This window comes from Silene latifolia, chromosome 6 (genome assembly GCF_048544455.1).
Source record: "Silene latifolia isolate original U9 population chromosome 6, ASM4854445v1, whole genome shotgun sequence".
In the NCBI taxonomy this organism is placed as follows: domain Eukaryota; kingdom Viridiplantae; phylum Streptophyta; class Magnoliopsida; order Caryophyllales; family Caryophyllaceae; genus Silene; species Silene latifolia.
In genome coordinates this window covers 112,435,923-112,507,256 of record NC_133531.1, presented here as the reverse complement: position 1 = coordinate 112,507,256, position 71,334 = coordinate 112,435,923, and the positions used below count along the sequence as shown (strand labels likewise).

The 71,334-nt window shown below is 35.8% G+C and overlaps 8 protein-coding genes across 8 annotated transcripts in view; 6 read left to right on the top strand and 2 right to left on the bottom strand.

Moving 5' to 3' along the window:
• The window catches only part of LOC141658905 (uncharacterized), a 2,533-nt gene extending 2,243 nt beyond the window's left edge, over nt 1-290 (top strand). Inside the window, exon 5 of the mRNA XM_074465647.1 lies at nt 1-290. This exon is cut by the window's left edge and continues 23 nt beyond it. Within this exon, the coding sequence (XP_074321748.1) occupies nt 1-186 (186 nt within the window). The 3' untranslated portion in view covers nt 187-290.
• Nucleotides 291-488: 198 nt separating this feature from the next.
• On the top strand, nt 489-1,331 carry LOC141588495 (uncharacterized). The gene is made up of 2 exons (XM_074409935.1): nt 489-670; nt 776-1,331. Exons 1-2 carry the CDS (start codon nt 489-491, stop codon nt 1,329-1,331), a joined length of 738 nt encoding a protein of 245 aa, XP_074266036.1.
• Nucleotides 1,332-1,505: 174 nt separating this feature from the next.
• LOC141588494 (uncharacterized) lies at nt 1,506-2,864 on the top strand. The gene has a single exon (XM_074409934.1). The coding sequence runs from the start codon at nt 1,506-1,508 to the stop codon at nt 2,862-2,864; it is 1,359 nt and encodes a 452-aa protein (XP_074266035.1).
• Nucleotides 2,865-3,289: 425 nt separating this feature from the next.
• Nucleotides 3,290-4,976, top strand: LOC141588493 (uncharacterized). Its single transcript, XM_074409933.1, has 2 exons — nt 3,290-3,949; nt 4,059-4,976. Exons 1-2 carry the CDS (start codon nt 3,290-3,292, stop codon nt 4,974-4,976), a joined length of 1,578 nt encoding a protein of 525 aa, XP_074266034.1.
• A 4,205-nt stretch (nt 4,977-9,181) lies between these two features.
• On the top strand, nt 9,182-17,477 carry LOC141587111 (secretory carrier-associated membrane protein 4). The gene is made up of 12 exons (XM_074408539.1): nt 9,182-9,413; nt 10,682-10,780; nt 10,862-10,924; nt 11,058-11,091; nt 11,231-11,356; nt 12,306-12,368; nt 12,456-12,549; nt 13,829-13,874; nt 13,958-14,025; nt 14,652-14,700; nt 15,359-15,424; nt 16,888-17,477. The coding sequence occupies exons 1-12, from the start codon at nt 9,378-9,380 to the stop codon at nt 16,918-16,920; spliced, it is 777 nt and encodes a 258-aa protein (XP_074264640.1). The 5' UTR covers nt 9,182-9,377; the 3' UTR covers nt 16,921-17,477.
• An 18,579-nt stretch (nt 17,478-36,056) lies between these two features.
• LOC141587110 (DEAD-box ATP-dependent RNA helicase 5) lies at nt 36,057-52,434 on the top strand. Its single transcript, XM_074408538.1, has 14 exons — nt 36,057-36,151; nt 44,529-45,282; nt 45,652-45,776; nt 45,873-45,980; nt 46,476-46,556; nt 46,926-47,004; nt 47,879-47,964; nt 48,050-48,106; nt 48,194-48,261; nt 48,756-48,824; nt 48,918-49,011; nt 51,194-51,358; nt 51,455-51,547; nt 51,960-52,434. Exons 2-14 carry the CDS (start codon nt 44,697-44,699, stop codon nt 52,050-52,052), a joined length of 1,704 nt encoding a protein of 567 aa, XP_074264639.1. The 5' UTR covers nt 36,057-36,151; nt 44,529-44,696; the 3' UTR covers nt 52,053-52,434.
• LOC141588492 (uncharacterized) lies at nt 37,395-38,555 on the bottom strand. The gene is made up of 3 exons (XM_074409932.1): nt 38,475-38,555; nt 37,712-38,381; nt 37,395-37,642 (listed from the first exon to the last, which is right to left on the bottom strand). Exons 1-3 carry the CDS (start codon nt 38,553-38,555, stop codon nt 37,395-37,397), a joined length of 999 nt encoding a protein of 332 aa, XP_074266033.1.
• Nucleotides 52,435-52,820: 386 nt separating the features above from the next.
• Nucleotides 52,821-59,921, bottom strand: LOC141587109 (uncharacterized). Its single transcript, XM_074408537.1, has 5 exons — nt 59,551-59,921; nt 57,954-58,084; nt 56,105-56,230; nt 54,042-54,169; nt 52,821-53,357 (listed from the first exon to the last, which is right to left on the bottom strand). Exons 1-5 carry the CDS (start codon nt 59,756-59,758, stop codon nt 53,054-53,056), a joined length of 897 nt encoding a protein of 298 aa, XP_074264638.1. The 5' UTR covers nt 59,759-59,921; the 3' UTR covers nt 52,821-53,053.
• Between the last annotated feature and the right edge of the window lie 11,413 nt (nt 59,922-71,334).

Here is a 71,334-nt window from a genome sequence, read left to right as displayed (position 1 = left end):
TCACGTCAACAAGCTCTCGATCATGTGGCTAGATTGGTCAGTGATTTGGTTAGAAATTTAAGTGAAGAATATGACGATTCATCAAGTAGGGGAGCTAACGAAGAAGGTTTAATATTTAAAATTACAAATTATTTATTATTATTGTTATACTTATCGTTTAAAAATGATATGTATCGTCCCTTTTAGTTCAAAATTCTTTAATTATTTTATTTTTAGATGTAGAACTTGAAGGATATTGGGATATTGGAGACCCAGATGTTTCATGTAACAAATGCGGTGCAATGTTGTGGTACTTAGAACGAGTTCGTAAGGATAGGAATACTTTGCATCCTACATTCTCACTGTGTTGTTCTGATGGCAAAATTCGTCTTCCTCTTCTTGAACAACCACCAAAATTATTGTTGGATCTTTTAAGTCGGCGACACCCATTAAGCAACCACTTTATTGATAATATCCGAGCTTACAATATGATGTTTTCGTTCACCTCAATGGGAGGAAAGATTGATAATTCTGTAAATCAAGGTCGGGGACCTTATACTTTTAGGATGGGTGGGCAAAACTTCCACCGCATCGGGAGTTTGTGGCCGCAGAATCAAAATCCGCCAAAGTTTTGCCAGCTTTACATATATGACACAGAAGAAGAAGTGAAAAACCGTAAGAATGCTCACAGGTATAACTACAAATTATATGTTCTTGCGAATTTAATACAATATACAAGTACAACTAATGACAACCTTTTTGCGGATCGAATTAATTATTCTTTTTTATTTTGCAGCCCAAATAATCCGGAACGGTTTAATGATGAGCTAATATATTTGTTGCAAAGAATGATCGATGAGGAAAATATATTAGCTATCAAATTCAGAATGGCGAGAGATAGGTTGTCAGCTGATATAGAAAGAGATGTCTCTATTAGGCTTAGTTCAAGACGAGAAACAGATGGTAGAACATATAACCGTCCGACAGCTTATGAGGTTGCCGTTCTTATTGAAGGAGACATTGGAAATGCTGTGGAAAAGAGGGATATTATTATTGAGAAGGAAAGTGGTGAACTGCAGCGTATATCCGAGTTGCACCCTTTATATTTAGCGCTACAATATCCTTTGTTATTTCCGCATGGCGAAGACGGTTGGAGGCCGGGCATCCTACATAGTGAAGCTTCTCTCAACAAAAGTAAGAAAAAAAATCCATGTATTCAAGTAACAATGAGAGAGTGGCTTGCATTTTATCTCCAGGATAGATCGTCGTTCCTTCAATCTCCAATTCTTTTGTTAGCTGCTAAATTACTTCAACAATTTATTGTTGATGGTTATATGATGGTTGAGTCGTAGAGGTTGTCATTTCTTCGACATAATCAACCATTGCTTCGTGCGGAAACGTATAGAAATCTTGCGAATGCGGTCGATCGTGGAGAAACCGAACCATCCTCTGCTGGGAGTCGTATTTTCATGTCTTCGTCGGTTTTGCAATCAGATGAGTACACTATAGGTAATTTCCAAGATACTATGGCCATTTGCAAGTGGTACGGGTATCTAGATTTGTTCATTACATTTACATGTAATCCAAAATGGCCAGAAATAATGAGATTTGTCTCTAAAAGAGGTTTGAGGCCGGAGGATCGACCTGATATTCTTAGTCGTGTTTTCAAGATCAAACTCACGGAATTAATGAAAGACTTGAAAGACCGTCAAATATTTGGACGTGTCATAGGAGGTGAGGTTACACAAATATTTCGAGTACTAGCAGTCATACTTTTTTCTAATGTCGTACAAATTAAAAAAACTCATATTGTTTTGGCTAAACTTTCAGGCACGTACACTATTGAATTTCAGAAACGTGGGTTGCCACATGCTCATATTCTAATATTTCTTCATCGTGATGACAAATTCCCGGAGGCCGCAAATGTAGATAAAATTATTAGTGCTGAGATACCCGATCCTGATGAAAACCCATTGTTATATGCTGTTGTGAAGGATCATATGATACACGGTCCATGCGGCAAAGACTTCCCTACATGCCCGTGTATGGTTGATTCTAAGTGCTCAAGAAACTTTCCAAAGAGGTGCATCGAAAGCACAACGATTGACGATGATGGATATCCTGTATATAAGAGGAGGGAGGAGGGATTTACTATGCAGAAGAGTGGACGGGTACTTGGCAATGAGTGGGTAGTTCCCTATAACGCGCAATTATTGTTGAAATACCGTGCGCACATAAATGTCGAGTGGTGTAATCAATCTCGGCCAATCAAGTATTTGTTCAAGTACATAAATAAGGGCCCTGATCGAGCCACAATGCAGTCTTCCTATCGGCGTAGAAACGAGCAGAATCCCGACCAAATAGATGAGATACGAGGTTCCATGATTGTCGTTATATCTCAAAGAAGCGAATTTGTGTGGAGAATCTTTGGCTTTGAAATCCATTATAGGACTCCTCCGGTTGAAAGATTGCGCTTTCACCTTCCTGATGAGCAAAGCGTTGTTTTTAACGACGAAGACCCTATTGATGCGGTCATCGACAATCCCACAATCGGTATGACAAAGTTCTTGGCTTGGATGGATTGTAATAAATCTAGCGAGGAGGCACAACAACTATTATATAGCCAATTCCCGACAAAATTCGTGTGGAAAAAAGAAGAACGTGCTTGGCATCCTAGAAAGAATGGTTTTGCTATTGGAAGAATGCATAATGTTTCCCCCAATTGTGGTGAACTATATTATATGAGAACCCTGTTAAACTTTGTCAAGGGTCCTAAATCTTATGAGGATTTAAGGTGGTTTGATGATACTTTGCATCCTACTTTCGAGTCGCATGTTATGCGCGTGGCTTGCTTGGAGATGATAAGGAGTACATTGATGCCATAGAGGAAGCAAGTCGTTGGGGTTCCGGGGCTTACTTAAGATACCTCTTCGTCACTTTATTAATGTCTTCTGCTATAGCGATGCCAAGTAAAGTGTGGAAAAAACTTGGAAGCATCTTTCAGATGATATCCTATATCGACAACGTAATGTCCTTCAAAATCAAGGTTAGTTGTTAAAAGAGCATTTGTTGTTTACCGATCTATTTTTTTTTAAAACAAAACAAAAATTCCAAATTTCTATAGTATGCAACTCTACTTTTACTTAACTATTGTCGTCTAATAACTGCTTAATATACATTTAAATTGTTGTTTCCCTATTAATGTCACAAACACTGCGATTAACGAGAGGATGAACTTAAGAATTATGCATTGCTAGATATTGAAGCATGTCTTCAACGCAACGGTAGTAGTTTACGTAGATTTGAAGACATGCCTTTTCCCGAATCATCTACACCTCATCCGGTAAACACGTTAGTTGCCGACGAGCTATCTTATGACAGAGTCGCTTTACGGGAAGAACATGAGCACCTTTTATCTTCCCTGACTGATGAGCAAAAGGTTGTCTACAATGAGATAATGGACGCAGTCCGTAATAATCGTGGTGGTGTTTTCTTTCTATATGGATATGGAGGGACAGGTAAAACGTTTATTTGGAGAACCTTATGTGCGGCATTGAGAAGTCGAGGACAGATTGTGCTTCCTGTAGCATCCAGCGGGATTGCATCTACCTTACTTCCCGGTGGAATGACTGCTCATTCGAGACTTAGCATCCCACTCAATGCAGTTGAAAATTCTACGTGTCCCAGAATTAAACCAGGAAGTGATTTAACTGAACTCTTAATTAGGACAAAGCTTATTATATGGGACGAAGCACCAATGACGCACAGATATGCTTTCGAGGCAGTTGACAGGAGTTTAAGAGATGTCATGCGTTTTTCAAACGATGGAGATGTCAATCAATCCTTTGGTGGTAAGGTGGTCGTATTTGGAGGTGATTTTCGACAAATACTTCCCGTTATCCCTAAAGGCAGCAGATCGGAAATCGTGCATGCGTCACTTTGTGCTTCAAACTTGTGGTCTTCTTGCAAGGTACGAAAAAAAATTGCATGTTTTGAATACACAATTTTTTAAGTAACGGTTAAAAATTTACTTTAATTTATATGACCTTATTATGTTCATATTTATTAAATCATATAAGGTGTTGAAATTGACAAAAAACATGCGCCTTCGAGGCGGAGATTCATTTTCCGATGTTGCTGAGATAAAGGAGTTTTCAGAATGGATATTGAAAGTTGGAGACGGGGAAGCTGGAGATCCGAATGATGGGGAAGTTGAGTTAGCGTTGCCGAATGACATTTTGATTAAGCACACTGGAGATCCTATCGCTTCGATTGTAGACGCCATTTACCCATCCCTCGAAAATCAACTATCAAATCCCGAGTATCTTCAGGAGAGGGCCATCCTTGCACCTACACATGAGATCGTCGAGTTGGTTAATGACTACATATTATCTCGAATACCTGAAACAGAGAAAATTTACTTCAGCTCGGACGAGGTTAGTAAAAATGAAACCAATATTGGGGTGCGTGATCTGTATTCCACAGAATTTCTTAACTCTATTAAGTGTTCTGGCCTTCCAAATCACGAATTAAAGCTGAAGGTAGGCGCTATAGTTATGCTTCTTCGGAACATCGACCAATCTCGCGGATTGTGCAACGGCACTCGACTGATCGTGACAGACTTAGGTTCACGTGTGATTCGAGCAACAGTTATATCGGGTAGTCATAAGGGCGATAAAGTTCATATTGCCCGTATTACACTTTCCCCATCTGATTCCAGTAAGTTCCCGGTACAGTTTGACAGAAGACAATTCCCCGTGGCGGTGTGCTATGCAATGACAATTAATAAGAGCCAAGGGCAATCCCTAGCACATGTTGGTCTTTATCTTCCAAGGCCGGTGTTTACGCATGGTCAGCTCTATGTGGCTATTTCAAGAGTCACAAGCAAAAAGGGACTGAAGATTTCGATTTGCGGCAGTGAAAACGCAACTCCAATAGAACAAATAACGTTGTTTATAAAGAAGTATTCGAGAAGTTATAGTAGAACATACTTATGATTTTACACTATAATAGTTTATTGTTGTTTCTTCCTTTCTAATTTGTCTTCTTTTGTTATGCTTTAAATTTTTCGAGGAATTATTATTGTACTTTTATTATTGCCATAACTAGGTTTGTGACCCGTGAAATTCACGGGTTTATCTGTTTTAATTTTGTTATTTTTATCTTTTTATTTATACTTGTCTGAGCAATTAGTTGATCCATTTAAAATAATATAGTCTTGGAATACATAAAAGTTAGTCGGTTAGTGTCTTATTTCTTTGACAACTTTGGTTTGTTTTCAAAACTATATATTGTATTTTAGTTGTTTATTTTGATTAATATACTAATAACATGTGGTTTTAAAAAAAATAATTATCTTTAATAAGTCCAGTAATTCATGATAAATGCTTAAGATTACCTTTTAATTAGATTGTATAGATTATGTACTAAATTTTCTATGTGAAAGCTTGAATGTTCATTTGTCATTTAGGCCAATAAAGTTAGTACGTGAAGACAAAAGAGTAAATTAATCCTTAATATTAAATTATTGATCATTTTTTTCTTTTTTTAAATTTTTTTTTAGAATAATAAATCTCAAAATATAAGGAGTTAAAAAAATATAGAATTATAGGACTTTTTATCTTCTCAATCTTTTAATTCTCATTAATCATATTTTCTAATAGTAGCATAATTATGAAGTTTAATAACTGATAATCTTAATATATCGTTTATATCAATTTATCAAAAATCCTAAATTTTAAAATTTTACATAAAAGATAAATGAGTTAAATGGTAGTCTACTACAAATCTCATTGCAATCTCATTTGTGTTATAAGACATACACACAAGATAATATGACATGTACGCATAAGTATTAGACAATAATTTACATTTATCTATTATCAATACCAAAAGAGAATTTTTTTGTCCAACTTGTTAATAAGATTGAGATCCTCGCAACTCCAATGTCATTTATGAGAGCTATTTTTCAAAGAAAAAATGATTAATAAAAAAATAACACATACCCAAATAATTAAACATATAGTTGAAAGTTTCTGAAAAAAAAAAAAAATATGAACCTAAAAACAATTACTCATTCGCATTCATGTTGTCAATCTTGTAGTTAGTTTTTAACATAATATTGAGTGTAATGGGGGGAGTATTTGTTTAAGCTATTTATCTTCTTCATATAGTCTTCTTTCTCCAATTAACTATCCATGCAAAAAAAAAATCCACTGATTGATTAATAACAAATAAAATGGTGGAATTTGATTTATGTAATATTAAACTTATCGTTATTAATTTAAGTTTGGGATATTCTCTCGTGTACCCCTCAACTTTTTCATTTTCTATGATGTACCCTTCTTTTCTTGCAAAAGCATTTTGACCGTCAATAACTCTTGGCTATAAGTTTAGAACACGATAAACTTTTTTTTCAAATTGACTGTCTTTAAGAGGTCTTCAGTTTGAAAAACAATTCACTGACGTCTGAACTCGTAGTCGGGAATTATGGTCGGTCAAAGTTTATTCGTTAAAAAATGTTTGACCAACCATAACTACCGGCTACGAGTTCAAGCGGTGAATTTTTTTTTCAAATTCAAGGCCTCGTAACAAAGAATTATTGTCGGTCAAAGTTTTTTTGTGATAAATGAGAGGTACACCTTAGAAAACGAAAAAGTTGAGGGGTACACGAGAGAATATCCCTTTAAGTTTTCTCTTACCACTTTTCTTCATATTATCTTCTTTCTCCAATTAACTATCCATACAAAAAAAAAAAATCCATGAGTGATTAATAACAAATAAAATGGTGGAATTTTTTATTTATGTAATATTAACCTTATCATTATTAATTTAAGTTTTCTATTAAATAAGGTAAGAAATAGACATTGAATTATAAATATATAAATATATTTACCTTTGAATAGTTCAACTCCACAAATCTCGATAGTCTCTAAATGAAAACAAAATTACATATATAATAAGATTAAAAATGTGAAGATTACTTCAAACCAATCGAACTTAAAAATAAATAAATAAATTATTAATTTAAAAATCTTAATACACTTACCTTGATGTTGATACAATGATAAGAAAGATTATTAACACATACATACAATTCTATAGGCAATAGGGGTAAAAAAAAATTTGGCTCACAAATGTTGTCTTCCATAAAACATTTATATAGTCAAATAAGGATGCATTTTATGACTTTTAGACTTTTTTTATTATTATTATCAAAGTTAATATATACATAAATATGTAGAAAGGTTTCATGACTTTTGAGTATTCGTTTTCATTATTAGCATATTTATTATAGACATAAATATAAAGTAAATAGAAAGAAATGTAAAAGATTTATTTATTTTATTTTTTTTTTACAAAATTCACATTACATGAGAATTGCTTAGGGAGTTATCTTACGAAACTAAAAGAGGTGTATATTTTGCGTTGCCTTTTATTTATAAATTATACTATTTATAGATTTATTTATTTATCAAATTTAACAAAATTGAGCAAGTTTATTTCAATAAGATTTAAGAGGAGTTGCACATATAAACCGTTTAAAATTAGAGTGATATAAATTTTTAATTTTTCGTTTAACCTATTATAGTTTTAAAAATTTAAATATTAATATTTAATGTTAAGTATGTTATTATTTGTTCTTAATATTTACAAATTATTTATTATTTTATAAACGGTGTAAAATTATAATTATGTGATATTTATTTGTTGCTTAAAATATTCTAACAATAAACGTAAAATTTTTAAATTTAGTATGAATTTATTTTTAATGGTTGTTTAATTTATCTAAAAATTAAAAAAGCCAAAGTTAATGTTTGTTATGTTATTTGCATTTAATGGTTCAATTTTCTTTTTTTTTTTTAAATAAGAAATATTGACGTGGCTTTCTATAATCGATGACGTGGAATTTTGGTTATGTGAGGTGGCATTTAGTAATGCGAGGTGGCATTGTCTACGTGGCTTTTAAGGTTTACCCTTTTAATAATATTTATAGATATAGATATAGATTATATAGATTTATAGATGTGGCATTCGTAATGCACGCGTGGCTTTTTCTTTGCCTATGTGGCTTTGTCTACGTGGCCTTTTAAGGTTACCCTTTTAATATAGTTTTATAGATTTAGGTTCTTTCAATAGATACAACTATATTATTGCTAAACTTTATACTCTCCTATATATACAATCATTTTAAATAACTACTATTATTAATACAACTATTAAATAACATCCCTCCTTAATCAATAACCCAAACAACATACCCGTGCAAGTTGCACGGGCATAAAACTAGTTCATTCAAAAAACTCCAACCAAACACCCCCTAAGTTTAACCCTTAAGTATAACCGTAACTTTTTTACGTATATGCTAAATCTCGCACACCTGTTTGCTAAATCCTACACATTTTACCCTAATTTTCCATATTTGCCCTTTGAAAAAAAAAATGAATAACAAAGACTACTAAAGAATAAAAAGGACTTCTCTCTCTTAACCTAATCAATCCCTTCATTGTTCGACTTCTATGGATCGTAATTCGCACATATCAAATGTAATTTCGTCGTTTTATCAATAATTACCCACATAATCAAAATCACTCAAAAATGTGATTTTAACAACACAATTCATCCCTACTGATCGAACTCAGATTGTTCGTACTCAATTGAAACCGGGTTGCACGAGGTCGTTGATACAATTCATCCGTTGATAACAATTCATCCCCACTGATCGAACTCAGATTGTTCATACCATGTTACTGCTGTTTTTGTTTTATAACAATTCATCCGTTGATACATTGGATAAAAGAGTGTTGCACGAGGTCGTCGCGTGGATGGTCGGCTCCGGGATCGTCGGCTGCGCTGTCGATTCGGGTTGGTCGGCTGCGGGGAGAGTGAGGAGAGTGATGTCGGCGCGACGACAGGGGTGTGAAGGGATGGTGCCGGTGAATAATATTTCGTGGCAAACATGGGGTGTCGGCGGTGCAGGGACGGCCGGTGAGGGAGGAGAGTGCCGGTTGGTGAATATGATTTGGGGCTTTTTAATTTCTGTTGTTTCTCTCTCTTGTTTGTTCTCTGATGAGGGAGAGAAATGTGAGGGGTAATCTTGGAATAAGGTGGAATTAAGTGCGGGATTGAGTAAAATAATGTGCGGGATTTAGCGCGTCCCCTTTTTTATCAAGAGTAGCACATGAATTTTCCGTAGAAATGATGGGAGCACGTGGCAGGGTAACAAACCGTCAAAGGTGTCAAAACGCGCTCTCTCCCGGTTGCTCACACTTGACACTCACTTCACCACCACCTACTGAAACTGTTTGAGAGAGGTTTGGCAGCATTTCTCTCGCTCTCTCAAATTAGTCCCGATTTCCACGGCGATTAAACCCTAGTTCTTCCCCAATTTCACTACCATGTCTTCTCATCAAGATGACGTTAACCCTTTTGCTGTAATTTTCTCTCCTTTTCTCTTACGTTTATTATGTATTTCTACTTTATTAGTTTCTATTATTAGATTATTAGATCTGCTCTCTTTTATTAGATAATTATTAAATCTGGATCTTTATTTGATTCCTCCTATACTATATAATAATAATAATAATAATAATAATAATAATAATAATAATAATAATAATAATAATAATAATAATAATAATGTACTCTATGTTTTTATTTAATTTTAATTTTCCCAATGTGGGTTTGCTCTTATGCTTGATCTGGATCTGAGAAATTACATTCCCTGGTTACTACATTACGTACAAAATCTGGCTTGGAAATATGCGTAAATAAATACTCCGTAATCGACAATGTTAGTATCAAGGTAGCAATTCTGCTCATTTGTTTCCCAAAACATAGATTTTGTACAGCATACTAGGTTTGTCGATTAATGGATGCGAGTGCGAGATGACAATATTTTTCGTATTGATGCGCAAATGATAGGATTGAAAGTTACTTTTGTTAGATAATTAGTTTGGTTTCGACTATGGAAACAAGACATTAGAATTAGAGGGTTATGTAAATGGACTTCAGCTACGGAGAGTGTACTGTCCCTGTCCATATCCCGCAGACAATTGGGCCTGTTTCTCAGCGTTTTGAGTTTTACTCTTTGCTATTACGTTGGAGGTGTTCTTTGCTTAATATATGACTAGTGATATGGCTGTTAGTAGTGATGACGCTTCGCAGTAAAGATACTAATATTTGGAGATGCCTGATGTCTTGCGCATTTTTTTGGATTATGTATAACAAATGCTTCAGGATCTCTTGTTTGTGATCATGAGGACAGTGCCTTGTACTATTACTGTTGTACCCATAGGTTTGTTGGATATATCGCAATCAGAGAGAGTTAATTTTGTTTCAAGAGATTGTCCCCGAACATAATAAAGAAAAAAGAATTGTATAGAAGACAACATTTACAGGAAATAATACGGTGTAACAAATATCATAGGAAGGGGTGTAAAAAGGGCTATTGCCTCGCTGGTAGGAAAGCGCAATTGTATAATTGTGCTCCATGTGTAAATTGTAAATTTCGTCATCCAAGTGTTCTAGATTTTGCTTGGGCATGCTAATTTTGCTGCTAAAAGCATTTGAAGACAATAATGGCTGTGGCAGAGTTGGTCTATTATGCTGTTCTGGTCAATGAATTTGCTGTTTGAATTTGAGGTGGTTCTTTTAGCGATTGTATACTTATTCATGCAACTTCTACTATTTCTTTTTGCAGAATGGTTCATCGGCTACTGGCTCCAAGTTCCGTCTCCCAACTTTCGGTTTTGGGCAGAAACATGATGCCACTGATGATGTACCTTTGGATACAATGAATGTAATGGATCTGTCAGTCTTAACCTACTGGATTAGGTTTTCTCCAAGTAATTTTGAAAGTCATTTTGTTTGATTGATGTAGGGTTCAAAGAATAGAGAAAAAGAAATTGCTGACTGGGAAGCTGATCTCAAAAGAAGAGAATCGGTTAGTTTTACCATTCATTTATACATAGATAATCACCCAAGTATGTCTATTGTAGTTTTGTTAATGTTGTAATGATGATCAATGTATCTTGGTTTTCATCTGACTAAAAATGTATGCAATTTCCCTACTGCAGGACATCAAGAGGAGAGAAGAAGCTGTTTCTAGAGGCTAGTGAATCAATTGATATCCTAATGCTTACATTCTTCTTAATTTAGAGAATTTCCTGGATTGATGCTGTAATGCTGTAATAGTTTCTTCAAATCTTGGTTTCTATCCGTTGGCTGACGGGTTAATTTTTTTATTCAGCTAACATACCCGCCACAGAAGAGAAAAATTGGCCACCTCTCGTACCGATCATACACCATGATATAGCCAATGAAATTCCTGTTCATGCCCAGAAGTTACAGTATTTGGCATTTGCAAGTTGGTTAGGTATGTAGTTCTTTTGAGTTTTAAGTTTGTAGTTTTTGTAACTCCCCTTTTTCTTTTGGAAGTTTTGGCGTGTTGGCTCTGGCCTCTATTCTTTTTTGAGGCTTAGTCAAGCTTGTTTTTGGTGAACAAAGTACTTTCTATTATGAGATTTTTCCTTTCATCCTAAGCTTTTAGGGAATCTTGTCACAAATTTGAGATGCTTTTTTATATAAAAATTGAAATGGAAGGCCAGGGAGTTCTAAATATTACTTCATGCACAGTCATGACTTGTGGACTATAGCCATAGCTCAGAATCTGCTATTTAATATTGGGTGACAGACAATAGTAGTACAACTGTGGAAGTGCTAGGAAGTAGCACTTGTATGGAAACCATTCTTATGTCATATGCAGTAGTTCTGACAGACATTGCTGTGAGACCCGCTCGAAATCTTTGGTGCTCAGTTGGTCATACTGTCATGATATAGCTGAGATAAACTGAGTTCTATTCAGCTTCTGATATAAAACAAAAGCTTTGTGTAATAAATGGTTAACTAGAAGTGGGCTATCTCTAATACTGTATGTTGTTCATAACATAAATTCCTTTTGCTCAATTATCTATATGTGAACGCAAAAAACTACAGCTGTGTGCTCGAGAATCTGTATTGTCTGTCTGGTTGCAAAAGGCAATTCTGGAAGCTGTGCATCATTGTTCATTCCTCAGTCACTTCGTCTATGTTACCGTTTCATTTTCAAAGTACCTTCGTGATTGAGACTTTAAAACGTGGTTTCGACATTCTCAGTTGTAGTATTTGCGTATGTATGCGCTTGCCAGTTATCAGTAGCAGCGCGTTTCTTGATCTTTTTTCCTACTCTATTTCTGCATTATTTTTAATTCTACAGATGACTTTTTATTGTATAGTTGACACCTATTATCTCACTTGACGTACTGAATTTGGTTATGTTTGTGCAGGAATAATCCTTTGTCTTGTGTTCAATATAGTTGCAATCACTGTCTGTTGGATTCGTGGAGGAGGTGATTTCTAAAGCTTGTCCTTTTTCTCTATATGATTATTTTTAGCTGTTGTTAGTTTCATTATTCTGACTGTCTTTGGTATTTCAGGCGTCAAAATATTTTTTCTTGCGACAATATATGCTCTACTTGGTGTTCCGTTGTCGTATGTGCTGTGGTACAGACCACTTTATCGGGCAATGAGGTAATTGGTTGTACTTACATCCTCTTTATTCTCATTCCTAATGAAGATTGTGCAAGTATTGCTTGTGATTCACTGATGCTTCTGACCCCTCTTCTTGTATCTTAAACTACGAAAATGGTGGTGGTCCACACCCATAAGGAGAAGAGAGAGCCCACTTCATAAAATCAATAAGGAGCAATCCTAAAACCAATTGATGATACGAGAAGCTCAATAGTTGCATGGTTCAGGGTTTGGTCGCTGACCTACAATATGTCAATATTTATTATAAATAAAATTTTATATTGAGTTTTGAAAGTGAAATAGAGACTAGAGAATTTTGAGAACATAAGGCTTAATATCTTTTTAAACATGCAAAATGATTCATACAGAAACCCTTTTCTTAAGTTTTGCCATGCAAGCCTTTTTTTGTTTCCTGAAGAAAAAGTGTCATACTCATGTCCATGAGTACCTTCATGTCCAACAAAGGTCCGGCTTCGAAAGTGAAGCGTTGTTTGAAGTAAGGCAATAACATAGTTGGTGGGTTAATTATAAATAAATGGTTAAGGAACTAAGTCATGAGAATGGTGACAACATTTTTAAATATTAGGTTGTCAGTCTTGTCACGAGAATAACTTAATAATTTTGCATTCTAAAACATACCAAATATAGGAAAAAAAAATACCAAATACCAAATATTGGAACAAAGTGAATTTTCCATTGATGGTAGTATGGCATGACATTGTTGAATAGAGGGAGTATCGTTTTAATGGCTTATCCTGCGAAGGACGAGAGGTTGTATGCAATGTTGTCAGGATCGGGATTCTACTTTGGATCGATGAAGTAGGTAGAATCGGATCGTAGGATCGTAAGATTCTACAAACTAACTAAATATAGTTTTTTAATTTGTAAATATATAAAATTGAAGATTAAAATACATATTTTTTCATATTTATCCATAAATTTTTGATGATTAATAATTTTTATGTCATTGTTATGGGCATATTTCTATAACGTATACAAGATTCATATTTTACAATGTCATTAAATGAAATATATATTTATTCTTTTTATCATAAAATCAGATCGTAGGATCGTAAAATCGTAGGATCGTATTATGATACTACCTCTAGAAATTTTCAAAACAATAGGATCGTAAGATTCTACAACCCTAATAGAATCGTAAGATCTAGGATCGGTCAAGCGTTTTTAGATCGTAAAGTCGTAGAATCGTAGGATCGAATCGGGATTCTGACAACAATGGTTGTATGGCACTATGCTAACTGTCACTTTGTATATTCAGGGAGGACAGTGCCTTTAAGTTTGGCTGGTTTTTCATGACTTACCTGGTGAGTTCTCACATAATAAGAATGTCCGTGTGTTTTTCTATATCCAGTGGCTATCCTGAAATGTATTTTTTTTTCTGATGCAGTTGCATATTCTTTTTTGTATCTTTGCTGCAATTGCCCCTCCGATTGTGTTTCATGGGGAGTCACTGACGTAAGTTTCTCACGTATATGTTATAGTAACTAGTTGATTACAATCATAGCTTGAGAGCTGGTTTATGATACTATCAGATCCGTGACGACCTTCTCTTTGTCCCCCTCCCCCAAAATTAAGAGAGGGGTAATCTTTTATTTGCTATGGCATGTTTGTGCACTCCACTATGTATTGCATCGAGGAACATGAAGCCAAAAAGTAACAACTATTGCAGAGGTGTATGATGTTATTATGGCTATTTAAGAAATGATATTCCTAAAATGATGCATCAACATTTTAGCATCAGCTGTAAAATGGTCATCCTCATGAAACACTACTTTTCAATAATTCAAGTTTCACAAACACCTTTAAGGATAAATTACGATTCTTGGTGTTAGTCTACTCAAGGAGTCACTAAAGTCATCCCAGCCAAACCGACAGTAACTTTCGTTTTCTCCCTCAACTTCACCTTAAATTTACACTTTTCTGTGTCGGTGGGGTTGGTTGTGGAGGTTGAGATGATTGCTGTGGATTTTAGCTCTGTTGATTTCACAGAATATTTTTGAATTAGCTGTTTTTACCTATGCTGCGCTTAGCTGCTTCTTTTCAGTTTGGTAGTCACTGATTATCTGTACAACAATTTTCAGGGGCATCCTTGCAGCCATCACTGTGTTCCCTCATCATGCCTTGGTTGGGGTTAGTTTGTTTTACTATTCTCGTCTTATTCTTGTCTTTTTATATAGGACGTCAAGCATTGTTGTGCTACTATATCTCGTTAGTGAGAAGACTCGAAAAGACGAGTTATAGAATTATTTGTGTTGGTAACTTTCTGGTCAGAAAGTTGACGTTAGGCGGTAAATCATATAACATCACCTTTTCGGTTTTGGGTCTTTTGCGTCCGTCATTTAACCGTTCCTATGATTTTTATTGGAAATCAAATTGTGTGTTAGCTTTATGGGACTTTTTAGCGTCACTAAAGTAGCATAATTCTCCGACAAACATCAAACCATGTTCAACATTTATAATATTGGAACAGTTTATTCGGCCCTTTGGCTGCTTACCTATTCCAATTTTCACTACCAAAACAGACCACTGATACTGATTAATTGAATAGCATTCCATATATCAGCTTTTGTCTGACAACATGTGGCATTTTTCATATCAAGGCTTGTTTCCTTTTTTACTGCCTACACATCATCTTGATTTCTTAGGAAACACATACCAAGGCTTGTTATGATTATGGCTGTGCATAAATTTGCTTTTGTAGTCATCTCCTTTTGACTTTTGGTGTATAAAGAAACCTAGGAACCTTATTCTGGGTATACTTTAAGCTGTCTTATCTTGCCTTTTGCAGATTTTCTACTTAATTGGGTTTGCCTTATTTTGCTTGGAGACACTTTTGAGCTTGTGGGTTCTTCAGGTGAGAATGCTTGTACATTCATTTGTTTATTTATTGAGAATTAAGCTCCAAGTTTAGAAACATATGCACATTCCCACACGACAGATGTACTACGAGGGGACGGTTTTTATGCTTTACTATATTTCTATGACAATACCTCACTTTCTCTGAAGTGCATTCTCACACGGCCTCGTTTGGTTGCCCCTTGTAAATCATGGGAGTTGCAAAATCCCATGAATTACAAAATTGGGACTTGTTTGGTTGCCTATTTTTTGTCATAATGTAGGCATTTTATTTTCCAAGGAGTTTCCAACTCTTCCACAGTGGAGGAGTTGGATTACCTAGGTCCCCCTAGGTAATTGCAAACTCCGGTGTAATTGAATTCCTACATCGGCAACCAAACGAATTTTGCTAATTCACATGAATTTCATGTGGGAACTTAATTCCCATGAATTCGATATTCCGGTGGAGTTGTATTCCAATGGCCAACCAAACGAGGCCTAAATTCAACCTTCCATACAAAAAAAACACTCATTTCAACTTATTTTCTACTCCGTATGTTTTTTTCTTGGTCTTTGCCATACTAATATAGTAAATGTGCTGATAGTATCTACAGAGTATATTTTATCTGTTTTATCTCTTTTCTTTACTGTTTAAAAGTTGTGGAATGACTTGAATTTGATATTTTAAGCACGCCTATAAATTTGTTTGTATACTTCTTTCATAAATAAAGGTGCAAAAACTAAAAATCACAAACGTCATCTCACTGTATATCTTCTGCATCAAGAAGACAAGAACCCTTCGCCATAAACTAAGCAGTTACTTCCTCCATTCAACTCCACTCTACCTATTTCCATTTTCTACACTATTCACAAATACCCATTCAATTTCGATTTTCTCTCAATATATAAGTGAAAATATATTCATGTGAGATCTTGTTTGATTCGTCTTTACGAGTACATTAAAAATATCTAACTTTTATAATTTTTGCAAATACGTAGTTAACGATATTTACCGCGTAAAACACGCGTTGACAAACGTGAAAAAGCAAAGTGGTAGAGTGGAGTTGAATGGAGGAAGTACATTTTTAGATAGAAATAACTAGGAAGATTGAAACACGAGATATGTTAATACAATCTGCTTCCTCCATTTTCATCGTTGTCATAAAGAGACTTCTAATCATACTTGGTTGGGTGTCCGTCTCACCTATAATCGTGTCTATTGAAATTGGGATTATTTACATGCAATCCTAACTCTTGATTATATTTTTTAATGCATTGAATCCATCTATGGATGTTTTTCTGTTTACCTGCAATGTGCTTTTATTAGTGTGTTACAAACTAGTCAAGTTTGATTGTCAATAATGTGTCTTTAACTAGCGCAGTTCTCACTACCAAACTAGCGCAATTTTCACTACCTTGTTAGCATCTAAGCTCTCGGCCACATCTCAGCTTTCCCTAAATACATTTGTTGCTATATTGCAGAAAGTATACATGTATTTCCGAGGGCACAAGTAAATAAATCTTAGCTACGAAGAGGTTCACTTGGTTTGTATCATAGCTTCCAGAGTTGCAGTACCCTTCAACATGAAGAAAGAAGAGTTTATATTATCGACTAGGCTTGGCTTGCTATTTTCCTTTAGGCATCATTGGTTTAGTTTGTGCATATTTTGTAAAAACGTTGAGGGTTCTTATTCAATGTTTTAAGCTTGATCGTCTTTTAAGGGTTGATGGTGAGATTGCTGTTAGATCTTGTGGGAACCGTGTCAATTGTCTGCCCCTATCATATGATTTAAAAGAGAAAAGTTCACGTTATTTGCGAACTCTGCGTGTATACTCCATTCTCTTGAGAATTTCCTGTGAAATCTAATATTAGTTACCGGTAAAAAATTGAAATGATGTGCTTATTGTGACGTTGTCTTAGCATAGTTAGCCCACTTAGCCCTGTTGAGGGGTGAGGTGCTGAACAATTTTTTGGATGCTCACATATCCACAGAGACTTTGTGGGATGCTAGTCCTTTGAAGTTGGATGGTGATGCAAGTTTTTCAAATGTATAAGGTGAGATTATTAGTCAGACCCTCTCAAGTCTTAAGACTTTGCTACATCAGCTTTCTACTAATTTTTATTAATTATTTATTGTTCAGACATCTCAGATTCACCTCAGACTTTATACCTTATCCGTCAGACTCATTTTAGACTCTACTTTTTCACTCCACTTTATTTTTTTAACAAAAAGAAATGACACATGTTGTTCACCCATTGGATAATTTTTCTTTAAGGTGAGGTTAAGATTTACCCAAAGTCTTAAGTTGAGTCTTGGCCAAGACTCAACTTAAGACTTTGTAAAGATTAGGGTAAATTATTGGTAGTCTTGAGTGAGTCTTGTCTCAAGACTACTAATAATCTTACCCTAATTAATTCAACCATACTTGTGGTTGTGGGATACTAGAGTGCTAGGCCTTTGAAGTTGATGGTGATGCAAGTTTTTTTTCCTTCATATGCGGATGTATAATTGAATCAACCGAAGAGTGTTGTAGTTTTTTTTCCCAAATACCTCTACTTTTGTCGAAAAAAAGTTTGTTGGGTCATATCTCAGTTACCAGATTAGAAAGTTGCTAATGTTTTCCTAAGCTGATAGTTATTACAACATTTTCAATTTTTAAAAAAATAGCGTTTTTCTAGTATCTTAGTCTGAAGTTACGACTTAGGTAGCATCAATACGGACATGGATACGGATAACACAAATATGGCATCCCAAATTATGCAGACAAAGATGAGGCAAAACAAATCAATACACATACTAGAATAACACAAATTCTCATTATAGACGGATAGTGTTTCTCTCACAAATGAAAGTAGATAGTGCAAGTGGGTGAGATTTTATTTTTTTATTTTTTTTTATTTTTTTATAAGGTAAGAAAACTAGGTTAATCCTCTAGGGTATGACCAACCTATCCTTTCGAATGAGTGAGGTAAGTTGAAGTCACCGGGTATCAAACCAACTCGAAAGAGTTGGACATGAATGTCCAATAGAAGTTATGAAGTCAGCAACCTTATTGGCTTCACGAAAGCAATGTTATTTAATCATCACTTTATCGAAAAAATGAAGGTCTAATTTCACATCCTTGATAATACTGGAGATTTCCCAAAGAATTTGCCAAATACCTCGAATTGAGTGGGAAATGGATACCTACTTGCCCTCCTACTTACATTTTGTGATAGGGTCACTATTCGTCTATAGTTATAGACGGATAGTGACCGTCTATAATGAGACGGACTGCTACAATAAATGAAATTTGAAGCCTCTTATATTTAACATATGTATGAAATTTGGTCAACTTGGGAGCTAGGTAACACAAAAACAGACACGGACTTAAAACGGACACGTGTCACGACATCCCCTAAAAATTAAGGGCACGGGATACATTATTTAAATTTAATAAGAATATTTATTTTATTTGTTAAAAAAGTACGGTTTTATTTTTTTTATTTAGAAGTACTCGATATTAAATTTAAGTTAGGTTTGGTGTCCGACCGCCACCCGGGCTACCGCTATTTACCGTTCAATTTTATTTTTATGAAATAAAACTACGTTAAACTTGCCTAACTCATACATTTATCATTTGTGATATCCTCCCTCTTATTCACTATTTTCTTCACCTTTTGTTTCTGCACAAGAAATAAGGAAATGAATTTAAGCCACTAAAATCTCGGGTATTACATTAGGAGTGTACTCCCTCCATACCACACCAATGATAACATTGACTTTTTCACACTTGTCGAGACACGTTTTGTAATGTGAATATTTTTAGTTACACATTATTAAAAACGGTAATGATAAATACAGCCCTTAGGGCTGTATTTAAGAACTAAATTACTTCCCAAAATGGAATTAAATTAGGAATTTAAGACACAATTATGCGTAAATTGATGTCATTAATGCTTGATTTAAGGTTTTCATTCCTTTTTTGGCACTTTAAATACAGCCCTAAGGGCTGTATTTATCATTTTCCTATTAAAAACGGTAATGATAAATACAGCCCTTAGGGCTGTATTTAAGAACTAAATTACTTCCCAAAATGGAATTAAATTAGGAATTTAAGACACAATTATGCGTAAATTGATGTCATTAATGCTTGATTTAAGGTTTTCATTCCTTTTTTGGCACTTTAAATGACGATAAATCAAACAAGATCTCACATGACTATATTTTGTCTTATAGATTAAGAATAATATCAAAAATTCCCTACGACCATGAATAGTGTCAAGATTCTTAATGTTACCATTGGTGTGGTATGGAGGGAGTATTATATATTTACATATATTTTTTTAGGCAAATATTTATATACTAGATTTCATACCTGGGGTTTGCCCGGGTAATATCATAGTAGTGGCTTCAAAGCATTTATCATTAGGTTGTCCTTCAAAAGGCTTATATTTTTGTGAATGATTTTTTTGGCTCCTTTTTTGTCACTTTGTGTCGGGGACGAAACTTAGATAAAATTTTAAATATGACCAAAACTTTCGTATATGTAACTATGAAAAATATATTATAGGGAGTCTTCACAAAATAATCCAAACTTCTCATTTTACAACTTTTGGAGCGATCTTAAAGAGCAACAATTGTAAAACACTTGGATTAAGGATTAAGTATGAGATTATTTAACTGAAATAATCCTAATTATAGGGGTCTCTAAAAAAAATCAAAAACTTCATTAAATTCGAGAATAAACCGTATTATTAATCATATCACTAAAACTTGGGAGAGACGGTCTTTCAATAAGTTATTGAGAGACCACTCTTCCGTACCCTTTTATTTGTATTTTGTGACCTTTTTGTTGTTAATCGTGACATAGTAATTTTGTACATATTTACATAATAATGTACCCATTTTATCTTTGATCTTGATCTGTACCTATTTTATTATCTTTAGTATCACTTTTTCTTAAAATTGTAAAATAATCTCTCAATAAACTTATAGAGACACCCTCTCTCAGAAAACCACTACTTATAGAAGGGAAAGTATATGATTCCTAAAATTAACATGTGATTGTGATAGGAGTTATCCTTTAGAAGCAAATTGCTATATTCTGCCCCTATATTACTCATTTCGTCCCTATTTTTCATTTTAAATTTTTAACTTTACCCTTTTCTCTGTAATATATTTCTAACATTATTTTACATCGATTAATCGAAAATAAGTGACGGAAATTTAAATTAGATATGAATTATAACAAAAAAATAATATTGAACTAACGAATTAATGAACTTTTTGCCTATGTTAGAGGATGATTGATAACATAAACGATAAATAATGACGATTTAAATTAGATAAAAATTGACTATTAAGAGTAAAAACTTTAATCGGCCATAATTTTATGTTCGGGTGTCCGATTTTGACGATTTTTTTTCAAATCGCATAACCTTTCGAGACGAACACAATGGTAAAAAAAATGGAATGTGGCCCATTCGTGTGAAAAACACGAACTGGCCTAGGCCGGTTCATGTGATTTACATGAATCAGCCTAGGCCAGTTCATGTAAATCACACGAATGGGCCTAGGCCAATTCATGTGGATTACACGAACTGGCCTAGGCTGTTTCGTGTAAATCACATGAAACGACCCAGGCTAGTTCGTTTTTTTCACACGAATGGGCCACTCTCCAATTTTTTTTCTTTTTTTTTTTTTACCAATGTGTTCGTCTCGAAAGGTTGTGCGATTTGAAAAAAATTACGTCAAAATCGGACAACCGAGCATAAAGTTATGGCCGTTTGAAATCCTGTTCTTTTCTAATCGTCAATTTTGTTTTTAATTTAGTCGTTTTTGGTTATTAATTATCGTTGTTATTAATTATTGTTTTTTAATATATGAAAATCAACGTTACTAAAATATGTAAAAAAAACGAAAAAGTGATATGTGGGATTTTTATTTTTTTAAAGCGGTTTTTATTTTGTTATTTTTTGAGGCGGATTTATTAAATTTTGAAATCGGAATTCGAAAATGAGAAAAAAAAAACAAGGACATAGTGTATAAAAGAGTTTTAATAACTCAAGGGCAATAAGGTAATATATGAAGGGTGCAATGATTAAAATTAGGGGCGGAATATAAAATTCCTTTAAAAGACCAACCTACTTTTCGATTAGTTAATGAACTTGATCTTGCATTAATTTTTTTTTTTTTTTTGAGAGAAAAGGTAGTTCTTTTATTAATCAAAAGCCGATATGAAATCAGCAGCTACAATATCCTCAATAACTTCAGGACACGAATCTATCCATACACAAGTCGAAAACTCAATTGGGGCCAAGTGTGCCATACTATGCGCAGCTTCGTTGCCCGTCCTCTTCACGAAAAGATAGCTGATATTCTCAAAATCCTTGCCTATCTCAGCAATTTCCCGTACCACATTGCCGAAGGAGCTCTTAGGGATTTTCTTTGAACGGAGAGTGTGCACAAGAGTTAGCGAGTCCGACTCCAAGTGATGCCCATGCTTCTCGCCATTTTTAGCCCCAAAACCGCAGCTTTTGCTTCCGCAATATCAACCCCCCATTCCTGCCTTGTTTGTTGAACTGCTGCTCTTCCCACATGCCCCTCATGGTCACGAATTACCACTCCAAAGCCACACCCTAACCCCTCGAAGATAGCAGCGTCCACATTAACTTTCCAGATCCCAGCCAATATCAACCAGACCACAGTCATCCAGGTAAAACGGAATTTATCCATGTCACCCTGAGCTATCGGCACTCCCCCCTTCTTCTCATGATCGTAAAGGATTTGGTTAAATTCCCCTATGATCAACCACGATAAGGTTGACAAACCCCGTATGTCCCGCAACAGCTGCCACGAGAGGTCTTTTTCCTCATTGTCCGCCCACCCATAGAACCCCGTTAATCTCCATGTATCTTCGCTAAACAAACCCCTAACACATCGACATGATGGGCCGATGAAGAGATCAACCTAACCTCAGCTCCAGATCTCCAAATAATAGCAACACCAGCCTTCCTCCCAATAGAGTCCCCACTCACCCCTTCAAAATCACCCAGTCTCCCCACTACTCCTCTCATCTCCTCCCCACTAAGTTTTGTTTCCACCAGAACATCCACATCCACCTCCTCCCTATTTAGCAACTTTCGTAGACTCACAATTGCCGGGTCGTTGCCTAACCCCTGACAGTTGTAGCATAAAAGATTCATGGCGACCGGCGGGGTTGCTTTTTCGCAACCTCCGCCGATAACGAATAAGAGCTGACATCACTAATAGAGTCCTCATCACCTTCACCACCCATTGCTTTATTGTCCACATGCACTCCCGTAGTAACCCCCACCTCTCCACCTCCTTCCCATCCCCACTGTGCTCCCGTCCCCTCTCCCATCAGCACATCAATAGGTTCATCATTCCCATGGTGCCTTTTCGGTGTCGATATATATCCCTCATCACCACCTTCATCATTTCTGCCCCTTTTCCCATTAGGTTTTCCTTTCTTAAAAACGCCCTCCCCTTTACTCATACTCCTCTTCCTCCTTGTCCATGACCGAGCATACGTGCTCCCTCCTGCATCCTTCAAGGAACACGGGATTTTATCCGCATCCCCTCCCTGCTTAGCATTGCCACCCATAATAGCCGCCCCATCACTAGCACCAAGTTCCTTAGTTGCCAGAGCCCGTTGTCCCAGCGTGACAATAGTATTATCCATTCGTACTCGCTCTTCATTTTTAGGGTTCTGTTTCCCCTTTGAAGCTAAGGATACCTGCTGCAGTTTTCTCACCATATCCGCTACTACCTCGTCAGCCTCAGCACGACTTATCTCATCAAACTCCTTCCTTAAAGATCTCCCGGCCTTGCCTTTTACGTGTTCATCTGGTTTCTGAGGTTTCCATGGTGATGCCCGTAGCCACGCACCATAATCATGCGTCCCTTCGTCATATGGGCCATCCTCGCAATCCTTCTCGCCATGGCCTAAGAGTCCACACCCATAGCAAAACAGTGGGAGCCTCTCATATTTCACTGGGAACTCCACTGCTTTCCCTCCCTTCATACGAACCAAGGCTACCTTTTTCAGTTTGGAGTTCACATTATGCACCACCCTTAACCTCACCGCACTGCTCGTCACATGAAGGCTGGTGTCGTCTCGCCCTACATAGACTCCTATCTGGTTCCCCAAATTCTTATGGTTATCCTCCTTATCTCTCCCTTCCAAAGGAAGATCGTAAACCCTAACCCAAAAGGCACATAACTCAACGGGACATCTCAAAGCTTACCGTTAGGGTTTGGGTCATTTAAACACCATACGAAGGAATCAAAGTGCCAAGGTTGCCCCTCAAGAACTCTAGCCTTATCCTTTGCCTCCGTAAAATGAAATATGAACGTTTTTGTATTACTATCAAGGATGTTACCTGAGACCGGTTGCTTTGTGCTCCATAACTTGCTCATTGTGTCGATGACGGCTCTGGTATTAACTGTTTTTGATCCCCATAATCGACCAATTAGGGCATAGGTCGATGGTGTCTCCTCTTCCGCCCCACCCGTATCCCATTCAAAATTATTGTGGTTTTCCTCATTACTAGCCAAGGAAATCACTTGCTCCATCGTGGTAAAATGCAAAAAGAAACAAAAAGAGAGAAAAAAACCCAGAGGAAGGGACGATGTTCCAGGAAGAGAGGACGAAAATCGCTCACAAGACGCCCTAGGAAAACCTAAGAAACCCTAGAACGACTTTTTTGAATTTTTTAACAAAACAAAAATTTAGGAAGATACTCTATTAATTTTGATCTTGCATTAAGTTATTACGTGGGTGAACGCATTTATCTACTTGATAATTTGATATAGTGGTACTTAATGAAAATTAAATTATCATAGAGCTAATCAAAGAACAGGAATATATCTTATAAAATATCATATGCTTGAACCTTGCGCTTTTTTTTTACGATGAAGATTTAAATCATTCACACTTGTTTGCGAGTTATGAATATATTACACATTGCCTTAGTGCTTAAACAATTTTGCCAAAGTTTTGTAATATTTTCTGAAAATCCAACATTTTATAGGAGTGTTGAAGCAAAAAGGCTACAACATACACGAGGTGTATGGAAAAAGCCATACACGACCAATAACATCGCGACACGTGGCAAACTAGAGTTAACATCTATTGGTAAGTGTAAGGTTAAGCAGGCTCGAACTCATGCCCACTTGATGCACATACACTTGCTATTACCATTGTAACACATCCATCTCCTTGTTAAATATGTATCTCTTTTTTTATTTGTATGTTAAAAGCCGAGTTAAAATAATATTTACTTAGAATAATTATTAAATATGTACTTCTAGCTTATATTTAATCTAATGTATTTACTGAGTTAGTTAAGTATACAAGAAAAAAATTGAACAAAATATTTTATTTACTTACGATAATTATCAGTTGTACCTTTAGTTTACATTTAACTAGGTTTTGTGCCCGGTCCCACTCAGGCCGCTCGGATTCCTTCCCAGTGCAAGCCGTTTGCTCCTCAGTCCACTCGGGATGCGCATATTCCTTGAAGACTAGCGAAGCGGAGATGAGCATCTCCTTCGAGAGGAGCATTTCCTCAACTTTTCTTAAGGGTCTTAATCGTCATTTAAACCCTTAGTAACCCTAATTTATGTACATAATCCTTAGTATAAATACCTCATGGTACTAATTAGATTATGATGTTCTTCATATGCAATCTTAATCTCATTCTAATCTTGTAATTAACTTTTAATTAAGCATTAATAAAAATCTCATTTCCTTAATTTCTCTATTGTTCATCATTTATTTTGGGTAATTTAAGATTATTTGGGGTTTATTTGGAGGATTGACAGCCTTCCAATCATTCATCAAGTACTTCTATTATTCTTTGCTTATTATTTTGGAATCATCATTAGGTATAATTCTCTTAATCCCTTTTTAATTATTGCTAATCATCTTCATTTATTCATCATGTTTTGTCTTGCTAGTATGATTGACGACCTTGTTAGCATGTTAAACTTGATAGTTAGTGAGTAGTCCTCTTAACTAGGGTTAATGGGGAATTAGGGGAAACCAACATGGGGGATGATTCGTGCTTAATCTAATATGTTCACATAATTTATTTACTTGCTTGTTGTGATCTCAACTTATGCACATGTTATGTTTGATGAAATGCGAGCCTATGAATCCTTGCATTTTTTACCAATCACTTACCTTTTCAGTGAAACTTGTAAGACATAAACCAACTCGAGTCTCATTAGACCATGCATATAGTTGAGTTGGGAGGATTAAGTCGACTTGTAGGTGTTGTACAATCTAATCGATTCGGCTCCGGGGCCCAAACCTTCCTAGGATTGTAAGATATAAACCAACTTGATCCTATCACAACAATAATTGCTTGCTTATAATTTGAGAATATGTTTGTATGATCAATTCCCATGAATCCCCTATGAACCCATGACACCCTAGTGCTTTTAATCAATTGTTTACATCTCATTTTAATCATCTTGCTTGTTTACTTACATTGTTGTTTAGTTTAGTGATCTTCTTATCTCAACCCAAATTGTGACACCCTTAGACACCACTACTTGTAATCGAAAATCCTACATCAATACCCGTCTCTTGGGATCCGACCTTTACTTACCTCTTTACTAATAGTAGAGTAGTTTGTGAAGTTATAAATATTGTTTTGGTCTAGGTGCTCCTAATGACAAGTAACCGAAAACGATAGTCCAACCAACGCTTAATCTTCCTATCAAGTTGATTTTCAACCTCAGACTTATAAATAGTAAACATATTTTCAGCCTCACTTTTATTCCTTAACAAATAAACCTTAGTATATCTTGAACAATCATCCACAAAAGTTATATAATATCTTTTACCTCCTTTACTTTCACAATTCTTATAATCAGCCAAGTCGGTGTGGATAAGTTCTAACAATTCAGTTTGCCTTTTGGTCACTTCCTTAAAAGGTTTCTTAGAGTGCTTTGCTTTCACGCATACTTGACATTTATCCATGTCATAAGAAATCAGATTAGGCAACAAGTTCATTATTTTCATGCATTTAATGGATTTAGTGTTAACATGTCCAAGTCTAGAATGCCAAATATTAATAGACTCAACGATGTAAGCAGAAGAAGTAGATGCATTCATTTCAACATCAAGAACAAACAGACCACCATTACAAAAACCTTTGCCAACAAACTGACCATTCTTAGACATGACTAACTTATCATACTCAAAAGTAAGTTTAAGACCAGCCTTATTAAGTAAAGCACCAGAAATCAAATTTCTACGCATATCAGGCACATAGATCACATTTTCAAGAGCTAAAACTTTGCCAGAAGTGAGTTTCAAGTGCACCTTTCCAATGCCGAGGACTAGAACCTTGCTGGAGTTGCCAACATACACTACGTCTTTCTCATCAACATCTTTAAGCTCCTTGTAAAGATCCTTGTTGGTGCAAATATGGCGTGCAGCTCCTGTGTCAACAATCCATTCCACCAAGCTTCCAACCAGATTAATTTCGGACACCATTGCAGCAATTATATCATCACCCTCACTTGAACCCTCGACAACATTGGCTTGTGGCTTGTTAGATTTGTAATTTTTGTAGCCACCACGTTGATTGTTGTCTTTCCTTTGGAACTTCCCGCCATGTGCATTATTGCGATTCCCTTGATTTTATTGTCTTTCCTCATAAGCTTTCTTGGCCTTGCACTTGAAAACGGGATGACCAGGTTTATCACACCATCAGCAATTTCCTGTCATTATTGTCTTTATTGATTTATCAGCATTTTGTTGTTTGTTGTATTGATCATAGCTCCTCTTGTTTGTACCTGTATTTAATAACATTAGCCTTAACAGTGTTAGTAGCATTAGTCCTGGCTCGGTCCTGGCTCCTTGTGGCATCCTCAATCTTGATATGACCAATTAGCTCCTGCAACTTCATATCTTTCTTCTTATGCCTCGGGTGTTTCTTATACTCATCCCAACCAGGAGAAGACAATTTCTCAATAAGAACATTAGCCTGCATATACTCGCACAACACCATCCCTTCACCAATAATTTAAGAAACCATATTTTCATACTCATGTATTTGATCAATTATAGGTTTACCATCAGTAATCTAAAATTTTAACCATCTTGCTACTGCATATTTCTTAGTACCGAAATCATCAGTACAATACTTAGTTTCCAAAGCATCCCAAATTCTTTTAGCGGTCTTGGTTTTGCAGTAGATGTCAAACAGATTATCAACCATGTAGTGTAACATGACGCCTCTAACAGTGTTATTGTCTTTTGCAAATTTGGGATCAGGTTTGACAATTTCAGACGAACTAGACTCTTCAATGGATTGTGTAGATTGTGATTCTTGAAATAACACATATTCAATCTCATATTACAAGAAATAAAACAGAATTTTTTCAGACCATCTCCTATAATTTTTCCCATATAAAAGTTCCATCTTACTAAGGCCAGGGACAATTTTGCGTGGCATTGTGAAATGGTTGACAGGGGCATTAAGAGTTATGGTAACAATTTCTCGATTGACATTGGAATCGTCAGAATTTCCGGACGGGTTTATCATTGTTTAAAAACAAACAAAAACAGTAATGTATAAGAAAGATCAGAAAATTCTATAACTAATTTAGACTGAAAGAAATAGGAACTTAGCTGATCAGAAATACCCTTAATCGAGACGTCGTGTATAACACTGCCCTAAATAAGTTAGACCTCCACACAGGTGCTCCTTGGGTCCGTGGTCACCGATTTCAGGGTTAACGCCTTCTTCCGCACATTGTTGCACACTAAAGACGGAAGTGGGAACTGTTCTCACTATGACAGAATATAATAGAGAAAAAATAAGAAGAAGAAGAAGTTTTGTGATTTTCTGTTCTGTATAAAGCTGTGGACGAGTGAGGTTTTTATAGCACGAAAAAGGCTCCTCCAACAGTCATAAAAATAAATGGTATTGATTCTGTAGTAATGGCCATAATATTGGACAATGAATGAGGATTGACTGTGTAATAAAAATTACAACAATTAGAAAAGAATCCGATGTAAAATGTTCAGACCAGTAGCAAAAAGGGACTCTACCACACCGCGCGCGTGGGGAGACTATAGTCTATCCTCTATAGTCTAGTTAAAACTTATTAACCCACCTTCATATAAAAACATAACATTCCCCCACTATTCTTCCAATGTGGGGCAAATGTTATCATACTTATGTTTTGGAGCAACTTCCAACTCCAACAGCTCGATCGACAATGCTGGATGAAGGCCTTCATCTGCGTGTTCTGTGTCGAGTAGTTTTCCAAGTCAGTCAACTGGCATATAGCAGAGGTCGATTGACATTGGAATAGAGGTCGAACGACCTGACAATTAAGTTGCTCGACATGCTAGGTTGTTCCACCTTGTCGCTGCTACTGTGTCGCCTAAGAACAGGTTGTTATCGGCCGACTTGAGGAGGGTGGAAGTAAGGGTTGGTCGACATTGTTGATGTTCTACCATCACGCTGCACCTTCTTTTGTCGGTGGTCTGATGACATAGCAATGGGTTGATCGACATAGAGAGGAGAGATCGACCGACATCAAGCTATAAGTTAAACGACATGTTGCATCGTTTTCCACTGGGTTGAGCAAAGAAAATCAAGAATGTCCAGAGACAATTGAAGCAAGTCGAATGACATGGTGAAGACAAGGAGCTTGAGTCGATAGACAAAGGTTGTATTAATAGTAGTCAACATGTATAAACTTCATTCCTGCTCTCCCAAGCTCGTCTAAATTCCAAATTTCCTTCTTGTTCCATTATTAAATGGATTTGGCTTGTAATTGTATGAATGAGCTCCAATCCTGCAAAGGACATGAAATACACCAAAGTAGCAAATACGAGAGGAAATAAAGAGAATTAAACAAATAAGCTCATAGAAATGCGTGCCGAATAAGTAAAAACACGCATCAAGGGGCAAGGATTCTGTGATGGTTGTTGTTGATAGATTCAACAAAATGGCTCACTTTGTTGTATGCAAAAAGACTGAAGATGCTGCCAGTGTTGCTGAACTATATTTAAAGGAAATTGTGAGGTTACATGAGGTATACCAAAGAATATAGTGTCTGACAGGGACACCAAATTCATGAGTTATTTCTGGAAAACCCTATGGAGGCTTCTGAAAACCAAACTATTGTTCAGTACTTCTCACCATTCTCAAACTTATGGTCAAACTGAGGTCACCAACAAAACTTTGGGGAGGATACTAAGGTGTATTGCAAGCAATTCATTGAAGGATTGGGATCTGAAGTTGGCTCAAGCTGAGTGTGCCTTCAATAGAGCACCATCTACTGCCAACTGGCCACAGTCCCTTTGAGATAGTCTATAGAGTTAATCCACTTATGCCCATAAAATTGTCCAATGTGCCAAAAGAAGATATGAACTTTGATGCTAAGGCCAGAGCTGAACAGATGTTGAAGTTGCATGAGTCTGTCAAAAAATAAGTTGAAAAGGGCAATGAGAGGTAGAAGAAATAGTCCAAGGTCCCTTTGAAAAAGAAAGAGTTCCAACTAGGGGATTTGGTATGGGTTCATCTGAGAAAAGAGACGTTTCCAGCAAAAAGAAAGAACAAACTTATGCCAAGTGATGAGTCATAATTATATACACATTTATGCCTCCCCTTAGTTGCTTTTGAGACGGTTTTGTGTTATAATATGTTAATTATATGCCATTTATATTAGAAATGTCGATACTTCCGCCTTTTGGTGTTTTAATGCTGATTGGATGCATTTGTGGAGCAAAAGAGTAAAATGGAGCACCGCAGAGTCGGCAAGACGAAAATAAGAAGAGAAGAAGACACAAAGAAGCTGAAGTCACTCGATCGAGTGTATCAATACTCGATCGAGTATCTAGTCTGACGCACTTTGTATGAAATTTTCCTTAAATCGGTTTAATTAATTATTATGTAATAGTATAAATAGGAAACTCCTACACAATAATTAGGTTATGCTTTTCATTATTCTAAAATCCCTAGTTTAGTTTAGCTTTCCTCTCTAAAAACTCTTTTATGTTATTGCTTGTAAGATTGTTCATATCTTTAATTCTTTCAATTAATCATTGTTCGGTATTTCTAATATTTATTCTTATGTTTTCTTTAATTATGTCTATCGTTCTTTCTATTGTTATGCGTAGCTAATTCTTCATCTACACTACTACAAATCCAGGCAACTACAACGCCCCTTTAACAACGATTATTCACGAAAATCACAATAGACGTTGTTGAATGTATGGCGCGAATTTTACTAAAATCAATTACAACGGGTATGGTTATAAAAACCGTTGTTATTAGTTTTAACAACGGGTCACACATGCACAACCGTTGTTAATAATTTGGCGCAAAATTGGCGCAAAGTTAGTGAAAAGTAATCACAACGGTTATTTTTGAAACCCGTTGTTAAAACTTATTTAACAACGGGTGTTTTTTACAACCGTTGTTAAAACATATTTCACAACGGTTGTTGTTTAATAACCGTTGTCAATACCTTCCATACTATAAACCACACAAACAGAAGTCTGCTGCAGCCACAAAACACAACCCTTAATACATAAATACAAACACAGCAGACAAACAAACGCAAAACACACACTCTCTTTCTCTCTTTCTCTCTTTCTCTCTTTCTCTCTTTCTCATCGTCGCTTTATCTTCTCGCCGTCACTGTTGATTTCATCGTCTATTGCGTTCTGTATTTATCAGGTAAATCTCTAAATCCTTTGTTAGTTTCATCGTCATTATTTTCTTTTTCTATTTATTTCTTTTGCATGTATGTGTTTTTATCAACCATTATGTTATTTGTTTAAGTATTGTTCGCATAATTAGTTAGTAAAACAATGAAGAAGCAAGATGAAGAAGCAAGATAAACATAATTAATATATATATATATATATATATATATATATATATATATATATATATATATATAAATACATAAATTAAAAAAAAAATTACATATATAAAAATGCAATTCTTATATTTTCATAGAGGATCTTATTCTCCTCTATCGTATCCGTCCTCTCCTCCTTGGCTATTTGGAGGTTCCGTTCGCATTGCTATATCGTCATATAGAATCGCCGCCTTGCTCATCAAGCCATCTTCTTTGGCGTGCTTCAGTGCGGATCGAGCATCCGCAAGGTAGCTCCTGAAACTTTCCTCAATATGGAGGAACCGGCGGATGAAGCTATTGTTGTTCTCGATCATGGTAAGAGTCTTAAGGATGAAATCATTCATTTTGTTGGAGTTTTTGGAGTTTGTTTTGAAAGATTAAGTAGAGTTTGTTTTAGCAGTTAGGGTTTGGAGATGAATATATTGAGATAATGGAAATGTTAGTTGAGATAATGCAATGTATTTATACTAAGCAATGTGTGGGTTGAGTTGTTTTTTAATTAATATATATGTTAGGAAGTTGTGCCATAATCATCATCATATCTCTCAATAATGCTGCTTCAAATCTTATTACTAACCCTTCTCATTCCATATTATCCGTTCATATGTACAGTGATGTCAGTAATAATGCATGCATCGGAATTCTAACGGGCCGTAATTATGCATGCATCTAGTAATATTTAATTTAATTTTTTTTATTTTTAAGAACAAACAACAACGGTTATTTACAAACAACCCGTTGTCTTTAGTTATAACAACGGTTTTGTATATTAAAACCCGTTGTTATAACTTTCCCCCCAAAATTGAGTCACACTTTCCACAACGGGTTTTTATACTTAAAACCGTTGTTAATATTTTTAACAACGGTTTCCTTAAGAAAACCAACCGTTGTTAAAACCTTTTACAACGGACGCTTTAACAACGTCCGCTTTTTTATACAACAACGGTTTTTGACCGTTGTTATAGCGTGTATTTGTAGTAGTGCTAGGGTTGAAGGGGATCGCTGAATATTAATTGGGGTTAATGAATTTATTAGCTGCTTAGATCGACTATCGCCTATTCTTTGTATATCAATCTAATTATTAATTACCGGCCAGGGTTAATTAGTTAGTGTCGCAAATTAGTATTATTGCCGACCGGATTAATGCTGAGAAATGCTTATAATAATTAGGTAGATAGAACAACTTAGTTATAGCGACCGCATGCTAAGTGCAGATCTGAAGGATATATAGTACCGACCGGACATATAGCCTTAGATAGTCAGTCCATGTTAGTTAATTGACCCTAAATACCCTAATTGATATTCATTGTGAACCGGAATCCCTAGACTTGTTTTATATATTTGATATTGTCTTAATTTACAATCATTTAGTTACTACAAACCAAATAAATCAACTTTGTGACCCAATAGTCTAGAATCTATCATAAGTAATAAGCAGTTTGTCACGTTTCCCTGTGGTTCGACCCCTAACTTCACTATCTGCAGTTTTAGTGTCCGTTTGGGATTGTTTTGATTAAGGTGATACGACTTTAGCCTTGTCACCAAGAGCTGACGGTCCTTTTGAAATTGTTGAGAAAATTGGTCCTAGTGCTTAGGTGGACTTGCCAGGTGACTATGGAGTGCATGGTACATTTAATGTAGGAGATATCAGTCCATACTATGAAGATTATGAGGAAGAGGAGGTCACAGGCTTGAGGTCAAGCCCTTTTCAACCAGCGGAGGCTGCAACAGAAGCCAATGGCCTAGGCAACACCCATTCTGAGGCAGGCCACAACAGCAGCCAACCAAGCCATAGCCTAAGCCAAGCAAGCCACAACCTGGCCAACATAAGCCACGGCCAGGCCACAGCAGGGCACCGCCTAAGCCACAACCAAACCACAATGACCTGGTCTCAGCTCCTATCAGGCTAGTTTTGGAGGGCCACAAATACCAGTTCAGGGCCAACTCTCAGGTGCCATCTTGGCCAGCTGAGTTCTTGTTTAATTAGGTCCAAAATAATCCTAAAGAGCCAGGCTAAATTCTTAAAGCAATTCACAGAAGAATCAAGCTGAAAGCAAGTTGGTGAAGAGGACACTTGTGCATAAAGTAAATTGCCATTTCTAGCCAAACAAAGAGGAAGCTGCTAACAAAGACCTTTGGCCTTATTTTTCCATATTTTAGATAACACCTTGAACACAAGTCAAAGCCTAGATTAGAACAAACACTCCCAGCCAAAGAGGAACAACAGCTAAGGAGCAACCTGTCCCTTTCACCCTACAATTTCTTTTGTTCCTTTTCAACTTGCCTTTAAATCATTTGTAGACGTTTGTAATATATTTCCAAGTACTTTATGTAATACTAGGGTTTTATGAGTCTATGGGTACTCTATCGAGTGGGGCTTACTCTGTCGAGTAAGTATGTTTGGTATTCGAAACAGTAGTCTGCCTGTAGGGTACTCGATCGAGTAGCCTTGGCACTCGATCGAGTACGTGTCTTACTCGATCGAGTAAGTCGGTTGTCGGGTGTTATTTGACGGGTTTTGTTAATAAGGCGGATTAGTATATAATAACTTTCGTCATCTTCCTTAAACACTTTTATAAAACCTAATTCACTGATTAAGAGAGATTTCAAGTTACGTTGCTTTGTTCTTCGGCTTTATTGACAAATCCCAGAGCTAGAGGAGTCGGGTTCCTTTGTTCTTTATATCATTGTGATCCTTGCGTCAAGGGTAAGTTCTACGTACCATTTTTATAACATTTGGTTCATGTTGGTTAAACCCTAATTTGGAGATTTGGGGGTTTTTATGTTTTATATGGTTAAGGTAGTAATTGTATGAATATATGTATAGGAGGAGGATTCGTAGAGGAGAGATTTTTAGACAGCTGCTAGATCGTCTGATTTGTGATTGCATTCCAGGTAGGGTTTCCCTACTCAGTATTAATTACATGATGTGATTGGTGGTTTCGTTGTGATTTTTGTTAAAGTATACTGTTGGTGGTTGTGACGGTTGTTGTTTATTATCGTTGATTGTTGTTGTTGTTGTTGTTGTTGTTGTTGTATCTGTCTGTGATCTTCGGGGTGCGTCCCTGGCTGAGTGGAGTCACTTCCGGGAGTGGCTTCACGCCCTTGATTCGCCTTCTGTGGAACCCGCCACAGACGGGATGTGCACATTAATGATCATGGGTTTATCGCTCGATGGAGATGAGCGGGGCTTAGGTGGGAACGGCTGCGGTCCCCCATTGGCGGTGTGGAGTATCTGTTGCGATGGATACTCTGGCAGGACTACACACTTTAGTGTGTAGTCAGTTATGTGGAGACTGATTATGGAGTTTGGGGTTTGATGTGACGTTTGAGCTGTTTGGCATTTGTCTTATTGTGATTGTATTGTGTAATTAGTACTCACCCCGTTGTTTGTTTTGTAAAACTGTGGTGATCCATTTGCGGATGGTGAGAAGTTGTTGAGCAGGTTTGATATGATGCATTTGGGCTAGTTGGGATGAGTCATCACTTGGCATAAGAAGAGTCTTCCGCTGTGTCAGACGATGTCCTTGTAGTTGTTCAGTTTTGGATAGTAGATAGTTTGGTTTTGGATTGTATTTGGTTTATCAGTTTTGGTTTGAGACATGTAATCATTTAAAGTATATTTACTTTTAAAGTATGTTTCTTTATTGTCTTATGATATTCATAGCCTCGGGTAACCGAGATGGTGACGTTCCTATACCTGAGTGGTCCCGATAAGGCACTTGGAGTATGGGGGTATCACACTTTAGTTATATTCTAAGATCAATCCTGGCCCCTAGATGAGATTTCTAGGGTTTATGTTGTAACAGAAAAACAAGGAGAGGCTTATATAAGGACCTCTACCTCCACTACATTGAGGCAGACTTTTATGAATCAAAAACCCGAGATTTCTCTCAATCTTTTAAATCTTATCAACTGTGCTATTCGCTGTAGTTGTGAGTCAGGCTTAATATATCCTTGTGCTTGCTTAGGAGGTGATTAAGGACCTGTGGTAAAATTTGAGTAACCTATGCTTGCTTGGTTGCTTAAATTTTGCTGTTGATTCAAGTTAAACTGCCTGTGCTTACTTGGTTAGTTTAATTTGGTCGTCCAAATTATTGTTTTCACTTCCTGTGCTTGCTTGGGAGTCATTTCAATAATTATATCCCAGTTTATCAACCAAAATCCCACAGAAAAACCGTCAGAGTCCTTCCTGAGTTTATCTTGTCAGAACAGCCTTGTTAGAGCCTGTTCATTGAACTATTAAAAATACTTAGAGCGTTGCTAAAATTTTGAAATTTGGCACAGATTTGGTTTAGTATATGAACTGATTTTTCCTAAGTTTTCATGAATTTAGGAGATCATTTGCTATTTTTACTGAAATTATAAAGATCATTGCATTCGGAGAAATTCTGCTTAAGTCTTGCCAAATTCGGTCCGTTTTTCTTAAGACCATTGCTGTTGGTCTGAAATAAGACGGGTAACATGTCATCATTTTACAATAATATGTTGTTATTTTCTGATAACATGTTACCATTATTGTTCACATCATTTTCAGGGTAAAAAATGACACCTCTAGTCATAACATTTTGTGAATTAATTGGTTACATTTTCTTAAAAAATGGCAACATTTTATTCGTCTGACAAATAAGACCAAAAGTATCCGGCTGAAACAAGAATTTGTGTGCCAAATTAGTTCTGATTTATGACAAGTCCTTGTCTTATACACTGCAGAAATTTCACACACAAATTTTAATCAGTAGGCTCTAGTCTCCACCACTAAAACGTAGACTATAGAGTAGAGATTAGAGAATACACAAATAACCTAAACAAAAAAATGGAAAACGAGTAATAAAGTTGAGAAAATTGTTGATTACAGCCTTTTATAAACCTCATTTTGAAAATTACAGCCTTATATAATTTTTTTTGCAAATTACAGCCAAAAGTTTAATTCTGATCAGAAATTACACCCAAAATTTTTACTCCGGTGGACAATTGATACCAAATTGAATTTTTGTCACTTAAGTTCATCTTTTATGACCAAAATGCCCTTACCCTCCTTCTTTATAATCCCTGGTTCATCCCCTTCTTCTATTATACTCCTCCTTCTATTTTCACTCCTTCTTCATCTCTTCAATTTTTCAAATCAAATTTCTTCATCAATATTACCAAATCATTTCAATTTAGTTCTACCCTATTTAAATTTTCTCTATTTTATTCTACCCTATTTCTATTATATTTGAAATTTCTCCCCTATTTCCAATTTTATACCTTGTAAATCATATTTCCCCAAATTCAAGTTAATTAGGGTTCATCAAATTTGGGTAAAATGTCTTCAAATTGGTCTGAGAATAGTTCTTCCCCTTGTAGCTCAGGATGTAGTATTGGAGGTAGACGAACATGCTACTGTGGCAACCCAGCTGCTATTGCCACTTCATGGACGACTAATAACCCAGGTAGGAGGTTTCAAGCTTGTGCTACATACAACCCAGTCAGTAAGGTGCGTGGTTGCAAGTTTTTTCAGTGGATTGATCTTAATCCCACTAACTGGCAAAGGGATGTTGCGAATGAAATCTTGTTTCAAAAAAATCGCTTGAAAAGTGAGGTGCGTATGTTAAATTGTGAGGTTCAGTCACTTAAGGAAGAGAGGAAAATGATGAAGATAGAGTTGGACAACCTTAAATCAGAAGTGAAGAATATGGATGAGAAGAATGGTAGAAATGGAAGACATGGCATTTGCAATGCTGTTATTGTCACAGCAATATTGTTGTTGCTTATATGGAAATTTTTGTAGGTTAAAATTGTTGCTTGTACTTGTCAATTTCCATATGTATTGATGGTTTAGCCATTTAGGTACGTTGATAAATGTATCTGTAGTGAAATTGGCTATTAATCTTGAGAAATATAACAAAAAAAGACTGATTTGTTCCAAAATAAGTTGTCACATTACATTCCAAATACTTGTTCAATATTACATCCAATACTTGGCCAAAATCAGGCAAACTTGTCCAAAATCAGAAGTTTAAGGAAAAAGACTTTCAGAAACAACAAACAAAACACATAACTTGAAATTCAATTACAGATTTCTAAACTAATCCTTCAACAATTTTCCCTAGCCCAGCTTGGCTCAGCTACTGTGCTTCCTTGTGTGGCTGCCTGAGATGAATTAACTTGACTTGCAAATTGAGAAGGATGAGCAGCCTTGTATGCTTCCTTTATTGCCTTTCTTGTTGCAACCTTGTCTCTTCTTTCCTTTGCCCATTCTGTATTCACCAATGGTCTGCCACCTGCATTTTTAGGAGCTCTAGCCTCAACTGCTGGTTTCTTGCAGGTCCTTTTATAATGTCCTAACCCACCACAGTTACTGCATTTGTTTGACCTCTTCTGCCTCTTTACTTTCTCTGTCTATGCTTCACCAGCTTCTTTCCTCCTTTTCTTCTTTGAAGGCCTGCCAAGCATCTTCCTCTCATGTGGTGGTAGAGGTTCAGGTAAGCCACTCTTCTCCCATTGTTTAGACCCAGGCATAGGTAAAACAACAGGTGCATATGCTGACTCATACTTGGCTTTAGAGTAGGCTTCATCAATATAATCACGCACAACTTGTCTTTGCTTCAGTATAGAAGCAACAACATGAATACAAGGGAGTCCAGTGAGGTCCCAATGACGACAAGTGCATGATCTTGTGTGTAAATTAACACTGTGAAACTCTCCCCTATATTCCACCTCAAACAACTCTGTTGTTGCACGTTCAACCAAACAAAACCTAGACTCTTTAATAACTTTCTTAGTGTACTTTTCAGCATAAGGCATGAACTTGGCTTTATATTTCCCAACTCCTTCCCTTTTCTCAAAGTTTCTCTTCATCACATATCTCCTCATCCACTCCATGTGGGTGAGGATAGGCTTGTCCCTTACCTCTCTCAAAACATTATTAAAGGACTCACACAAGTTGTTGAGGAGCATGTTTGACTTACTTTGAGTGGAAAATGTATGTCTTGACCATGCACTAGGTGGGATTTTATTCAACCATTGATAAGCTTCTTTGGATAACATCTCCATTCCTTTCATTTGAGCTTTAAATTCAGCCTACATATAAGTAGAAAATTAAGAAAACTCTAATATAAATTGAACAGATAGAATTTGGAATCTTATATAAGTCCAGAAAATGAAAGATCTTACCTCAGTTGTTGCTCTTGCTGCTGACCAGAAAGTATCTTTGTAAACTTCACCAGACCAAGTAAGCTTGAAGTTAGACCACATGTGTCTCACACAATACCTAACCTCAGCTTTTGGCACCACTTATTTAGTGCATCAAGTAGTCCCTTCTGCCTGTCTGACATAAATGTCAGACCTTCCCCTTCCACCTTGCCTAAATCAGCTGACAACAACTCCAGAAACCAACACCAAGAGTCCTTGTTTTCAACCTCTACTACTGCTCATGCTATAGGATAGAGGTTATGGTTCCCATCTTGGCCAACTGCAACAAGACACATCCCTGGATATGCTCCCTTCAAATGGCACCCATCAACTCCCAATAGTGGCCTACAACCATTGATGAAGCCCTCCTTACAAGCATTGAGGCAAACATATAACCTCTTGAAAACAACTGGAGGTCTTTCAATGCCCTCACACGAATGAAGGTTTGTACTACCAGGGTTATACTTCTTTAAAGCATCAGCATAGTCATAAACCTTGGCATACTGGTCTTTGTTGTTTCCATAAATGATCAATTTAGCCCTACATCTTGCCCACCAACACTTATCATAGCTAACCTCAACTCCCAAGTCCTTTAGAACATGGTTCTTGAATTTTTCAATTTCAGTCCATGTTTGTCCTCCGTAATTCAATGTATTTTTCACAAAGAAATTGAGAGGTCACTTTTCTATTATGGGTTCTAAAACTACAAGTATGCTCAAGATTAGATGTTTTAATTTGAAAATTATCACTCATATCTAACTTTGTAGCATGAACCTTGTAATGACAATTCCAACCCTCACACTTACACTCCCCAAACCCAAGTTTAGATCTTTTAGAATTCCACTCACACTGACACCTTTGCACACAGTAGGCAGTTACCCTATCACTACAATTGTGAGAGTACCAAAAATCATAACCATTTTGCACAGAATGATAAATAAGAGCTTTTCTAAATACCTTATTACTTGGAAATATGAGGCCAACCTTTAGAACAATTGGCTTCTTTGAAATCATTATCCGGATTGAAGACTTGATAACCCTATCGCTTCATCATCCGAGCCTTGTATACTATTCAGCTCATCTGAGTTATAATCAACATCTTCCCCAACAAAAACATTCAGATCATCAACATCCCTAATACCAGGTTGTAAATCTTCCTCAACTCCCAAGCTTTTCTCAACTCTTTCTAATATATCAACCTCTTCAATGTCATTGTTGTTTAAAAACAAATCAGGTTCATATTCGGATCGACACACCATCATCACTTAGATTTGTCTCACTCTCTTCTGAATCATCGAACAATGAACAGTGATGCTTTTTCGGATAACCTCGCTTCTTCTCACCCTCTTCCCATTTCCCTTATTTCTAAAAGAACATGATTTTACCCTCTTTCCTTTTTATTCTCGAGACAACACCCTTCTCATTTACTTTGTTCTTCTCAGAACAACCACCTTCTCCTTGCCTTTGTTCTTCACAGTCACACCAACTTTCTCTTTCCCTTTACCCTTAGCAGATACCACCTCAACCTTCTCCTTATTTGTAACAACACTTTCAATTGGCTCTTCAATAAACAACTTCCTTCTAGGTGGCGGTTTTGCAGTCTCCCTCCAAGATCTATAGAAAGTTCGGAAATTTTTCTTTTATTTGTTCGGAGAAAGATTGATAATAGGGCTAGTGGTATTTATCCTAGGGCTCCTCCTTAAAGCCGTGATTTGTTGTGGATTTATTGCAATGCCACTTTGAATTTGTCTGGGTGGATTAAAGGCAAGAGTGGTGGGTTGTAAAGTGGTCCTAGAACTTTGACCAATGACAATATCGATGTGATTTTTTTTGGATGAAGAGTTGATGGACTCACTTTTTCTTGGGCTAAAGAGATCTTTGTTTTGTGATTTATGTTGGGCCACAGAAATGGGCTGTGATTTTTCTTGGGCTAAAGATATGGGCTGTGATTTATGTTGGGCTAAAGAAATGGGCTGTGATTTTTGTTGGGTTATAATTTGAAGTTTGAAGTTTCGGTTGGTATTGGAGGAGGGATTGATTTCTTCTTGGTAATGTAGAGGTTTATGAAATTTGTCTCATCCTTTGTATCCAACCAAACCCTTATATCCTCCTGAATTTTAAGAAACTTTATGGCTTTTGGCAATAGTATCTCAGTAGTGAAATATGACAAAGACTAAACCATCTATATCTTCATCATAGAATTTGTCACAAATAGAGCTCAAAAACTCCATATTCAGCCTATTATGCCAGATTGCACATTTAAATTCAACAGCACCACCACATATGCTAATTCACCCTTCCTATTTACAAACCTCCCAGAATGGTATATGCGAATATTGGTCATCACTTCAAAATATGAAGCCCCTACAAATTCAGTCGAGTAAATTGAGTAATTAAAGATTCAGTTTTTACCAAATAATCAACACCCATTATATCTACCACTTTTATATGCAGTAAAAAACGAAATTAAGAACAAAATCTAAATTGAGACATAAACCCTAAATTTCGATTCAATCAATTGAAATACAACATTTTGGGGAAAACACAAATTTGCAGCAACACTACCAACAACAACCAAATTGAAGATAGATTTAAGACAAAAAAAAGGGTATTTGGATACTTACTTTTTGCAGTTGTATCATCTGACTCTGCCACCGCCTCCCCACTCATGATCTGCTGCCTTTCTTTGACAACGGAGGATCAATCACAATATAGGATAGAGGTAGAGTAAAAATTAGGGGATAATTTGGGGGATTATGTGAAGAAGATGAGAGGGTTTAGGTTAAATGAGTGTAAAATGTGTAAGGAATGAGAAGTAAAAAGAAACAAATTGGGTAAAGTAGGGAGTTAATTAGGTAGGGGTAGTTCGGTCAATTTTTAACAAATTTGGCCGGAAAGAGGATGGTGGTGCAATTTTGGAAGAAAAGTAAAATTTTGGCTGTAATTTGCAAAAAAAATTATATAAGGCTGTAATTTTCAAAATGAGATTTATAAAAGGCTGTAATCAACAATATATATATATATATATATATATAAAAGAGAGTTTTTTCGAGCGATCTGAGAGCGTCCACATCATCAAAAATCAATTTAGGAAAGTATAATTTTTGATGTAAAAAATAAAGTGGAAAATCTTTTAATTATTATAATATGTATATTTCCTAAATTATATTCAAGTGATATTTCCAATTTTTATATCAAACTTTTACATTTCATTTGGCAAAAAAATATCGTTAAAAAAATTATGAAAATAATATAATTAGCTTTGTGTTAAAAAATGCTATCATTAGAGTATAAATTTCATATTATTTGCACATATTAAAGATGATGTACTTCTTAATACGTAAAATTGTGTACTTTTTAGTATGTTTTGTCCCACATTGAAAAATAAGTAAGTGTGGTAAATATACTACATATAAATAGTAGAATTGTCCCACATCGAAAGATTAGTATAAGGTGATGTGATCCTATGATTATAAATATGATGCATATTTGGAACTTATGTATCCACCCAAAATTTGTTGAGTCTCATAAATATTGTTTTAAAGAGCTCTTAAGATTTTCTATCATTATCTACGATATGATATAAAAAAATAAAGTGAAAATCGTTGGGAACTACCCGGGAAAGAGTTAAGAACATGAACAAGAAAATCAAAAAATAACTAAAGGTTTTACTAATGGTAGTCTCGCAATACAAAACTAAAGATTTTACTAATGGTTGTCTTCTGAATGCAGTAATAGAGCGTTAATGAGTCGTTATATGTACGATGTAGAGATCCATATCTAATGATCGAGACTAAGTGGTTTTACCTTCAAAGAAAAATAATATGTATACAATAGTGATTTTTTAAGAAGAGACATGTATTTCTTGGTATGTTATATCTTTCACATTGAAAAATAATGTAGGCATTATGAACATACTACGTCTAAATAATTAAATTATGTATCTCACATTGAAATAATAGTATACGGTAGGGTGATTCTATAAATATAAATAGGAGGCATCCTTGAAACTTAGGTATTAATCCAAATTTTTTTGATATAAAAGATATAGACTTTTTAGTATGTTATATGTCCCACATTGAAAAATAATGTATGTGTTGTGAATATATTATGTATAAATAATAGAAATGTGCCATATATATACATTTTCTATATTATATTAAAGTGATGTTTATAATTTTGATATAAAAACTTTATATTTCATTTGAAAAAAAAGTATCGTATGAAAATTAGATTGTGACAAAAAAATGCTATCATTAGATTGTATATTGTATTGTATTTTTTCATTATTAAATCGGGTTGATGTCAAAGTAGGTGCAAAAAAATGGTGTACTTAGTATGTTATTTGTCTTACATTGAAAAGTAACGTAAGTGTGGTGAATATACTATGTATAAATATTAGAATTGTTCCACATCGGAAGATTACCATAAGACATGGTGATCTTATGATTATAAATAGAAGTCATAACCCAAAATCTTTTGATTCCCTTAAGTATTGTCAGAGATAACTCTTAAAAGAGTTTGTATTATTGGCTCTACAATAATGATTTCTAACTTAAGTTAATGTTTAGAAAATCTTTTAGTTTTTATAATATATACTATGTATTTCTTATTTTATATTCAAGTGATGTTTCTAATTTTTATATAAAAACTTTTAAATTTCATTTGACAAAATAATGTCGGTAAAAAAATTATGAAAATAATATTATTAGATTCATGGTAAGAAATGCTATCATTAGAGTATATATAGATTTCATATAATTTGCACATATTAAAGATGGTGTATTTCATAGTATGTTAGATCTCCCACATTGAAAAATAATATAGGTGTGATAAATATACTACATATAAAAAATAGAATTTTCCCATATCGAAATATAGCATAAGGTGGGTGATTCTATGAGCATCCTTGGAACTTAGGCATCAACCCAAAATCTTTTGAGTCGCTTAAGTATTGTCTTGGAGAGCTTTTAAAAGTTTATATCATTATATTTTCTACCTATAAATTTTATATGTCCCATATTGAAAAATAATGTAGGTGTGGTAAATATACTATGTTTAAATAATATAATTAGAATTATGTTAAAACATATTCTATCATTAGAGTATAGGTTCTTATCATTTGCACATATTTTAATTATGATAAAAAAAAATAGAAAACAAACGTCCATGGTAGCATGTGTAATCTATTAAAGTTCAAGGTTACCATGAGAAATTTTCAATATTATAATGATATAGTTAATTAAATTTGCATTTAAAAGAGAGATATTCGTACCAATAAAACAATAAAGGGGGTATTATTTTTTAATTGTTATTTTATTGTCACGTCATCAAACTTAACGTCAATTTAACAGCCTTTACATTAGGGGGTACCATGGGCAAAAAAAAATGGAACCTCAAAGGTGCCATAGGCAGATTTTTAAAAATAGAGGTAACATGGAAAATCTAACAAAATTAAGGGGTACCACGGGAAATTTTCTTATCTCAATTATGTTAAATTTTTTTTGAAGAAAAACAACGTACAAATATTAATGGAGAGTACTTGATCATATTATTAAATTTAAATATAACTATTAGATATAATGAGTAGCAATTGTCTGTATTCGGTATTCGAGATCTGGTTAGATGTCGAACTAAGTGCAAAAAGATGGTGTAATTCTGAGTATGTTATTTGTCTCATACTGAAAAATAATGCAGGTTTGATAAATATATATTACGTATAAATATTAGAATTGTCCCACATCAGAAAAAAAAATCCAATTTTTGTGAATATATTACTTATAAATAGTAGAATTGTCCTACACCGAAAGATTAGTATAAGGTGGGGTGATTATATGATTATAAATAAGAGTTAACCCACGTATATATTAATCTTTTATTTTTTTTGAAAGAGATATTTTAATAATATGTAAACAAATCATTAGACATATAATGTAAACATTAAACGCTTATAACATTTTTTTTTTGCATTATAAATAAGTTTAATTATTCGATCACAGACGCATTTTAAGATTCAAACTAGTTTTCTCAATAAAGTTTAGGGAGCAAAAGATATTTAGCAGCCGAAACCTAAGTGACAAATTCTTTGGACGATTTGGCGTAAACTGGTCGCCCCTCTCAACAAAAACACAATCTCCACCGTTCTTAAACCCTAAAACCCCTCTTTCCTTTACCTCCTCTCTTCCTCCTTGAATCAATTTAGCCATGGCTGGAAAATTCAAGGATGATGAAGACAGAGATCACAAGCGCAAGAGAAAGCTTCAACAACCTGAAGATGAAGCAGAAGAAGTTATAGTCGCAACCACTAAAGAAGAAAAAAAGAAGAAAAAGAACAAAAAAAACAAGAACAATGAGGAGACGGAAAACCAACAAAATGGGCAGTTAGGGATTGAAAAGGTATCAAATGGGTTGGAATCAGATGATAAAAAGAGGGATGATTTAGCAAGTGGGTCTGAAAATGGTGGAGAAATGGAGTCTAGTAAGGAGAAGAAGAAGAGTAAGAAGAAGAAAGGTGAGAAATTTGTTAATGGAGGGAATGATGATGCTGATGTTGTTGTTGGTGTTGAAACTGTTGAGGAACAGAAGAAGAGTTATGGTGGAGTGATTGTTTCTGGGAAGGATTCAAGTAACTCCAAGTATTCGCCATTGACGTCGTTTAATGAGGCTAAAGTTCCTAAGGAAGTGATGCAGTGTTGTAAAGGTTTTGATAAGCCTTCTCCTATTCAAGCTCATGCTTGGCCTTTTTTGTTAGACGGTCGCGATTTTATTGGGATTGCTCAAACTGGCTCAGGTAATCGTCTACTTGTGCTTTTGGAGTATGATACTATGTAATTATTTAGTTTTGTAAAATGTTGCATTATTGGAGATTGCGCAATGTTGACTACTTTAGTAGATGAAGCTGAGCATAGTGATTTGCAAGTGATATTTGAAATTGAATGTGTTTAGGTGGTTTATTACACATTGTTTGTGTATTGATTTATACGAGGTATGGCGTGCTGGATATCAGTTTGTATTGTGTAGGTTGGATTTGTTACGCTATATGTATGTTCATGATGTTGGAAGTATATAGTTAGGTGAATCAGTAAGCGATATCTTACAATGTTTTCTCAGAGTATGTGAGGTGTAATGTTGATTTTGCGTGATGATGTATGTAATGTAGGTAAGACCTTGGCATTTGGGATACCAGCAATGATGCATGTGCTGGGCAAAAGAAAAGCTGATAAGTCGAGGAGAGTGAATCCACTTTGCCTTATGTTATCGCCAACTAGGGAGCTCGCACAGCAAGTATGTATTTCTTTTGTCTACGATATTATGCTTTCACGTTTCAGGAGATGGTGTTCTATAGGTGTTATTTATGATACGTGTATCTGTTGATGATAGATTGCAGATGTCCTTGTTGATGCTGGGCAATCTTGTGGTGTAAAATCTACTTGCTTTTATGGTGGAACCTCAAAAGGGCCTCAATTGGCTGCCTTAAGATCTGGTGTTGTAAGTTTTCTATTTCCCGTTTTGCTTTTGTGCACCTCGTCCCTAAAAATCATGTTAACAGAAGTAATGATATCATTATGCAAATATGTGATCTGAACCTCTCTTGTCGCTACAACCATCATGTACGCTTCATCATTATGAGAATCTTATTTTTTCCACCATGAATTCCCAATTTGCTCTTACAAATAACTAAACAAGTCACTAAGGTTTGCTTTATTTTTGGGTTCCAACTCCGAACTTTTTGTAGATAAAGTTTAGTTGCAACTTGCAATAAATCAATACAGTAATTTTTGTTGCTGTTGAGTGTTTGCCTATTTACGGAACCAATCTGTAACCGAGGTAGGGCACCGAGCAATTGTGGCCTGTGGGGACGGGGCCGATTTCTCATATTGTGTTAGTATAATGTCGTGTAATTTTTGGGTTCTTGTTTTATAGTTATGTCCTTGTCTTATATGCATAAGATCTTTAGTATATTCATCTTAATTGTGGCTTCAGGACATTGTCATTGCGACCCCAGGACGTTTGAAGGACTTGATTGAAATGGGTAAATGCAATCTGAAAGAAGCATCTTTTGTGGTAAGTATGTAGCATACATATGCAGTCTATGTTATCCGAAAAAGAGAGAGATAACCAATTAAGGTCTACAAATTACATAACTGCTCCATGATATCAATTATGTAGGAGGTTTCTGCTTTTGTACTATGGTTCTTTGGCCGTTATTGTTTGTACGCAGCTCAATGTGACTAAAAGGCATGTCCCCATTGTGTTGCTGTTTGTATTCTCTGGTGATGTAGTATGCCGCTTAGCTGCTGTTTTCACTTGATAGTTATTTCATTCATATTCACACCTTTCCGCATTACTGCATATTAGGCACCACTGTTAATGCAATTTAGTTTGGGCTAACTTATGAAGAAATCATATGTGTGAGTTCTATCTTCCTTGTAGGTCTTGGATGAAGCAGACCGTATGCTTGACATGGGATTTGAACAAGATGTTCGGTCTATTTTGAGTCAGACATGTTCTGGTAGGCTATTTTGACCTTTGTTACCTTCTTTCTATGAAACAAAGTGCGAGAGAACTTATATCACGAGAATCTGACGCTAAACTATCATGGAGAGGATGCAATTTTGGGTTAATGTGTCGTTTTTTAGCTAAATTTAGGTTCTTTATCTGGTGGTCGTCACAACATTATAGAAATTATGGCAAATGAATGGTAATACCAAACCATTACATTTTGGTGAAATCTTCATGGAATAGGGTAACTCGTGTTTATATCGTGTCAGTGAGATTCATGATCTAGAGTTTTAGACTGCCCAATGTGACCTCCAGTTCTATTTACCTAGCCATAAAAAGTACATAGTGAATCAATAACCGTGACTTCTTATTGTAAGATCTAGTCCGCAGTTGTTAATGTTTAGTGATATAAAGTTGGTGAACCTGGCATTCACATGTTTAAATGTTTATTAATATGTGTTTGCTCTTTTGTTTCATTTCATAACTCATCTCACTGCCGCTCAAACCTCTGTCTCAGATCTTGTTGAAGAAGGCATAGAGGGGTAGAGAAGTATGCTTTTAAGTGACCAATGATTCATAGGCATCTTTTAGCAATTAGCTTGAACACTTACTCTAGCTTCTGGTTTAGTTGTTATTGGCTTAATTATGGTGTCTCTTCCGCCACTCTTCTTAAAAGGTGTTTCCTTGATAATTTAAGACGGTAGTGATGACATAGCTGTCCTTATTAGGGAGCCTTCAACTGGCAACTATGTCTCTGTTTGAGTTTAGTTCTTTCTTAATAATGATCCATGTTACTGTGGTTACTTTCTACTCAGAAAACTAGTTACGTTTCTAAAGTTGTATACACTGATTTTGGTTTTGGTTGTAACAATATTAATCTCCAGCCCGGCAAATGGTGATGTTCAGTGCCACGTGGCCTACTGCGGTTCATCAACTAGCTCAAGAATTTATGGATCCCAACCCTGTTAAGGTGAGACTATGCAATTGATTTCAACGGTCCTCAACCCTGATGAATTGGTTCTTACAATTATTTTATAATTTGTTTGCTACGCTAGGTAGTGGTTGGTTCAGAAGATTTGGCTGCAAACCATGATGTCATGCAGATAGTAGAGGTGAGCCCTTTTTATTACTTGAAAAGATCTTCACAATTGTTTTGTAAAGGATGCAGGAATGTTTAAAGTCTTACCGTACTATTGTAGGTTTTGGAAGAGTATAAACGTGATCAACGCCTTGTAACTCTGTTAGATAAATATCATCCGTCCCAGAGGTATTTCATTCTGGATATCATACTGGCAATGCTTGTTTCTTTTTTTACTAGGGCCAAAGACTCATTACTCTTCCAATTCGTTTTATAATGGAATAAAGCAAAACAAATGTATTACTAGTCTCTCTATGTTTCTTGTATCATGAAGTAATGAGTGTTGATTCATTTTAAAATGCAATTTGGATTTGGATAATTTTGGAATGGCCTTTATGCAATTGTAACACTGGGTAAGGTTGCATATAATATCTCCCTCCATCCCTCCCCCGACAGGCGAAGTCATTGAGAGACTGGGGATATTCTTGTTGTGTAGTTTGTCAATGCTCTATGACTGTCTGGAGTCATTAACTATGAAAAGAACTTGCAATAGCTAACCTGCAATTCCATAAAGAAAAAAAATTGATGAGGCTGGGTGTGGGCCATTGATTTATGTATGGCATGATTTCTGTTTTGATACAGGAGTATCTAATTAAACTTCATATTATTTTTTTTTTGAGCAGGAATAGAGTTTTAGTTTTTGTCTTATACCAGAAAGAAGCCGATAGGGTTGAGAGGTTTCTACAAGGAAGGTAAAGAATTTAAGCCCATTTTTCGTGCTTGTACTGGTTTTCAGATTCGACTTAAGTTTCGTGATGTTATATTTGCTACTTTTTGGCTTTCAGGGGTTTGAATGTTGTTGGCATACATGCTTTGGTAAACAAGCGAAGACGCACAAAATCTCTTGCCTTGTTCAAGAGTGGGACATGTAATCTTATGGTATGCTATTTTAATACATATTTGTACGATATCATGCCGTTTAACTTCCCTTATAAGGAGAAAGTGATCATGGCTAATTTTTTTAAATCACCTCTTTATTGCTTTGGCGAGAAATGGTGTGTCTCGAAAATATATTTTGACCTCATAAAGGACATGTATAAGGGGGCTAGTGCAAGTGTTCGCACTAATGTTGGGAGAACGGAAGAATTTCCCATTACCATTAGTCCTTTTCTCTTTGCTATAGTTATGGATGAGTTGTCAAGGGATAATCCAGGACGACGACATCCCTTGGTGTATGATGTTTGCGGATGATATTGTGTTGATTGATGAGACGAAAGAGGGGGTTCAGAGAAAGTTGGAATTGTGGAGGCATACTTTGGAGACTCGTGGGTTTAGGCTAAGTAGGAGTAAGACCGAGTATTTGAGGTGTCAATTCAGTAACGTGGAGGTAGGGAGTATTATTTTCGATGGGAATGTTGTGGAGGGGTCAGATTTTTTCAGATATCTAGGATCTATTATTCAAAAAGATGGGGAGTTAGACGGAGATGTGGCTCACAAAATTAAAGCGGGATGGTTGAAATGGAAGAGTGCTTCAGGGTTTTTATGCGATAAAGATATGCCCCAAAGATTAAAGGGGAAATTTTATCGCACGACAATTAGACATGCCTTACTTTACGGCTCCGAGTGTTAGGCCGTGAAACATTGTCACATTCAAAAGATGAGTGTGGCGGAGATGCGTATGTTGAGGTGGATGTGCGGCCATACAAGGAAAGATCGTTTAAGGAATGAGGTGATTAAGGAAAAGGTGAAAGTGGCGCCAATAGAGGACAAGATGATGGAAAACCGACTAAGATGGTTTGGCCATGTGAGAAGGAGACCTATGGACGCACCCGTTAGGAGGCTGGAGACTTGGGGCACAGAAAAGGGTTGCTAAGGGTAGAGGGAGACCAAAACAGACATGGCTGAGAGTGATAGAGCACGATATGAGATTTCTCGGGCTTGATGAGGGAATGGTGACGGAGAGGGCACAATGGAGGGAATTGATACATGTGGATTTTTAGTATTTGACGCTATTTGAAATATTTAATGTTTTTTTATTTAATTTTTTAAAAAATGTATTTGTTCTTTTCGGTTTTATTACACCTTTTTACCAACAGCTTTCCTATATATTAATACTTGGTTCACTTTTAAGGTTTTCCGGGCCCTTATGTTTTACTTCGGTTTTCAAAATCGTTCTAATCTCTATTCTCGATTTAAATTCTAAGTTTTTATAAAAGAAATCCGGATTTCGATTTTAAAACCTTAAGTTTACCTTCTTTTGTATTATGTTTCACTCCCCTTTTGTTTTTCACTTTTTCTTTTCTATATTTTCGCATTTTGAGGTGTGCGTTCACCTATGTCAGCCGACCCCAAATCATTTTGAGATTAAGGCTCTGATGTTGTTGTTGTTGTTGTACCTGTTTATTGCTTCGACATGTATAACTGGAATTTTGCTCCCTTCTATTCTCTGAAATGACCTATTTGCCTTTGACACAAATATGTGAGACATGTGGGCTATACAATACAATTAGTAAGGGTAAAAGTGGAATAATCAGGGTTAGTTAGATCGGGCATAAAAGACCTGTATTACTTCAATTAAAATTGCAAGGGTAATAGACATTTTAGATCCAATTACCGAATTTAGAAACCTGGACTGATTCAATTAAAAGGAAAATGAGATAATTCCAAAGCATAGGATGGAGTAAGGTTGAACAAAAGCAATTATGGCCATGGCTGAATGTTGGAAGATTAGGTTCCAAAAACTACTTGTGGTAAAGTTGACTGTATGATAAACTGAAAGCTCAGAACTGGAAGATAATGGTGGTCTTTTCACTTTTATTGCAATTTTTCTGAGTAAGTCTCCTGTAAAACGGTTTTACATTATCACATTGTAAAATCACATAACAAAAGACCTTAATGTCCTTATTATGGAAAGTGGTGATTGGTGGGAAGTTATTTTAGTGGGGGGTTTTTTAGGTAAATAATCCCTGGTTCCAAAAAGCTACTTGTGGTAAAATTGACTGTATAAGAATTGTTTTTCTGTTTGCTTTAGCAGTGTATAAGAAATTTACTGGACTAGATGGAGGGAAAATGTTAGGCTTATCTTATAGCTATTTTATTTGTGGCTGAACTACTTTTACAGGTAGCAACGGATGTCGCTGCAAGAGGACTGGATATTCCAGATGTCGAGGTGGTTATCAATTACAGCTTTCCTCTGACGACCGAAGATTATGTCCATAGAATTGGAAGAACTGGACGAGCTGGTAAAAAGGGGGTCGCTCATACATTTTTCACTAAAGAGAATAAGGTCAGACAAGGTTCTTCGCCAGTTGTTTTATCCATAACCCGCCTTTCCTATAATTTTTTGGTTTATTGATGGAATGGTACTGGAAAAAAAAAACAGGGTCTTGCTGGGGAGCTGGTGAATGTTCTTAGAGAAGCTGGACAAGAAATACCTCATGACCTTGTCAAATTCGGTACTCATGTAAAAAAGAAGGTATGCATCTGCTTCTGGTCTCCTGTTTCTTGTGATCCTTTTTAAGTGTTTTTTTGACACTCGTTGGTTGTTTATGACCTGCAACCAAGTCTTGCCCTCTTAACCGTCCTTTTTACCAAGCTTAGCCTTGAGCCTGTGGAAAGTGGGACTTGATTCGGATCCTCACAAACATACCATTAGTTTGGAAATGGTCACCCGATTCGGTCATTATAGGTATATTGTGCACTTCAGGTCCTGTCATTTTGGGTCTGGTCAGTGTTGCAACAAAGTTTCAGGCAGGGTTAGTTAGGTTGGGGTCCAGTTACTCAGGTTGCCATCATTTTGTTAAGCTGGCAAAAAGGCTAAAAGTCTAAAACTCCGTTGATTCTGTTTGCCTGGATGGTTGAACCTGTACGGAAATTCTTTTTTGTAGGAGTCTAAGCTTTATGGAGCGCACTTTAAAGAGATTACTGCTGATGCTCCTAAATCCACTAAGATAACTTTTGGTGACTCCGATGACGAATGATTTGGGATGTGGCCTAGCCCACATTGATCGCGGGATATATTTATGTTAGAGACAAGATGGATGGATTGGCCGAGTAGAACATGAATCGAGTTGAGCTTGTCGTGGAGATTCCATTGTCTCATCTGTCCAATTGTAGCATGGAAGAAGCTGATTCTTGGTTTCATTGCAGAGCCGCAGTTGACTAAACGCGTATCACTGATGGTTTTTGCTGTTCTTGATTTATTTCGGAAGTTGTATTTGTTTTAGTTTTGATTTATTTTGGACGTACTGTAAGTCAGACGATGAATATGGTAAAAGTTTAGAAGCATAATATTGTAATGACAACATCCGATTCCATTATCTACATTTGAGTTAGTAAAAAAAACTTCATTTTTGGCCACAACTTCTTTCGATATACCTTCATAATATCAGAATGTAGTACTATTTGAAAAATGTTTTGTCACTCCCAAATAAGCTGCAACAAATAAAGCAGAATTTGCAGAAGTTCAAAATTCAAAGCTACCAATTCTAAAATGTTAATTATGAACGAGTGTTTGCATTCTCACTTCAAATCATGTTTCTCTGGCCGTGTCTCTTCTATACAAATAAAATATTTACTACAATTTATTTCCCGTCTCAATTTCAATTAAAAAGGAGACAAATTTCTTGGCTTAACAAACATGCGAGGAAAAATTTAAAAATTCATACTGCAAACCGCTGGCCGTCGTGATTTTCGGGAAGAGTAACTACGAAAATGGTTTAACAGCAATCTGAGGAATAATTAAAGTTGTCACAAATCCCTTTTTTTTATTAGGCTATTGTCATAAACTCGGTGATCAGAAAATATCTACTTACAATGTAGGGGCGGCCCATGATAATTAGTTTCACATACGCTCAACTGCGGAAGCACCTTCAACTAAACTTCTGATTGGTGCAAGTCAAATGACCGTCTTGCCCCGGGCAATCTATCGGATACAGGATACAAGAGGTATACATGATAGATACACATGGCTTAATGCCACTTAATATTCTACAAAAAGATCAGCCAGGCCAAGCCTTTTACCATATTGGATTGTTACCCATCCCACAATTGAGAAGTAGGCCACGAGGAAAAACATTCGGCTAAATAACAAGCGACGAATAAGAGAAACTAAGATTGTTGTAACAACCCGAGGGACCGAGTACAGGAGTTTTCGTAAAATTGCAAACAAGACCATGGTTATTATCGCTGTAAATATGCCACTGACAACACCAATTACCATTCCAAATCCTGTATTCTTGGTCTTCAGCTGACCGGATAACCACGACTGGATAATCTTCATGCACCTGTAATATGAGTCCAATATCCTTAGAATGACTCCATAGTACAAAGGTTGAATTTCGTGAGATAGCCTCTACGTCAGACCAAATATTTAATTATATAGTTAATTGATTCACCTCATGTAAAGTAAACCGTCTCCTATATGTTTTTGTGGGATAAAAAAACACATTCCCATTGAAGAAAGACTAATCATTATTTCATTAGCCGTAACCAATGAACAGGCAAAGCTTCAGTTTTTGATGTTCACCTCCCACAGCAAAAGACAAGTAACATGAACTACCAGACAGTCAAAGTTGTGATGTTATCGGGAAGCTAGATATATGCAAAACGCCAAAACATGTTATCAAGAATTTAAAGGGAGTAATAGAACCCCAGTAATTCAGGACATAGCGAAATACAACACTTTCCTTGCCTTTTTAAATTCAGTATCACCAGGAATGCATACATAAAACTTCTCTCCTAGAAAGGTGATTTAAAAACATCATTATAAATTGGTTTTGAAAATCATATTGTGTATTTAGAAAAAGAAGTCTGTACGATAAGACACTCTATCCTTAGATTTAAAGAGAAGCATTCTGCAAGAGCGACCAAATGATCATCTTGCCTCGTCCAAAAAAGATTTTTCCAGTAAAAACAACCGTATAAATCAGTATAATAAAGAGTAATAATAGCAAAAATGAATGTCTTACAGTATGGTGTATCTTCGCATCATCTCAGACAAAGAAGGATCGTTTGCTTGGCAACCAAAGTAGCTGTCTTGAAATATCTCGATCTTTGATTGGGTAGAGGTATACCAGCAATCATAGGTTTCGTTCACCTAATTTATTAGGCGTCAGCAGAAAGTCATACAAAAAAATGAGATTAAAGTCTTACAGAGCTTTTATTCAAGCTTCCAAGTTTATATATTCATCTGTTGACATTCATCACACCAATCCAACATCCCACTTAAGAAACAATGAGCTAGACTGCTACACCTCCATATGCTCATATGGGTTTATGCCTTATGGCAATAATCAAGTGGCAGTAGCACGCAAATGACCTAGTATCAGTGGTAACGAAGAAGAAAGTCAATTATAAAAGTCTGTGAAGTCGATAGTCAGCCATTAAGGCCTTCTCTGTAGTTTCTATCTTGTTAACTCTATGATAAAAATGTGCACCCCCGCCCACCCACAACAAGGAAAAATTGTAGTTACCACTGAAATTTCAATAATGCAGTATGTGTAAATAGCCATGTTTGTAGCATTTCAGTGTACTAACACAAATAACTTCAGGAGAGTTGGCGACCTATGATATAAACATCAAGGTTGTAATCAAAAGGAGTTTCCTTCACTTCATTACTAACTTTGAGGCATGGTCTAGTAATAGTCATAATACACGATGTTGATAGGGGGTGGAGGCAGAAGTCCCCGGGGTAGCAAATTTATTAAGTTTATAATTATTCAAAAAAAAAAAACCCGAAAAAACGCGAAAAATGTCCAGCGTAACATATAGAAATACAGACTACAAATTCACAATCAACAATCAAGTGACCGCTACATAGGAGCTTAGAGATTTCATTTATAATTCATTTATTTATTTTCATTATATTTTTTATTCTAGCTTTGTAATTCAAAAAAAGGTTTACCATTGATACAACATGACTTCAAAGTTTCTTATAATTGAAACACTTAACTTCATTTTACTTTTTGATAACAATTTTGACAATTTTGATTCTAACTGTGTAATTTTATAAAAGAAACATCCATTAAAATGTACTCCCTCCGTCCCGGTCAATTGTTGTCCTTTTGTTTTGGCACAAAGACCAAGGAAAGAGGAATGAGTCAATTACTAAATGACAAGTGCAACAAAGTGAGTGTGAATGATCAAATTGCTCATCAAGTTTATTCTTAAAATAGAAAGGACAACAATTGACTAAGACGCCCGGATATGGAAAAGGACAACAAATGACCGGGGCAGAAGGAGTACATGATTATTAGGTTAGTACCCAATAATGAACATCAACAGTTTTAAAATTTGCAAACAAACAATAAATTAAGCAAATGGATTTTTTTTTTTTTTTAAAAAAAAGAAGTTACTTATTGAATAGTTATCACAATGGGAGCTTAGCGGAATTATTTGAGTTTGCTCACCCATTTAAAGAAAAATATTTATTAAGGACACTGACAGGGAAGAAAATAAAAATTAATAGCAGCATGCCTATAGGGGGATTCGAACTTTGCCACGCTGCTTGGAGGACACAACTCTTACAGCTGAACACAGCAACTTTAGAGCTTAGTTTCTGCATTGGTCATTATTATTCTTTCATAAACGTTCAGATCAGGGGTAGCAAAACTCCGTTGTCTTAATTGATTTTTACTTCGTTGGGGTAGCAGCTGCTACCCCTAGCACTCTACTGACTCCGCCCCTGGAAGCGGACATTGAAAAAAACTGCTTCACAGACAAAGCATGAAGTCTGGAGAAGAATTTAAAAACTTGTTGAAAGAAAAGCAATGAAAGAGATCAATAATTCATAGAAAAGCCCCAGAAATTTTCATGAGACGGTGTCATGATAAGGTTATGTATGACACTAACCCATATTCTAAGTTAGTTGTTCATTTAAGTTTTAAATGGGTTAATGGGGTGTTACACGAGGAGGGGATTTTGATTCACAATGGGTTGGTTTCACATTATATCAATACTGATTCTCTACTAAGTGACAAATCAAAAGGGCCAATAAAAGCCACAAAACACCTGAAGAATATGATTAAATCACCTTTAATGTATGCTTAGTCGACCATGCAGCTGCGAAATTGGGCCTACAATCACTGGGAAGAGCTTCCTTTGGAGCTTCTGACAAACCAAGCAATGTCTCGCCTGAAAAATGGTCTCTAAATTCCACCTAATCATTTACAGGGAACAAGAGTTAAAATAAATACGGAGTATATAATATCAATGAAAGGAAATTATAATTTGTTGGTCATAAAGAGAACTAAAATTATCAACATGGCTCCCCTCACTCCTGAAGAAATTCCTAATGCCAAATTTCTACAATCACCCACTTTCTCTTCTAGTCTTGTATATATCTCCAAGCACTCACCTTCTCTTTTAGTCTAGTATAGCTTCTAGAAGATTGTGGCGGAGCATGACAAAAATAATACAGAGTACACAGATAGAAAGTAAATCTTTCATTCAGCTTAATGTGACTTGAAGCAAACAGATATTTTTTTGGAAGCAAACAGGCATCTATATTTTTCTTGAAGCCAACAGATGACGAAGCTCACTATTTACCATTTATACAGCACACAATCTCTCTGTGTTGTGAACACAAGTGTAAGGTTGTGTGCATCCGACCTCACTTACTCCACAATTTGCGGGAGCCTTTGAGGCATTGGGGCTATATTGTTGTCGCTATTTTTGTTTTTGTACAGTAACTAATATACCTGTTGATCTTTTATCTGTAATACACAGATGCCGAAAAGAATGACAAAAAGGTAAACAAGTTGAGAACTAAATGAAGTGAAGAGAAGGGATGGGCAACCAAAAGCACATTGTAGATTGAAATAAAGTTAGAAGGAAATTCGCTCGAAATTCAAAATGTCTTTCAAATTTTCTACTTTGGGCTTTTGTGGGCTGCAAGTACTTGTTAGTTGTTACTAGGGTAATGGACGCCAAAATAAAGAAGAGGAGGAGGGAGAAGATGGAGGAGAAGGGAAGATGAAGGAGTGGCGGAGAAATATTAGTCCCATATGATGGTAATATATTAATTACCCTAGGGCCTAGGGGGGAGGTGGGTTCTTATTACCCCTTAATAGGGTGGTTACTTCCCTATCTTAATCTTCTTCCTCTATCACCTACCATCATTACTTCATATTTCTTTTGTTTCTTTCTCCATTACCTTAAGAACAATTATTTACCTTAGATCCACGCAAGCACTGAGTATCGGCTTTGTATATTAGAATGAGAAATCATATATAGACAATCTTACAGAAAACCATTTAAAGCGTATCTAATCATACAGCTAGGAATGGATAAATAGGCACTAGCTTTCAGAAGAAAAAATTATATGAACAAGGAAAAAGAGGACCAGAGAAAAATTACAGCACAAAAGCGATCTTCACTTCAGTTGTAATAATAAGAGACAGCGACTTAAGAGTTAAGTAATCAAAGCCAACACTTCAACCACAAAGACCACAGATCAAACAAGCTTGCTAATGTGTTTCTAGATGACTACGAGGAGATCATAATTCTTCTCTTTGTTTAACCAGACTATTGCCTCCCCCATTTTTTTCAACTACTTATTCTTGTTCAAAGTGATTTTTTATTAAACCCTTCTTTTTTCTCTCTGTTTCTTTTCTCGCCTGACACTGTTTAAATCTATTAACGTTCCAACTTAATCTGAGCTTAGTAGTCAAGTATTAGTGGTTTGTCGAAATTTGGCTTGTTAGACACGTGCCTTGTAGTTTTATCGTGACAGCTGCGAGTCATGTGGGACATACAAAACGATAACTAAGCTAAATGTCGGAGTAACATAGCATGGATGTACAGGTAACAAAAGATGGTTGAAACTCTAAGATTTTAGATTTCTACAAATCATGATTAAGAGAATTCAATAGTAGTAGGACCTTAAAGATAGAAGCCCAGTAGTAATCATAACGACACCGAAATTTCCTTCTTTCAGATGGGTAAAAGACACGCTTTGCCTTATAATTAAGCAGCCCGAGTTCACAGATTTTGGAAGTTCTTAGGTCAACACCTGCAAATATAAATTAATCCATCAATCTGCTTCAACCTTTCCTAGCAGCTGCATATACATAATATGGACATTAAATTCACCTTTGCCACGAAATCATCACTTACATTCAACTACATTTTCAGGTGAAAATAATTTATAGATGATACAACTTTTCAGCCAGTTTCACAGCACAGGCAGCTGACAACTGATTGCTGAACAGCTAAATCACAAGACTTTTAACTATTTGTTAATGTAATCCATTCTTGTCTGAAGTACTCTCAGTCCGTCCTACTTACTTAATTTTCCTAATCCCAAACTACAGGATTCAACACACTTACAGAACGCTGACAATCATGGCCTACTCTAGCTGCCCTGGGAAAGGAAGCTATCTGTCGAGAATTGACATGTCTAGATCCAATGGTAACCCATTCATTCAGATGCAAACTGGTGCTGTGCCTCAAACTAGAACTCTTTCTTCCATTTGGTACATAAAAGTCAATTCTTGGCACCTCATAACCACACGACCATTGACCGACCACCTATGTTTAATAACTCTGGAACACTAATACAATATTGCATCACCCTGATATATAGTAACATAATACTAACCAACTTCATCAACTAGACTTCCGAGAGGGATTGTCTTAGTGTAGTAGTAATCAAACCCCTATACTGCAAGGAAACCATTAAGTGATATGCACGCAAAATGAAAGGGAAGTTAACAAAAACATATTCACCATAACAATTTAATTAAGGACACTTTTTCCTTGTGAAAAAAGGTAAAAAAAACAAAGCTAATTTCAGAGACGTAAATATTTGAATTACAATAGAGGGTAAATCCTAGGTTAAGATGCTAATGAATTAAATACCAGTTTCTCTACAAGTTTTGACGACAAAAAAATGTATTTGAAACTAAGGTTTACCTATTCATAATATGATAATACACTATAATAGAGAATCTAATATATGCATAGTAGATTTTAACCAAACACCATAATATGACGTACCACGAACAAATAATACATTTAGATTTGTGATTCGCTAGGAGGAATTGAGTCATGGGTGACTTGGGCAAAAACCGATTTGAAACAAGCTTAGGGTGCGGGGATCAGAAAACATTAAATGGCAACTGGCAAACGGCAGCTTGCACCAACACTAAGCATCTTCATCACCCCAGGGGCGGAATTACACAAACTTCAAGGTTAAGTATTTTACTACTTCAACTTTCGGGTGTGACGGGCCTTTCTCTGATAAAACTAATCAGTCAATGATGATCATGACGAGAATTGCAACATCTACACCTTAATTATAATCAAATAAAGCTAGCTAATAAGCTCAACAATTAGTAAAACACGACGATTACAATCAAAATCAACTCCATAACCTGCTCACAATTCACAGTTCAATCGAGCATAACATTACATAAAGAAACAAAAGCAAAAATTGAAGAAACCCTAAGAAGCATAAAAAGAAGAAGTAGAACTCACTGCTGGAGACGATTCGACATTGAGAAGGGAAATTAGAAGGAGAAATGGAGAAAGTGGAAAGAACAACGGCGAAGAAACCAAAAGCATAAGTGAGTGAGAATATTGAGAAAAGAGATAAAATTATTGCAAGAGTACAGTTTCGAATGATTTCACTTGGTTTACGCTTCATTTCCGCATCGATTGGTGTTGTCGATATAGATGAATCCATTACTTGGTATTTCCCGGTCACCGGAGAATGGTATACCGGTGATCGGAGAAATTTTAATGGCGGCCGATGGTTTAGTTTTGGAAGAACAAGAGTGGAATGACGACTACTAGTGCGGAGTTAGTTGGTTTGGCAAAGAGACCGGTGTGGTCCCATTTTTTGACATTTTTTGGGAGGAGACTTCCAACTTGCCCTCTTAACATTGCTGACAATTTTTTTTTTTTTTTTTTTTTTTTTTTTTTTGATAAGATGAGAAAATTAGGTTGATTCTCAAGGGTAAGATCAACATATCTCATCCTTTCGAATGATTGAGGTAAGTTGAAGTTACCGACTTTCAAACCACCTCGAAAGGGTTGGACATCAATGTCCAATAGAAGTCATGAAGTCAGTAACCTTGTTGGCTTCACGAGAGCAATATTTAATTATAATTTCATCGCTGACAAATTCTTACAAGTATTTAAGCATGGTCACGAGCTTGATTCCGATAAGTAACGAAAAAATGACAGCTGTTTGAAAATCAGTGCGCATATCTGAACTCGCTGAATGATGTTATTCGTTAATACTCTTTCTTAATTCCGCATTTTCTCTTCGATGTCATTGCTCTAATGGTGATTCGCAGAGCGTTTGGATAGAGAAAGATAATGGCAGATCATGTAAAAGGTGGGCCATATACAAAGATATGAAAAAGAAAATGTTACAATAACGGTTTACGTGACGGAATAGCAAGAAAAGTCCTTATCGCTATATCAAACCTTAGGTCCTTTGATATGGCTAAAGTCGTATTACCAAATCAAAGTAAAACTATCTCAGGACTAACAAGAATAGCTAGTGATAAGACAGGTATCGAATCCACAGGGAGGCGGTAAAAGCTAAGTCTAAGAGTATTTAAACTGTCTAGAAGTAACCGATTTCGGGGGGTTTTGTTTTGAGTTGATTCTAACAAACTAATTGCAATGTGAATAAAGGATGAATAACAATATTATTAAAAGTCTAGGAATTAGGTTCACTAGGTCAATCAGTCGGGGATTATCAATCAATTACTAAATCTATCAAGTTGTTTAAGGTCACAAGATCGGTCGACTCAATTATGCCCTTTAGATCGATTCTAACATGCGGTCGCTATGATTAGATACTCTCTATTTGATTATCGCAGCCTATATCAATTCTAACCCGGTCGGCGATAGGATCGATTCGCTACACTAATTAATAACTCAGGCCTCCAGTTGATTAACTAGAAGAATTACAATAATCAAACAACAACTTTAGTGATATCAATAGCAACTAATTGATTTTCCCTTTTAATTAACCTAGATCCCCTTCATCCTAGATGAGGGGATTAGCTACTCATAACTATAACAACAATAACAAATATGATTAAAGATGAAAACATAATTGCAAGCATAAGACAATAATTGAAGAACATAAAACAATAATGATTAATTAACGAGGAAAGATTAGTACCATACAAAAGGAAGATTAGGGTTCTAAGAGAGTTTTTCCAGCAATACCAAACAAAATATAACGTAGGTTTTGAATAAAACACGAGTCTTTAATTTATAATAAAAGATTAACGTTTTAGGAAATTCCGGAAATAAACCCGCCAGAGATGTAATACCCGGTATTTTAATATGATATTATATTAGGCCGAGTTACCAGCTGGGTCGTGTAGTGTATTTGTGACTCGGGTAATTATGTGACTCGGGTTTTAATTAATCTAACTAGGCTAGGCCCGTATCATCTTAATAGCACCTATCCTATATGTATAACCCATCTAACCAAACCCTAATCTCCCTATCACCATATTCATTTTAACCATGAGAAAAGAGAGAAAAGAGAGAAGAGGGAGCCGTGTGTGAAGGGAGTCACGTGAGGAATGCGAGGCGATTTCTCACCCTATTCTCATCCTATTTCGTAAGTAGACTATCTTATTACCTCTTTATTCAATTATTAGCATAATTATAGTAGTATTGGGATAATTTTCGTAACCCTAGAATTGGTTTGGGGGTTTTTGATTATAAATTGTATGAGATAAATGAATGGAATAGTTACAGCAATTTACAGATTCGTTGGTCTGTGTTATTTGAGTGTTTTACCTGTCTTAAAACCGTGGGATGCAAAAAGTTAAAGAAGAGACTCATGTTTATTCCAAGCCTAGTTTATGCCTGTGAAAATTGGTAGCATTTCACCGTGTAGTTTTTCCTGAAGAAATTATTTGTGAACGTCTATCTAAAATGTCCGCAAATCAGTAGAGGCTGAAAGATTACTTCTAAAACATAATTTAGATATTGAATTGGTTCTGGGTCTTTTTCATATATTTAATTTAAAGAGTTTAGATGAGTTAGGCGTTGGTTTTACTTAATAATCATTTGTCAAACTCGTTTTATGAATCAATACTTTTTATGCGACGGTTTCTGTCAGTTTTTGGAAATCAGTCTGAAAACCCTTGATAAGTTTGGAATTTGAGAAAAACACGTTAGATGTAAATTGTAGCTAAGACTCATGGGGTTCCAATTCAATTGGCCTTGCATCAATTCGAATTTTCTGGAATTAGTTATTCATTTTATACCGAGTCTGCCATGAGCAGGAAAATCAGGAAAAGTCGTGTTTGTTCTTTAAATTGATATTCCTATTAAGTTATGATGAGTCTAGGTTATGTGCATGATTAATTGACTGAGTAGATGGTAATTATACATAATTATGTTATGTAGGTAATGGATAAGTGAAGGATCATAAGTGATTGCTTGTGTGTGCTTGGATTGCGAAAAGGTAGGGAAATACACTTGACTTATTATCGTTGATGTTGAATTGTGTTGACTTGTTTGTGTTTCGTATGACCAAACTGTGAACGTTGACTTGCTTCGTGGCTGTTGATTTACGTTATGATTCATATACTGGAAGGTGATTGACTGAATTGATCGTATTGAGTATGTTATCACAACATTTGGTAACCAACATGATTTTATGATTGATCAGTTCAAAGATATATATATTGTGTTGCATTAATTTCCTTTGAGCATTCATATGCATTGGAGATGGAGGATGTTGTGGTGATGTGGTGTGGTGAAGATGATGTTGTGATAAGGCCAGACGGGTTTGTAGGACTTGCCCTGGTGTCCTCAACGAGGTTGGTGATCGGCTACGGTCGATATATAGTCTACTGGGGATCGGTATGGCTGGGTGTTCCGGGTTATGAGATATGAGTTGAGATGGAGATGGAGGTGACGGAGGAGCATGCATATCATATTTTGTTGTTTCATTGTATTCCCTACTCAACCTCGTGGTTGACCTGTGTATTCGTGAACACCTGTGACGATCCAAATATTGGGGAGTAGGCTTGACAGGTTTATGAGATAGGCTGGGAGCTTGATGGGCGTGAGACACTGGATCAGAAGACTTAGTAGCTAGATCATCATTTAGAAGACTTTCACTTTCATTTATGTTAGTTCCTTGTAATTTGATGTAAAAGAGGTTTTGTAATAATTAAGTTAAAGTAATTATATATTTTGCCTTGGAGTTTAATTTGTTATTCACTACCTCGGGAAACTGAGATGGTAACAATCCGGTTTATTAGGGAATGTCTTGCTAAAGGCTCCTTCATAAATCGGGGTGTTACAAAGTGGTATCAGAGCGAACGATCCTCGGGCCTAAACCAATGAACCCAATGAACGTAGGATGTGTCTAAATAAAATGAACCCCTGGGAATAAACTGTTAGGAGCTCACAGTGCGGTTAAGAAGGCGCCCTTAATACGTGCTCTTTTGCCCTCTTAGTTTTGAACCAGGTAACCCGAGAGAAAATTGAGTGAATGGGGTAGTTAGAAGGAAAACCTTGGATATAATCGAGTTGATGTATACCTTGAGACCCATATATTCTAACCATTCTGCAGGACAACGTCACGGTAAGTATTTTGTATGAATGATGACGTGATCATATGATGTTGTGGAGATGAGAAATAAATTTTCGTGTTCAGATTGATAATCAATGAAGTGTTGGATTGTGGTAATCGTGAGCGTGAAAATAATTGCGAATTGATGATATTTATCTGGATGGATGTGAATGACGTGTTGATAGTGCTATTATGTCTAGTGATATGCGGTTATGTGATCCCGAAGCCATGCTAGTATAGTATTGTGATAGTAATCAGAAACACTATTGAATTGCTTGTTTCTAGTCATAGCAATCGTGATTTAGATGTAAGGAGTAGATCGAGATGCGAAGGGATTCTATGGGATAGATGTTTACGTAAGTACAAAGTGTGAGATTTAAGTTGGGATGGGTTAGTATACATAGTATGTTTATAAGAGCTTGTAACATAGTAAAGAATGACCTAGTGCTGAAACTCATTTTGTTTGATTTTACTCTTTAATTGACCTTACTGCCATTTCTTTTCTGTTTATTGCCTATGGATGAAAATTTTATGAGAGATAGCCTCGTGAGTTAATGTTCATTTGGCATTGGTTTCATGCTTATAGGATATATGGATTAGGAGTAATAAATATTTTAGTGGGCTGTGGTCAGGAAGTTCCTGTGCAGTGATGTTTCGACCAACGATTTTGTAAAAATCCTCATTTAAATTGTATTAATAATTTTTGCATAATTCCAACTCCATCGTTCAGAAGATTCGCATATGTTTTCAAATTGATAAACCACAAAAATTCGTGATGTTTCTATATTAAATGGTAAGTTTTGCAAACTGACCCAAGTTTCGGACCAATTGCTGTCACATACTTGTTTGGACCAACTGAGTTGTAAAATCCTTTAAAAATTGAATTCTTGAGCTTTGGACCTCATTCTTTTTCTCACGAATTATTAACTCTCTGTATGTTATAAAAAGTAATATAACTCAAGTTTTCGTTGAACGGTTATTTATTCGTGATTTTTTTGGAAATTCAACGTGAATCATAACTTTTAAAATGTGAATGCTATGTTGAGTTTTCATGCAGTTGTTCGATTATTTCATGAGCCTTATTAATGTGAAATTATAGTGTCCTTATATGATGATAGTAGCACACATATTCATTGGTTATGTATCTTAACTAGTGATAAAAAAAAATTAAAGTTTAGTTTATAACATTGTTGGCATGATAGTATGAGTGAAATTGAATAGCTTAATTTGATTCTTAATCGAGGGTGAAATATTTTATACGAGTCCAGTTGTTTGCATATTTTATGCTTGGCATGTTATAATATCTCTGGTGTGTTCACCATATTTGTATAGTGGTCGGATATATATAAATATAAAACTATATTGTCATATCTTGGTAAAGTTGGTGGCGTTAAATGTTAACTTGATTGTTCTAATATACTCGCATGAATATTTATAATAATTATGTTCAAATGTTTACACATGGATGGTAGTAATGAGTATGTCTAAATGTTCACACATGTAGGATGTCATCCGAGTTCTAATGTCTTTTATGTGAGTCTGTGTGCCTATAGTTATACTTATTACTTTCATTGCATTAATTTATTTGATTGAACCTAAACTTATGATATGATAATAAAATAGTGTTGTTGCTCCTTATTGGATATGTTCATAGTTGTATTGTCATGAAATGCTAAGGTGATTGTTGCAATTGTCACGATATTTGAAATATAGTTTGATATAGTTACGATATAGTTACGATATTTGAAATATATTCTCGAACCGTCGCTATGAATTATAATGAGATAACCCTTTGATGATTCACATGTTATGCGTATGTTTAAATGATAGTCGTTATAGTTACGTTTAATTGAGCCGCGAGTTGCCTATTTGTTCAAACTGTGCAAACCAGAGAACTTGTTCACCTTGCTAATCTTTTGTCATAGATAATGTTTTACAAGTTATATGATGATATATGTACATGTTTAAGTTGTTTATGCGATATCTTTTATTTTCTTTGAAAATGAATTATCTTGAGTTGATGGATACAATTGAATGGTATGGTTGCTAAAATGTTAAACATATGTGTGATATGGAAGTAATTTTGTTGTTATTGTGAATCATATAACCATTAATACTCAATTGTAATTTCAATTGTTTGACTTCTACATTATTAAGTTAATTACTTATGACGACGCTTATGATCGATGGTTCCGTAAGGAGTTTAACAGGAATTTTATAATGTGCCTCCGATCTAAACTAATAATCTTCTTATATTGACTATATGGTTAGGCTCTTGTCTAGTTCTTATGACGTGATAAATCGTTTTAAAATTTAACATGTGATTGAGTTGGTACTTATACTTTTGTGTGACCATGCAACCCGTGATAAATAGATCTGTAATAAAGAGGTAAAATTTTGATTGAACACAGTTAATTTGTAGTTACTTGCTTTACATCATGGTACGAATCGTATGCTTTGCTGAGACGTCACCAGGGAATGTGTACTATCTAAAAGGTCTCCGATTAAATGTTGTAGTCGTGTTAGCCGTGAGTATAATCGAGTAAAGAAGTGTAACTAAAATCGATGTTGAGGTAATAGTCGTTCATTAGTAAAGATAGGACTGAAATGAATAAGATGAACCTGTAAATTACGAAATATGAGTCGACATCTAAGCTTGTATTGTTTGAAGGAATTGAGTTAAGTTTATCAGATTTTGAGTCAAATGGATTCTATGGAATGACTCTGTTATAAGATTTATGTTAAGAAAGTTATTCACCGTCAGATGAAAGTAAAAGTTTTGAAAATGAAGTTAAATTTTTGTCGTGTGAGTATAAATTCGGAATGAGATTTCCGGCCGAGTGTCCGGTTGTATGGTTTCATGATATTTGCTAGTCTGGGGGAATGAAGCTAGAACGGAGTCACAAATAGTGGGTTAATTTAGTCATGTTGTTCGTTCATGTAGTGAATTAGTGGGTTGTGGTTAGTTACGAATGTCAAAACGGGAAATGTAATGTGGCGATTTAAGTGAGTTGTGTGTTAACATGGTATGTTGATATTAGCATGATATGTAATGAATATTTGTAAAATTGGTGTAGTTAAATACATTTAATCTTTTATGTCATGGTGTTGGGTGCGGTTTAAATATATTTAGCACCAAGAATGAAATTTTATGTATGATAGTATTGTATGTTAACTTTCCAATATCGTTGTTTACTCGCTTGACTGACTCGACCAATAAGCTTGTAAAATTTGCCAATCAATGTGCATTTATCATTCGTCATTCGACCAATATTTCTTGGAAAATATGCTATTTGACATGAACCATATGTGAGCACCTAAGCATCTTCATCTTTGTAACCTGAGTAGTAATGTATAAATTAGATTGACAAGCAGATCCTGTGAATGTTATTGCGTGTATTGATTGATATGAAGAGTGTTTAGATTAATCTTTGAAATGTCTTAAGTTATTCAACATGGCTTTTGCTCCGATCCGTGGCGATGTTTTTGTGCAAAGAAGAATCGTAGCTTCCTTGAGAGAGCTTGTATATTGATTGTCTTTAGTAGGGATTAGTTAACTTGAACGTGAGTTGTGAATCTTTTATCCTCTTTCGGTTGTTAGTGTAGTTTGAGAACTTTTGTTATAATAATGAAGGTTACGGGGACGTAACCATGTTTAAGGAGGGTAGGATTGTAAAATCTTTATACTTTCATGTGTGATTTCTCAGTTTGGCTATATTGGTTATGCGTTGTGTGGGTTATGTTGGAGTGTTACATGATGTGTTTCTGTTATGGTTAAACTTCGGGGACGAAGTTTATTTTAAGGAGGGTGGAATGTAATACTGCGTTTAATATTCAATTTGGTGGGTGCCTTACATACTTTTGTATATGCGTTTCATAATTCGTTTGCGTTGGTTGGTAGAGAGGGTAAACTTCGGGACGAAGTTTCTTTTAAGGAGGGTAGACTGTAATACCCGGTATTTTAATATGATATTATATTAGGCCGAGTTACCAGCTGGGTCGTGTAGTGTATTTGTGACTCGGGTAATTATGTGACTCGGGTTTTAATTAATCTAACTAGGCTAGGCCCGTATCATCTTAATAGCACCTATCCTATATGTATAACCCATCTAACCAAACCCTAATCTCCCTATCACCATATTCATTTTAACCATGAGAAAAGAGAGAAAAGAGAGAAGAGGGAGCCGTGTGTGAAGGGAGCCGCGTGAGGAATTGCGAGGCGATTTCTCAGCCTATTCTCATCCTATTTCGTAAGTAGACTATCTTATTACCTCTTTATTCAATTATTAGCATAATTATAGTAGTATTGGGATAATTTTCGTAACCCTAGAATTGGTTTGGGGGTTTTTGATTATAAATTGTATGAGATAAATGAATGGAATAGTTACAGCAATTTACAGATTCGTTGGTCTGTGTTATTTGAGTGTTTTACCTGTCTTAAAACCGTGGGATGCAAAAAGTTAAAGAAGAGACTCATGTTTATTCCAAGCCTAGTTTATGCCTGTGAAAATTGGTAGCATTTCACCGTGTAGTTTTTCCTGAAGAAATTATTTGTGAACGTCTATCTAAAATGTCCGCAAATCAGTAGAGGCTGAAAGATTACTTCTAAAACATAATTTAGATATTGAATTGGTTCTGGGTCTTTTTCATATATTTAATTTAAAGAGTTTAGATGAGTTAGGCGTTGGTTTTACTTAATAATCATTTGTCAAACTCGTTTTATGAATCAATACTTTTTATGCGACGGTTTCTGTCAGTTTTGGAAATCAGTCTGAAAACCCTTGATAAGTTTGGAATTTGAGAAAAACACGTTAGATGTAAATTGTAGCTAAGACTCATGGGGTTCCAATTCAATTGGCCTTGCATCAATTCGAATTTTCTGGAATTAGTTATTCATTTTATACCGAGTCTGCCATGAGCAGGAAAATCAGGAAAAGTCGTGTTTGTTCTTTAAATTGATATTCCTATTAAGTTATGATGAGTCTAGGTTATGTGCATGATTAATTGACTGAGTAGATGGTAATTATACATAATTATGTTATGTAGGTAATGGATAAGTGAAGGATCATAAGTGATTGCTTGTGTGTGCTTGGATTGCGAAAAGGTAGGGAAATACACTTGACTTATTATCGTTGATGTTGAATTGTGTTGACTTGTTTGTGTTTCGTATGACCAAAGCGTGAACGTTGACTTGCTTCGTGGCTGTTGATTTACGTTATGATTCATATCTTTGGAAGGTGATTGACTGAATTGATCGTATTGAGTATGTTATCACAACATTTGTAACCAAGCATGATTTTATGATTGATCGGTTCAAAGATATATATATTGTGTTGCATTAATTTCCTTTGAGCATTCATATGCATTGGAGATGGAGGATGTTGTGGTGATGTGGTGTGGTGAAGATGATGTTGTGATAAGGCCCAGGCGGGTTCTGCAGGACTTGCCCTGGTGTCCTCAGTGAAGTGCAGACGGATCGGCTACGGTCGATAGTCTCTGGGGATCGGTATGGTGGGTGTTCGGGTTATGAGATATGAGTTGAGATGGAGATGGAGGTGACGGAGGAGCATGCATATCATATTTTGTTGTTTCATTGTATTCCCTACTCAACCTCGTGGTTGACCCTGTGTATTCGTGAACACCTGTGACGATCCAAATATTGGGGAGCAGGCTTGACAGGTTTATGAGATAGGCTGGGAGCTTGATGGGCGTGAGACACTGGATCAGAAGACTTAGTAGCTAGATCATCATTTAGAAGACTTTCACTTTCATTTATGTTAGTTCCTTGTAATTTGATGTAAAAGAGGTTTTGTAATAATTAAGTTAAAGTAATTATATATTTTGCCTTGGAGTTTAATTTGTTATTCACTACCTCGGGAAACTGAGATGGTAACAGTCCGGTTTATTAGGAAATGTCTTGCTAAAGGCTCCTTCATAAATCGGGGTGTTACAAGAGAGGATCCTCGATCGAGTCAGAGGTGACTCGATCGAGGACAGCTGCTCGATCGAGTCAGCAGTGACTCGATCGAGGAACTAGCTTCACAGGTTCCTTCTTCTCTTCTTTCACTTCTAGTCTTCATGATTCCTCGTTTCCCGTGCCATGCTTCGTGTACTCTTCTATGCCGTCTCCGCCATGCTAATCTTAGCTTGATCATACTCATAATGAGTCATTTCTGCATCAAAACACAAAATAGCGGCAGTATCGACAATTCATTGAAATAAAGCATATAAATGATATAATAGGCACGAAACGGTATGTAAAACGGTATAAAGGGAGCTATAAAAGTATATATGAAAGTGATACATCAAACTCCCCCAAACCAAACCTTTGCTTGTCCTCAAGCAAAGCAGTCAGACCAAACATAGAACAACAAACATATGGTGAATGAATAACTCAGAGCAAATGTCTAGGCACATACAAGACTCAGCTGTCCATATCTAGAACAAAGTAATGACCAAAATTGTGCTTAATAAAACAAATTCAAAAGCACGGGTAATAGACTAACGCAGCTCTTACTCAAGATGTGACATGATACCGAGACTCAACCAAACACTTTTCAACCTTGCAAGACCATTTTGTTGGATTCTCGCGGTTTCACTCATGCACTCATAATGGGTGAGATATATGTAGGATAGAAAGAAGTAAGACTCTCACTCAACTTATGAGATATGCATGCAATCTAATGTGATAAGAGATTCTCCAACTAATACGCATTCACTAAACAGACCAAGTACATGTATCAAGGACAGAATGGTGGTAAAGTGGCATGGGTATAGAAGTGGCTTGTGCAAAAGCACGTATGGGTAATGTGAGGCTCAGACGGTAGTCGCAGCGCTAAACCAATAGCCAAATCCAATAAATAATTAAACAATCATCCAACTGGAGAAATAATCTCTACTTTGACAACATATGAGAGAAATGAAGAAGCTCTCCAAATGTGCATTAGACTCCAGAAATTACCACACACGACCCCCTAACATAATTCAATGAAGCAAACATTATTCATCTTTTCTTTTCCTTTTCTTTTTCTTCGAAACTTCTTTCTTTTCCATCTCTTTTTCTTTTCTTTCTTCTTTTTTTTTTCTATTTTTTTTTCTCTGCTTCATAATATTCTCTTTTTCAACATAAGAGGTCACACAATTGCTACAAAAAGATAGCTACTACCCACATGACAAATAAAGTCCCAACCCAACCAAAGTAGCTATAACAATAAGGCTCAAACAACTGCGACTGTCCCGAAAAAGGTAGGCAAATTCTGGAATGTAGCTAAGAAATAGGATATAAAATGGCTACACGGTTCAAACGGGCTAACAAAACTGGGTAATGTAAGGCTTATTTGAACGATAAGAATCGCCTATCCACATGTACTTAATCAAATGAACGCGCAAAAGCTAAGAAACTAATGTCACACTTATGCAGTTTGATATTACATATACCACAAGGAGACCACACTCATTAGCCTAAATAACAATGAGACCGGTTTATTAATGTTCCCGGCCTAGGAAGCTCTAAAGACCTCAGAAATTTAAGTGGGTTACCAACAAAATAAAGTCAAGTCTACTCGGCATAAGGCATATTGTGACGGTCAAGACTTGAGTAAAGAGCTTTGTTTATCATAGCTAACAGGTCAAAACAACGTACATGGACAACTAAATGAGACTCAAATGCAAAGACAAAGCAAGTTATCATCATT

Bases quoted from the DNA above. Each gene is read 5' to 3' on its own strand.
- LOC141587110 (XM_074408538.1), top strand. From the start codon at position 44,697: ATGGCTGGAAAATTCAAGGATGATGAAGACAGAGATCACAAGCGCAAG. The intron at 45,981-46,475 runs GTAAGTTTTCTA...TTGTGGCTTCAG, and splicing joins CTGCCTTAAGATCTGGTGTT to GACATTGTCATTGCGACCCC. The intron at 48,262-48,755 runs GTATTTCATTCT...TTTTTTGAGCAG, and splicing joins AAATATCATCCGTCCCAGAG to GAATAGAGTTTTAGTTTTTG.
- LOC141588494 (XM_074409934.1), top strand. From the start codon at position 1,506: ATGGCCATTTGCAAGTGGTACGGGTATCTAGATTTGTTCATTACATTT.
- LOC141588492 (XM_074409932.1), bottom strand. From the start codon at position 38,555: ATGTGGTCTAACTTCAAGCTTACTTGGTCTGGTGAAGTTTACAAAGAT. The intron at 38,382-38,474 runs GTAAGATCTTTC...ACTTATATGTAG, and splicing joins CAGCAAGAGCAACAACTGAG to GCTGAATTTAAAGCTCAAAT. The intron at 37,643-37,711 runs GTGAAGCATAGA...GTGGTGGGTTAG, and splicing joins GAAAAGGAGGAAAGAAGCTG to GACATTATAAAAGGACCTGC.
- LOC141588493 (XM_074409933.1), top strand. From the start codon at position 3,290: ATGCCTTTTCCCGAATCATCTACACCTCATCCGGTAAACACGTTAGTT. The intron at 3,950-4,058 runs GTACGAAAAAAA...AAATCATATAAG, and splicing joins ACTTGTGGTCTTCTTGCAAG to GTGTTGAAATTGACAAAAAA.
- LOC141587109 (XM_074408537.1), bottom strand. From the start codon at position 59,758: ATGGATTCATCTATATCGACAACACCAATCGATGCGGAAATGAAGCGT. The intron at 58,085-59,550 runs GTGAGTTCTACT...TTATATTTGCAG, and splicing joins ATGTCGAATCGTCTCCAGCA to GTGTTGACCTAAGAACTTCC. The intron at 53,358-54,041 runs GTAAGACATTCA...CTCATATTACAG, and splicing joins ATGCGAAGATACACCATACT to GTGCATGAAGATTATCCAGT.
- LOC141588495 (XM_074409935.1), top strand. From the start codon at position 489: ATGGGAGGAAAGATTGATAATTCTGTAAATCAAGGTCGGGGACCTTAT. The intron at 671-775 runs GTATAACTACAA...TTTATTTTGCAG, and splicing joins AACCGTAAGAATGCTCACAG to CCCAAATAATCCGGAACGGT.
- LOC141587111 (XM_074408539.1), top strand. From the start codon at position 9,378: ATGTCTTCTCATCAAGATGACGTTAACCCTTTTGCT. The intron at 9,414-10,681 runs GTAATTTTCTCT...TTCTTTTTGCAG, and splicing joins ATGACGTTAACCCTTTTGCT to AATGGTTCATCGGCTACTGG. The intron at 10,781-10,861 runs GTAATGGATCTG...TGATTGATGTAG, and splicing joins TACCTTTGGATACAATGAAT to GGTTCAAAGAATAGAGAAAA.